General features: G+C 30.4%; 1 protein-coding gene across 1 annotated transcript; it reads right to left on the reverse strand.

The window, feature by feature from the left end:
• Positions 1 to 4,299: 4,299 nt before the first annotated feature.
• Positions 4,300 to 36,248, reverse strand: Lrt (Leucine-rich tendon-specific protein). The gene is made up of 31 exons (XM_080169730.1): positions 35,924 to 36,248; positions 28,387 to 28,556; positions 27,749 to 27,941; positions 25,350 to 25,428; positions 24,879 to 24,950; positions 24,326 to 24,410; positions 23,829 to 23,919; positions 23,327 to 23,404; positions 22,900 to 22,995; positions 22,505 to 22,572; positions 22,100 to 22,155; positions 21,819 to 21,856; positions 21,533 to 21,589; positions 17,685 to 17,748; positions 17,208 to 17,340; positions 16,879 to 16,953; positions 16,253 to 16,318; positions 15,685 to 15,819; positions 12,028 to 12,098; positions 11,523 to 11,579; positions 11,234 to 11,285; positions 10,233 to 10,282; positions 9,169 to 9,244; positions 8,587 to 8,666; positions 8,203 to 8,268; positions 7,754 to 7,856; positions 7,496 to 7,584; positions 6,264 to 6,340; positions 5,443 to 5,504; positions 4,726 to 4,782; positions 4,300 to 4,396 (listed from the first exon to the last, which is right to left on the reverse strand). Exons 1-31 carry the CDS (start codon positions 35,929 to 35,931, stop codon positions 4,311 to 4,313), a joined length of 2,490 nt encoding a protein of 829 aa, XP_080025856.1. The 5' UTR covers positions 35,932 to 36,248; the 3' UTR covers positions 4,300 to 4,310.
• Between the last annotated feature and the right edge of the window lie 35,841 nt (positions 36,249 to 72,089).

Consider the following 72,089-nt stretch of genomic DNA (forward strand, 5'->3'; position numbering starts at 1 on the left):
ATGTTGATACATTAAAAAAAAATTATTATTATTATTTGACTCTTTATTTGTCTTTATCATTTACTTACAAAAATTACATTTAAAGTATAACAGAATTAATTCAAAACTCATTCAAAATATTCAAGTTGGATAAAAATTTTAATAATGGGGTTGGTTTGAAGGGGCAAGCGCTGTGTGGTCCACTAGTTGCTTGAAGGGATATTCCTGAACTTTATATTATTATTCTCAAACAATTAATGCATTTCAAAGTAATAATGAAACTTCTTTGCTATAAAATCTAGGGAGGAAGTGAACAATGTAATTCTATTTCAATAACAACCCCTCCTTTTTCCCCTCCTTGATTTTAGTTCAAAAGCATCAAAAGTAATATAGAATTCGAGTAGATAACTCTGCAGAAATCGGCCGTTATTTCATAGCATTACCAACACAAAGAGGAATCTTCAAAAAAAAACAAATTCAGAATTTTAAGATTAAGAGTCGAAAAATCAGGATTTTCCCTAAAAAATTCAGACAGACAGACAGAAATTTCGAATTATGAAGTAAGCTCTCAAAGTCATAGAGATAGCTCAATTAAAAACAAAAATACTATGAACCAAAAGTTTTATATCCAAGTTATCTATTTCGTTGGCACCAAATATTTTGGTTACTTTTATTGAATTTTGATTAGTTGCTAGCAAAGTAGTGTCCACACATTTCATCCAATAACTCTAATATATACAGAAAAAAATAATTTATCACCAATTATTATATGGTCTGATATTGTACCCGAAGTAAGTCTTTAAAAATTTCTTAAATTATCGTTTCGGAGATTTTGATGGATAACAACATTACACTTGTAAGTTAGGTTTGAGAATAGGTGGAATATTATAAAAGTTTAAAATAAATGGTTCTAAGAATTGAAGAGAAAACTCTGGAAACAAGAATTTGCATTACTAGTGAAGCAACTCTAGAAGTGTCCAAATAAGAAGTTTTTAGTACAATAATTTTGTGGAAATTTGTCAAATTATGATCAGGCAGCCTAACAAAATATCAGACATGTATTTATAAAAGGTGATTAATTTTTTTTAAATTTTGTTATACATCTTTCGCATTGTCGCCCCTGGGAGAGAAAGAGAGAGTTATACATTATAGTAAAGTTTTTGAAAACTTAGTTTTAAAACTTCTCATATCTGACATTATCCCTCGCCTTTCATACATGAAGCACCAGAAAAAGGAATGGGTAGATTTGGTTAAAATTAAAAGTCTTAACTGTGCGTAATAAGCTGTATCTGTTTTAGTCCTTACTATCAATGTCGCGCAAATGACATAGCAGTGGTAGGTACAACTATTAACGCCTTTTGTAATGACACAGTTTGGGCAGAGTTTCGAACCCATCACCTCCCCAACGACGAGCTGATGCTGAAATTTTGTCTTCTCTGCAAGGTTTAAAGAAAAAGGTACAAACTTACTATTATATAATAACAATTGATATAGAATATACGTGGATTTCATGAATGGAGAGAATTGTCGTTAATTTAGGTTGCTGACATGGATATCAATTATTGGTCAGTTGGTTCATCCAATAGGAGGGTAAGGGATGAGATAAAGGGGGTGTGCGGAAGGGGTCGTTATTTTTACTAGCTACAAGTTTCATTTTATTATGAACATGTTAATCTGATATGAGATCCAAGTAAAATTAAATCTATTCTTATAACTAACCATGACTATAAGTATCTTGAATTATATAAAAAAAAAATAAAAATAACAATTTCTGATTTAATTCTTTCCCTTGCTACTTTCCTATCCTTTAATCCTGCGCTGCATATTATCCATTCTATTGAAAACTTTACCACTCTCTCATTCTGCTCTCCATACTTTGTTCATTTATCTATTTATTAAATTAATTCTAAGCTTCAAGATTAATGGATTTTTCAGGGTTTTAAACACTTTTAAAGTATTACAGGTAGTCTATATTTTCTGAAGGTATAATCAGAGACGTCCAAGCTTTTAAAAGATGATGGCCATTTCAAATTTTTGGGGAGGGGGATATTCTAATGTTTTTTTTACATTTTCAAGGGGGTTCAATGATGGGTTTGAAGTTTGAGGGGAGCAAACACCCCTACTACCCCCATCCTTCTATGGTATGTTTGTTATCAATTCGCCTGGTTAATTAAATAACCAAGCCACTAATTTTTCTCCGTATATTTCTTATTATTGTCGGATATTAAATATGTACATAAAGCGTTAGATTAGTTGAATTATGGCAATTTAGATTGAGTAAAGGTTTTAAAGTATGGATTCGAAACCGATAAATATCTGCCGGATTAGAACCGGTTCTTAAAAGTATGATATTACGTTTGAAACTCTATTCATTAATGATCATTATTGTTATTAAATTCTTTATCAATTTTCTAAATAATACTTTTATATAATATTTCTAACATCTGAGGTAGATTCTTAAAAAAACTTTTTGGCTCACTAAAATCAGTAATGCTCGCTAAAAATTTTTTTCTCAATTAACTCGTTCTATAAACAAGAACAATTATGTCCATATGCAGGAACAAATACAAGGAATCATAAAGATAAACGTATGAAATATTTAGTAAATGTAGCATAACCAAGATGTTATTTTATTGTCTTTTTTGAACCCACTGCTTGCAGACGAATAAGTACGTACACCTAATAACAAAGAAGCTTCGCTCCAAATAAAAAAAATATTTCTTTAAAGGTTTTAACAAAAATATGTTTATTAATTAGTAGTTATTATTATATGGCACAGTATATGTTAATAATATTGTAAAAATGTTCACAAAAAAATTAACAAATCATCAATATATTCTTAAATTTAACAGTTATATATTTTCAGTCTAAATATCATCTTTTAATAAAAATCATTAAATAAAAAAATTGTAAATTTAATGTTCCTAGGAAAAAATAATAATATCTTTTAATATAAAATATCATGATAGATCAAGTCAAAATAACGATGAAAAGTCTCCTAAAGTAACCGGATGTCTTGATATCTTGTAAACAGCTGTAATAAATTTTACCTACTCTTTAAGATATGCCCAACCAAAAATTTTCCCGACCCCACAAAAAAATTTTGAAAATAAAAATTTTAAAAAGGCAACCAACATTCCCCTCCCCTCCCCCCCTCGCAGTGTTGGGGTTCTCCCTATCGAGGAAAGGCTAGAAACCAGATAAAAACTGAAAAAGTAATGACCAAAAAAACGCTAACAAAAAAAAACAAAAAAATTAAAGCATTGAAAATAACGTCTATCGTATATACGACTTGATACATTTTTCATATAAAATTGTTAATTCAAAAAAAATTACAAAGCAAAATATAATATTTAGAGTATCAATTGATATTTAATTATTTTAGTTATATAATTCAAAATTTTATTTATTTGTCATTTAAAGCTATTGAAAATTTTTATATTTTTAAAAGAGTTAAATTAAAATTGAAGGTTATAAAATATTATAATTTAGAGGTTTTGTGAATATATCCTATACATTTAAAAGTATCTAAATGTAGAATGTAGTATTTTTTAATGCTGGAATACAAGATCTTTACAAGATTGATAGATATGATCCCTTAAATATAAAAATCTACGTATTTTGTCAAGCAATACTAACATAGAAACATTTATTAATACTACAAAATTACTAAATTTATATTAACAATATAGAATAGAAGCTCGATATTATGTGTAAATTATGTTACAGTAACTTTAATATATATTTTTTACTTTGTTAAAAGTTTTTTTAAAACTTTTAAGATCACTTACTTTGCAAACTAAGAGCAAAAATGTTCCAAAAGTTTTTTTTATAATTTTTTAGATCACCTAACGTTGACTTTTCTTAATTGTAAGACAAAAATCTTTGTGTTTTAGTATTTGAGGTTTTCTTATTTATTCTGATACTGAAGGGCTTAAATGTTCGTGATTTCTTCTGAGCATCAGTCTTTGTGTTAATAGCCTGTAAATCGTATTTCATTATTTTGTATTTGCAGGCTTTAAGCTGCTTTTGTTGTGAAAGAAGGAGGGAACCCTATTCCTCCTTTTTTTTTTAAAGTACGTAGTAGAATTGGAGCAAGGCAACTAGTAAAGTTAATTAGTAGGATGTATGTATGTTGTACTCAATAAGATCATATAATCAGTTACTTCAGAACTTTTTGGGTATCTTAATTTAAATCAGGATTCGGTAGTCGCGTGTCAGCCGCCTCTAAGGCCTCAGGGAAATCAACCTTTCACAGTTTTAAAATTAAGCTAGAAGTCTAAACCTGATTCAAATATGACAATCCCTCTTTTGAAAAGATTACAAAGCATTTAAACGGGTTTAAATTTAAAGCTAAAGACAAAATAATGATTCCTGAGAAATAAAGTCAATTTGTTGATTCTTCTTCCTCCACGACCTAGAAATTGAAACAAATATATAAATTAGATATTAAGAAATAACAATACAACAATGGAAAGAGAATACCTCGAAATATTGACAAGGGAGAATTTGTCGTCAACTAAAGGTGCTAATATGGTTCTTATTTATTGGTCTGTTCGTTAATCCAGTAGGAGGGTAGTGAATAAGGTAAAGAGGATGGTATCGTTTTTTTATCCAGCTGCAAGTATAGATTTATCATAGTACATGAAAATCGGGTACAACATCCAAATGACAATATATCGGATAATCAAAGGCGTTTCTGAAGTCTAAACAACACTAATTAATGTAAAGTTAATTTTGTCATACCTTGATCTTCTTTTCTTGGTTTCATAATGAGGTATAAAACAGCAAGGCACGCTATTCCTAAATTTATTTTAATTAATAAATAAAAATATATCAGGACTGAATTGATGATAATATGTAGCCTTTTTTATCGGAATGATTTGTGTTTTATAAGGGGTATTAAGATTGTTTGTTTGTTTAGCCATTGTTTCTTAGTGTTTGGACCTAAGTCGTCTTGGCTCAGTGGTAACGCACTGGGTTACGGTGATGAGAGTTCGAGTTCTAGTCCCCATGTGGCAACTCGAATTTCTCAGTTGAATACATTCGCGCTACTTCCCCTGGTTGTGTAAGAAGGGAGATTATTGAGTGGTGAGGTACTATAGAGTAGCTCCCTTGAGACAGCGTGGAGCTTGATAGCCCTAGTGGCTATACAAAAGCGTCTTGTCCTTTTCCATGACTACTTAGGTCCATGACCACTTAGGGGTATTAAGATACAAACTCAATAAAATAATATTCGTTCTACAGATTAAAAATATTGGTATTAAAGTTTGAACGCTTAAGTTTGATCAAAACAATTAAGCTTTAATAAAAACGGCAAAAGAATTTAAGCCAACTAATGAGAATGATTGTTGAGAAGCGTAGGGTACCAGTATAATTTACAGCCCTGTATCCCCTTTTTACAAATGTGGTAAGTGTTAAATGTGAAGGAAAAAAAACATCTTACAATTTGTAACATTTTACCTAATGCTAGGAAAACAAGAGTTAGTAGTAAAGGTAGAACACTTTTCTCTCTGTAACGAATTCTAAAATAATAAATATAAATAGGAAATGTAAAGTTTTAAAAGAGGATTTTTGATATTACTAAATTAGCAGTGATATTAATATAATTTACTTCGTCTGTCTATTCGTCTGTAACTCTATAGGGGAATTGTGATTTTCTAGATTGTTATTCAATATAAACGGCTGATTTTAGTGAAGATTTCCTAAAACAAACAGCATTCAGTATGTAATTTAGTTTGTCTGTCGGTCTGTCAGAAATTATACAAAATAAAACTTCAAACCAAAGCAAATATGGGAAAGGATTTGTGTATCTTAAATAGTATATTTTAGATAGCATCCGAGAAAATATTATTTCTCCCACAGCATTAAGGATAGACCAACGATAACTAATAACCAGAACATTAATTTCTAAGTTAAAACAAAATTGTTATAAATTTGTTGCAAAATTGCGTAAATACAGGATACAGTAAAAGGACATACTTTCATTTTTAGTTATTGATTATAGAGATGCTTCGCTTATCATATTGTGCCTAGTTGTCATAAGAATTATAACAAAATATTGTTGCAAAAAAGTTAAAAATCGGAAGGTTTTTAAAGGACGCACAGACTTTCTTGTAACGATTAAAGGGTTGCTACGCTTTCTAAATTGTACTAGCTGTTATAGGAATCTATGGAACACTTCAAAAATAACAAAGTTAAAAAGACCTAACCGTTACGTTTTCTAATTATAGAAAAGCTTCGTTTTTGATAATAATAAAAAAGTTTTTGTTTTAAAAACTTACACAGCCAGAACACAGTGACCCTTCCTCTGCATGGAGTGATGAAGCTTGTGCGAGCTAGAGATGGATACTTCAGAAAACTGAAATAGATACAACTTTAATAAACTAAAATTTATAAAGTATATCATTTTTTAACACAAAAGGCAAAGATTCGAACCAAGGGCCGACATCGCGTCATAACTAAAGACGTTAAAAATGTTACTACTGCTGCTATGTCAGGTGTGCGACAATAATAGTATGGGAAATGCCTTGGCCCAAAACAGGCGCAACTCATTACTATGCACAGTTAGTACTTCTAAGACAAAGGTAGTGCAATCAAAGAGTTATTTGTCTAATACCCCGGGTGTTTGGACAGAAAAGGAGATATTTCGCATCTAAAAATCAAGTTTTTTTTTCTAAAAGAAAAAGAGAAAAAGTAAAATATAAATTCAACAGATTCAATCTTATTTTACAATTTTATAAAAATCAAATTACCTTCCCAAGTTACGAGCATGTATAAAAAGGCAAAATACCAGAGCAGGGAAAAAAAGAAAAAGAGAAAAGTGAAAGAAATGGTGAGAAAAAGTGCACAAAAAAAAGAAGTTGAGTGAAATGAAATTTCATCAAGTTGAAGTTAATTTTGCAATTTTAACAAAATTACATTACAGAAACACAAAGACAAATATTATAAAGAGTAAAAAAGTAAGTAGGTATAGAGGTATAACCCAGACAACTATCAGGCCTTTTCTGCTCTTTTGTAGCGACTTGGCTGTGTTTATATTTCCGACGCTATTGGGTAAAATTCAAAGACCCAAGTCGGCCCTATTCTTTTGCTGGTGTAGAAATAAAACTGGAAGAATATAGACCGTCCGGTGGATATAAGAATGTGTTTTGATGTTAAATCAATCCCCAGTAAATAAAATAGTGTCACTGTTTATTTGATTTTTCTTACCCAATAGGTATAGCAGTTTTTCAGATCGTATAATTCAGATGCAAAGGGGGGTGTATCCTTAATTCCCACCCCCCAGTACACCACTCTTCAAGCCCCTGAAACAGCCGATTAAAGGACGATTGTTTGAAAATTGAGTATTTTGGTTATGTAGGTGGTGTGGGGGAAGTGCAAAAAGGAGGTTGTAAACCATTTGATGTTCACCCATTTTAGATTAAAAAGGGTTTCAAATCGTACCCACCTGTTATCAATTATAAATAGTAGGATTTATTTTCTTAATAACTTTCTTCTATCTTATTAACATTACCTGCAAAAGTGCACACACTCTAAAAACAGTTTCCTTCGGAAGGTCAGGAAATACAACAACACTCTCATTACAACCAACCAGTTTACTTCCTAAATTTATCATGGCAATTAATAAAAGAACACTCCTAAAATTTAGATTTTTATCCTATTGAGAAAAAAAACATATTAAACACATTTTAGTTTTGACTTAATGCGAAAAGTTTTGACAAAAGTTAAAACTGACATGTAAATGACCATGCTATTAACATAAATATTTTACCTAGTACAGGTTGTTCAGGTGTATTAACAGTCAGGTAAATCTGGCACTGGTCCTGGATACCTACAGGTATGCTGGCATCCAGGAATACAGTCAGCTCATTGTCCTAAACATATAAACAGTCAGTTAAACCTGGCACTGGTCATGGATACCTACAGGTATGCTGGCATCCAGGAATTTACTCATCTCATTATCCTAAACATATACACAATCAAGTAAACCTGACAGCTTCTTAATGCCTACAGGTATTCTGGCATCCAGGAATTTTTCCTGTTAGGTTAAATGTATCCTCCTCCAAGATAGTTATAAACTTTTCATAGACCTAGAAAAAACTTTACTGCAAAGGATTACCATATCATTCAAGCAGATAGTGAGATCTTAATCTACAGGCTAACATACAGATAGATATCATGCTACTTTTATAAAAAAAAAAAATAAAAAAAAAATAATACCTTTGAAACATTTGCATTAAGATTAAGATCTGACTGTGCCTCTAAAGATAAAACTGATACTTCATCCTAAATTATATTATATTTCAATAATTTCCAAACATTACTTTGAAGAATGTAATTTTAAAATAATCAGATATAGAACAATTAATCACAAATAATGTTCATATGTAATATTCTGTAAATTACAGTAAACAATTGAAGAATTTATTTTAAAGAAAGTTTAATATTAGTCATTTGAGTACCATATTTACATATTGTATTTCATATTTGTATTTAATTTTTTTTGTAAACAATAGAATTGCAAAATGTTAATTATTTTGAAAAACTACAGCAAAAGCATTTTTCTCCTTATTGAACAACTTTAATTTTAAAAATGTTCTAAACCTGGTCTAGAAGTGAAGCTCCAAGTTTGATGGATTTATTTTGATTATCAAGATTTGTCAACTCCAAGCTTCCAGTACAACCTTAAATAGGTAATATTTTATTTTAAATGCAACATTAGAGAACTGAAAGGCTGTCAAGTAAAACTTCGAGACCACACAAGTTATCAAAAATATTATTTAAATTGCCCTTACGCATTACGGTTTACAAGTATTTTTTTTTAGGATGGCTTTAGTTAAACTTTTTAATTAAGTTTTTTACGTCATTGCATCTTTTCTTTTAACAATAAAAACGTTTTTTAAGAACTTATAATTCTCATAAAAGTATCTTATAATCTTTTTAAGTCTATCACCTTAATATATTATCATATTAAATCAGAAACGAGACTGCCAACACTTGAAAAACATACATTCATTTTAGAAAGTTCAAAATGAAAAATCATAAAGAAAGGATTATAGAAAAAATACTTACAGACTACAGTAGTATAAGTCAATGACTAAAAATGCTATGAAAAAAAGTCATGGAAACGAAGCTCTATAGAGAAGGCTTTTATCAATAATAAGTTTGATAGAAATATTAACTTACCTGGAACAATTTGACCATCTATTGAGAATTTAATACAAATAATTTCAGAAATATTTTCATTCCTACTATTCAGCATCTGTTATTAAATTGGAAAGTTTATTATTGCATTTCTATTAGAATATAAAGATTACCACAATCCATTATTTTGCTACTATGAAGGTACTCTTTGTACACCCTCCCCCCCCCCCCCTCCTCCCGCAACTCCTACAGGGCCTTTCATACCTCACGAGAAATCCAGATAGGTTAGACGAGGGGTTGTTTAAGACAAACCGCTCCCAGATAAAAGTTAGCCTTTGTAATCAAACTATTTTGTTAATATTCCCAGAAAAAGTTGAATATTCAGAAGGGGAATAGGATAAGGGTGTTTTTGTTAATTTCGAAATTTTCAAAAAAAAAAGATCGTTTTGAACACATCTACCAAATTATAAGTTTAAATAATATTTTTATTGATGCACGATGATTGAAAATTTTCATTCATTGACACAGCTTGACTTTAGCGCAACACTTGATAATTATATTAATAATTAGTTGATTGGTTGATTAAATACAAAATAACTAATTAACAATGTTTTCTTGAAACAATTTTCATATTTGAAGGTTAAATGAAATTATCTATATAAGTGGAGCGGCCGCTAGTTGTATTATAGGTGCTGGGTTTGAGTCTTGGTCTAAACTGCGTCATAGAAGACACGTCTAAATTACGCCGATTACTGCAATTTCAGTCGTAATATTAGGGGATATGATTAGCTAATAAAAAAGCAACCAAGAAGCTAACTATAGTGCCTATAAATAAAGGGACAAATAAAAAATTGTTGGCTGAAGCATCCCGAATGACATCATATTAGAATAATAGACTATTTAAATATGGCGTCATTCGGGATACTTGGCTTAAAGTTTTTCAATTTACTCCCTTTATTATAGGCACTATAAAGTGCTTCAGCAGTTAACTAACTAATAATAAGGACATTCAAAAAATTTTGTGCAATCAAATCGAATATGGGGTCAGGTGCGCAAAACATGTCTACTATAGTTAACTCTAAATTATGTTTAATTTTCCAAGTTTCCTGATTTGTTAAGATGGTAATTAGTGTGTATTCACCTTCTCCGGTGGAAACTAAAACAAACAAGGATCACAACATCAATAAGTATCGAAGCACAAAAATCATGGATGGAAGAACGGTTCAAGTGAGTTAAAAAGCAGATTTTAAGTGGCCTTAAAAGAAACAAAAGGATAACAACATTAAAAAATAACTAAGCACACAAAAAATAATGGATGGAAAAATTGTTATATTGCAGATGTTAAGTGGCCTTAAAAAATTATAGAAAATCACGAAACCTTTAAAAATAAATATTTCTGATAAAAGACCGTCAGACCTACGGACCAAGTAAGCTGTATGCCGGATTCTTTATTGTTAAATGCATTTTTACAAAAAAAAAACTATCTTAAATAGAGCCTTCGGCATCTCAGGGTTAAAAAAACTAATTTTAATCTTATAATTGTACATTCTTTATCTGCGGAAAGTTGTTTATAATACGATGCGAGAAACACCTATTCTCGTATGACTTCAAAACTGATAATATCCGCTGGATTAGAACCGATTCTCCGACATACTGAAAATTATGTGTGACGTCATATTACAGCCAATTTTTTACGTATAATAAAATAAAAATCATAAAATAATACCAGTTTTGTTAGACAAAGCATTCGGCCAATCGGGGCTCACAAAACTGGTTTTAATCTTGTGTTATGTTTATCAGGGTGGGTCGCTTTTGGGCATTTTTATTTGAGACCTGAAATGAGACCAAGCGGGAACTTGCACAGGATTTATTTAAGTATGATACACCTCTGGATTCTTTAAAATTTTTCTTAAGTCTAATACATACAATTTGTATAGCTATTTGTGAATGGGAGTCAATAATTTATTGAATCCATAGTTCTGATTTAGTTGTAGTGAAAGTACCCGCTTCAGTCTAAAATAAAAATGTCTAAAATCGACCCAACCTAATGTTTATTTTCATATCCTCGGAAATCTGTCTATAATACGATACTATAGATAATTATTACCTAAGGCCCCAGAATCTTCTTGTTTACTTGGAAACCTCAACCAATCTGCTGGCTAAACAAAATATTCTTTTAGAACAATCGTTTTAAATCATTATTTCAACCGGCAGATAAAATTGTACGATAATTTATATTGGTCTAAAAACCTCAGATAATTTCATTAACTCCTATATTGGTTCGTTAACTATCAATTTATCGCCAACTGTTTGAACACTGAAGATCCGTCAAAAAAACAGAAAAAAAACTTACATTCAATCATCTAACTAAAAATAATTTCAGGTTATACATTTACCTGAAGTGGGCAGGAAAAGTCGTCTTCAAATGTTTGATCAAAACTTGATTCTGTCTCCTAATATTTAAAAAAAGAAAATTAGAATCATTGTACATACAAGAAGGATGGATGTCAGTTTGTACATATATAATTAGAGACCTCCGAAACGGATAGGTTCCAATTACGGCAATTACCATCGCTATATACTTAAAGACGTTAAAATGGTTTCTTCTGCTGCTATGTCAGGTGCCTGTCATTGATGGTTAGATTAGGGGAAATGCCTTGGTTCAAAACAGATGCAACTCATTATCATGACAAAGGTCGTGCAATCAAAGGGTTGGTTGACTGTTGGGTGTCACTTAACCTTATACCCTGGTTGTTTGGATATCAAAGTAGAGATTTGGCTCCCCTTGGTTATCCATGATTGTTGCACATGACGTTAAAGTGTCACGGACAGTAGTCTCGCCCAAATGAGGTAATTAATAGGTAATGGCATCTGTCAAAGCATATTATAAATGTATCTTACCTGAAAAATGTAAATTTTATCACAGTTTATGTCTCCTCTGACATTTTTGATCATCCATGTCAACCTTATCCCTAAATAGAATAATATTTCGAGTAATGTGAAGGAAACGAAGTTTTGGGTTTCGTCCTATTTTGATTTTCACAGTATCTTTTCTCCTATTTCTAGCCCGTGCGGGGGGCTCTAACCCTGTGGAGCCAATTACCTAACCCTGCGGGTCAATCACCTAACCTAACTTGACCTAACTAAACCTAACATAACATAACCTTTTAAAAGCTACTGTAAAAATACAACGAAATCCGCAACTTCGTTTCCTTCACATGAATCAATATTTCTAAAAGAAAAAAATGAGATAGATTAAAATATCTAATGTACTAAGACTTTAGCAAAGTATTTGAAAACAGATTGATAATCTAAATTAGGCAAAGTAATAATTTTCAATCATTTTGTAAGAAGCTTTCTATAGTGCCTATAAAAAATGACGTAACACTGGCCTACCGTTAGCTATTCATTCTGTATATTGGCGTATCATTAGTCATTTGCATTGTATGTCGTCATTTTAGGCACTAAAAACAGCTTCATTTTGTAACTATTAACGATTTAAACTTTTACCAATATTAAAAAGCCTTTTTTAATAACCAATATTAACCTAACCGAAACTAAACAATTGCTATTATAAACGGGGTGAAATTTGAATATGAGTGTAACGAAATATGTAATATTTTACCAAGTTAGCCGCATGAAGTTCAATGAAAAAAAAAATTTTGTAAGGGGGGTCAAAATGGGGGGTCCGCAGTCTCACCACCCCCCGCAGGGGGGCGGCCGGAGGCCGATTTTAAAAAGGAAAATTGCTATGGATTCTTGAATGCCGTCCGGAGGTGAGGCAATTGGAATTTTGAAAATCGGAGCAAAAACGCGCGCGCAGCGCGCGCGCAAAGTTGAAAATTGCGGAAAAAAAGGTCAAAATGTCCATTTTACACAAAATATCCTCTCGTTTTTTGATCGTTAATAACGCGCAGGATTTTTGATTTACAGAAAAATCTTTTTAAACCATGAAAATCTGGCAAAATGGCATCGCAAAAAATCATGACCCAACATTTTCCCCCAAGTGGCGGAAAAGTTAGAGCACTTCAAAAAAATTTTTACAAGGCCTGGTGTATTGGCCCCTGTGGGCCTCCCAGACGGGCTACAAAAAATCTGAAGGTACCTACAGAACCACAATAGCCGGCTCTAACTATCATTTAGTGTTGCCGGAGGCAATTGCCGGCCTCCTTCCGGCCTTTAATTGGCGGCAAAGTTAGCGCACCCAAAAAATGGCCATTTTTTGACGTGTTTTTCGCGCGTAGCGCGGCGTGTGTTTGTGGCGCAGCCACGTGTATTCCAACTTTTTTGTAGTCCATCCCAAGCCGGTTCAGCAGATGTGCGGCCGGAGGCGGTCGGCCCAGCCGTTTGGCCGGCAGCGGCCGTCAAAGGTCGCAAAAATCGTCAAAAAACGCTGTTTTTGCGGATTTTCGGCGGGCCGGTGCGGCCAGACCGTGCGGCCGACCGGCTTGGGACACATATCCCTGGATTCTATGGGCCATTGGCCTTCATTGCTATTTTGCACAATTTTTTTCCCCCAATTACCCTGGCCGGGACGGCCGTCCAAAGTGGCCAGGGTCAAAATCGGCAAAAACCCGTCAAAAAATACCGTTTTTGCCGTACTTTTGGCGGCCGACCACGGCCGAACCAGCTGGCCGACAGGCCTGACCGGGATATCTCTGAAACCGGCTGGCAATGCCGGTTTTGGGGATGTAAAAAAATTGCTCCCCTCTGATATGATTTTTTTCGGCAACAGCCCCTTAAAGTGGGGTGGGGTTCTAAGAAATTAAAAATTTTTTCTGTAAATTATAACAACTACTATTATTACACCACCCCCTGAAATGTATTTACCCCCCGCAAGAAACAAGTTTGGATGAAATAATTTTTTAAGCCGAAGGCTCCAAAAAAATTATTTCATCCAAACTTGTTTCTTGCAGGGGGGTATTTAGGATCAGAGGTAACTTCAGTTTTAGTACACTCTCTACCTTTCCATCTCTGGTAACAGGTATAATAACTACAGTTATCAATTATATTATCTAACCAATTAGTAATCCACCAACTACAACTCAAAATCAATTGCTAATTATTACCATTATCTGTTTATTAATTTAATTAAATAACCAAATACTTATTATTACCTAATTATCATTATATAGTCATCACTATCATTTGTAATTTACAATATTAAAATTATCCATCATTTTATCTTACCTGTTACAAATCAATTACTAAATATTATTACATTTTAATTATTATTATAATACTTAACTTTTATAGTTTGATTATAATTATCTTATTTTTTTGCAATACAATAGATATCAATGATACATTTCGATCATAATGCTATAATCAACAATCACATTATATTACCCTTTACAAATCAATCGATTATCTTATAAGTTTCTATAATTAGCAATTATAATATTATTATAGTTATCTATGATATTATTTTGATTATTTTATTATTTAATAATTATATTATTAATATATTTAGCAATTTTATATCATAATTATGATACTATACTATAATTTACAATTATAATATATAATAAATAATAATAATTATTTTAATATGATATTTTAATAATTTTATATTTATCATTTACAATATTAGATAACAAAAATAATGATCTTATTACTTTCAATATCATAATTAGCAATTATTATGTTAATAGTAATGTTTGTAATATAATTATCATACAATAACATAATTTTCATAATAATATTATAATTGTAATTACATTTAATTCAATTAAAGGTAGGTTCTTTTTAAACTATTTTCCTCTGATATACCTGTTATTATATTTAACTTTAATTAGCAATTATAATATTATTAAAATTATTAATAATGTTATTTTAATTATTTTCTATTTTAATATTCATAAAAATAATATTATTAATTTTTTGAATTACCATATCATTTACAATATTAATATGAGATTACAAAAATAATTATCTTTTTACTTTCAATATTATAAATAGCAATTTTAATATTATTATAATTATTTATAATGTTGTTTCATTTATTTTATGATTATATTAATAATATAATTAGCAATTACAATGTTACATTAATTATTTTATAATATAAATATTATACAATATTATGATTTGCAATCATATTATTATAATAATTATTTAATAATATAAATATCATACAATATTATAATTACCTTATTTTATTCAATATTAGAATTAGCAAACATATTATTATAATTGTTTTGTAATATAATTAGTACTCAATAACTTTAATATTATAATAATTTTTAAACAATAACATATTTATTAAAATAATATTATATTTATTATTTTAATTATTTGATCAATTACCTTATTATTATTAGATTGAAATAATCATTATCTTATTATATTTAATATTATTATTATGGTATAATAAAATTATTATCTTAATTATAATAATAATTTGTTAATGCTTTCTATACTCATATATTTTTACAATTCGCTGACGCTTGCTTCACGCGGTCCCATACCAAATTTCACCGTGGGGGTCCCAATCGAAAGGGACCGCGTCAGCCTGTTCTAGACAAAAAGGAAAAATATTGAAAATTGTTTACTTACCATCCTCCCCCTGGAAATCGGCGGATTTTACAGAAATTTTTGGAGGATTTTTATTTGCTGTTGAATTGGAAACAAATTTAGCTGAATATAGATGGCTGCCTTCGTAATACTCAATTGGGGTCCCACTTTCACAACCTAAACAGTATATTAATAAATTTATTTTGTAAAAGCATAACTACTCAATAATTAATTTTTCCACGTCATAGAATAATACCAAAATAGGTATTGTATTATACTTAACCTTGTGTCCACCAGTAGGCGTTAGAGTATTGCATCTAATTACAAGCGGATGATGCGATTGGGTTCTCTAGATGATCACTTAAAATCGAAAGAGTATCCCGCCCCAATTAAATATAAGGTAATAGCTTCACATAGGTAACGGGATTATTTTAGGGTATTTGTTGCACTCTTCCTAACCCTTTCAATACAGATCCTATAGATGCTATGGTCGCAGCCGCTGGGCTAATTTAAAGTATGTAAACCTACATTGTCCAAAAAAAGTAATAACATTAATAAAGCTGTGACGCGTAAAACTAAAGAAAAAAAGGAAAAAAAAACTAAAACATACCCTCTAATGTGGAATTAAACAGTGCCACTCGCGCATTTACTTGATGTTCTGGAGTGGCGCATCTACCTAAAATAATATAGAATAGTTATTTATCGCACAGCATTATAGACAGCTTTCTGCGGATATCAAAATGAAAAAAAATAAAGATAAATTTGAGATTTTTATTTGAATACTCGTGGAAATGTGTCTGTAATACGATGCTATACATGGTTTTTATGTACGGCTGAGAACCGGTTCTAATCCGGCGGATATCAATCGGTTTTGAAGCCCCTCTTATAAAACTGAGGTTTGTATTCTTCAATCCTTTGGAAAGAACACGAAAGTACGACAACAACCATAAGTAACAAAGCACAAAAAATGGAATGTACAAACGGTTAAATTGAGTTATAAAGCATATGTTCAGTTGTCATATCAAAGAAAAGAAAGAGAGATAGCATTCAAAAACTAAAAAGAAATAGGAAACATTTGAAAATATTGTTTATGTTTTGAAGCATGAACGACATACATACTTGAAAAGATGCGCATAAGTCATAGGAATCTTGACTCAAGTCAAATATACAAGAAATATGAGAAATCCTCATAAAAAAAATAAGCAAATTGCACTTAGCATTAATTTAAAAGTTTACCTGGATTAACGCCAGTTTTGCCAGCAGACCAGTTTACCAGGTAGGTTATAGAACAATCACAATCTAATGGATTTTCTAAAATAATTAAACATTTCCTTTTGTTTGAGTTTTACATAATATACATGATATGGGAAAGCCCGAAAGTTTCCTAAATAATTTGAAACCCATTAGGGACATTCAATCGTGGAAAAATGATAAGCTTATTCTATTCTTCCTGCATAATTTAGCTGCAAAATATTACGGCCTTAATATTAACGGAAGCTACACGTCTTATCTATCTATTTTATAAAACTTTCTATTTTTATAAATCTATCTATCTTTGTGTATACCTTGTAAATCTAAGTTTTGAAGATTTTGGACAACATCAAATGCCCCATTGTATACGGTTGTTATGTCATTATTGATCAGGTATAGAGACCTAAGCCTGGACGCTGCTGGTATCAACCAGGTACTGCTCAATACCTGATATCAAATAAAGTTCATAAAGGATAACCACAACTAAAAATTTGGATTTAAAGTTGGAAATTTTTATAAACATGCCAAAAAATTAGCACCAAAGCAGAAAGCGGTTTTTAAAAATCAAAATAAGAACATTTGTAGCGCCAACTGGATTAAAAGAGAATTCAACTCTTTTAAAAACGCATCTCAGGGCCGTCACTGCATTTCTTCTTTTAACAGGCTACAACTAAAAACGTTTTTCCAACATGAAAATAATGGACAATATGTAATCAAAGTATAAATAGGCATTTTTAGCTACATAGGAATTATAACTTATAATCTGAGAAAAAAATAATACAAAAACCTACCTGGATAACATTGAAAGAAAGGTTCAGTTCTGTTAGACTTGCAAGTCCAGCAAAGGAATTATCACTGAAAAATAAGCATAATTAAATGTTTACAACATCCATAATTAGCGAGGACTGTAAGAACCATCCTACTTATTTTTATTAGGTATATTTTTAAATAGGGCAAACCATTGAGGGGGTGGGGTCTTAACACTGTGGGCCATGGTGGTACTCTGTACAAATAAAACCTAGCAAACATAAAAACTAACACACGAAAAACTACTATGGATACCCTTTTGTTTTTATTAGAATTAAGGGGGGTGGGTCGACTAAATAAATCTGTTTAGCAGTTTTAATTAATTTTGTCTGATATAGCAGGATTGGATTACAATTAAGAATTATAAATCTTTAATATAACTCTCCTCCAAAGCCTTATCTAACAAATTTAAGCTACCAAAGACAGATATTAGATTATATGATTAGATGAAATTTCATTGAAAAACCATTGTCCTTGTCATAAAAATAATTTTGTTTTTCCGTCTATTCTTTTTTAAATATAAAAAAATGACAAAATAGAACTGATAAAGAGAATAATTTCCATACAACGTTATATTAGTAAATTTATCTTTATGTATTATATGTTAAATAAATTAGTTTAAATCACAAAACTTAAACTAACCTACCGTAGTGTCAACATAAAATTGTATTTGGTTATGTCTAATATAATATACAGTATTAAATAAAATGATCATGGCTGACCTAATACCGACACATGCTGCTAAAGACATTATTAATGTCAACTATATGCTTTGAAAGTGGTTATGATAGAGTCTTAGTTTTATGTAATAACACCATTTATTTCACACTTAAATACAAATAGTAAAATGAAAGTAAAGTAAAACATTGGTTTAACTGTTGTAAAATTGAATAAATATCTGCTATAAAAGAAAGGATATTGCACCAGATTTTCATCACCTCTAATAAAATACTTATTAGCTGGCTAATAGAACGGTACCCACCCTCTTATAATTTTACCCCATTTCATCCCCTGACCATGGTTGAACGAACTAATGACCAATAGGTGATGTTTATATTAGCAACATAAATTAAGGACAAAAATTACCCTGTCACAATATCCACATATTTAATATCCATTTATAAAAGGTAATAGATTTCCATATCTCGGGCCATTGCATTGCAAGAATGCTGTGAAAACCTTTCCGCATATTATAACATCCCCATTATTATGTAAGAAAATTGTGTTTGATATAAAATAGTTAAGGAAAGAGGAATAAGCAGTTTTTCATGTATCCTAAGTGATAAGACAATGAATGATAAATTGATGTACATGCCCATTTCTGATAAATAAAATATCCTCTTCTGTAGAATAAATTTGTCTAATGTGATACAAAAGCGAAAGGGAATATACACCTGCAAGGATAAATGGAATGCCTGGATAAAATATTTGCAATTACACGGTTAAAGGATAATTTATAAAAAAAAATTATAGATAAACTGCATTTGTCGCTTGTGTAATATGATTTCAACTAAACCACAAATGATGAGGAAGATTGAGTGCGAACTACACAAAATTTAATTTTAATTTTTAATTTATAATATGAAGTTTTTTTTTATCTGTAGATAATGATCTCAAAAATGGCTGCTCCGATTTGGATGTACTTTCTTTGTGAACTTTTTAAAATATTTTAGTGTGGATTAAGGCTATTTTTCTTAGGACCTTTTGAAAGCTAGGTACAAAGAAACAAGTAATGAAATATAAAATGCTACAAGTTTGTCATTTGAATTCTTTTATTCCCTGATTTCTAATACAAAAAGGAAATAACCTCTGTTGGAAAAATGCATGGGTGTGTGTGTGTATATGTACACTGTAATAAATAAAAATTGTATGAGAATTTATTAATAGTTCTGTATAAAAATAAAATATTATGGTTCAATAAATAAACTACTAAAGAAAGAATCTAAAGAAAATCATCTAATAAAAAAACTTTTATTTAGAATCTAAATAATAACCTTAGAATTGTTCAATTAATCAAATGATCTTTATATGATCTTCATTCAAATAAAATAACTAAAAGTTGTATGTTTAATAATTGGAGATGAAAATTTAATAATCTATTGCATAGTATAAAGACAACTTTCTACGGATAGTAAAATTAAAGATTTTAAGATGAATACCAGTTTTGTATTTCTTTGTGATTTTATTTTATTATTCATAGGAAATTGTCTGTAATACGATTCGATACATGTTTTCATTAGTATAGCTAAAATACAGCAGATATTAATCTGTTTAATGGAAAGTACATTATAGGGGTATCCAGAGCTGTCATAATTATTATTGACCATCATTAAGTTATACATCTATTTATCGTACATTGTCCTATCCCTGAAGATCCTTTGAGCAGAAGTCTAAAAATTCAAATTAGACACAATGATTTTAAGAGTGTAAAAGTGTGGTTGGAAATTAATATCCACTAGATTTATGCCCTCATATTTATAGTATTGGAAATAATATCCACTAGATTTATGCCCTCATATTTCTAGTATTGGAAATAATATCCACTAGATTTATGCCCTCATATTTCTAGTATTGGAAATAATATACACTAGATTTATGCCCTCATATTTCTAGTTTTGGAAATAATATCCACTAGATTTATGTCCTCATATTTCTAGTATTGGAAATAATATCCACTAGATTTATGCCCTCATATTTCTAGTATTGGAAATAATATCCACTAGATTTATGCCCTCATATTTCTAGTATTGGAAATAATATCCACTAGATTTATGCCCTCATATTTCTAGTATTGGAAATAATATACACTAGATTTATGCCCTCATATTTCTAGTTTTGGAAATAATATCCACTAGATTTATGTCCTCATATTTCTAGTATTGGAAATAATATCCACTAGATTTATGCCCTCATATTTCTAGTATTGGAAATAATATCCACTAGATTTATGCCCTCATATTTCTAGTATTGGAAATAATATCCACTAGATTTATGCCCTCATATTTCTAGTATTGGAAATAATACACTAGATTTATGCCCTCATATTTCTAGTTTTGGAAATAATATCCACTAGATTTAAGTCCTCATATTTCTAGTATTGGAAATAATATCCACTAGATTTATGCCCTCATATTTCTAGTTTTGGAAATAATATCCACTAGATTTATGCCCTCATATTTCTAGTATTGGAAATAATATCCACTAGATTTATGCCCTCATATTTCTAGTATTGGAAATAATATCCACTAGATTTATGTCCTCATATTTCTAGTATTGGAAATAATATCCACTAGATTTATGTCCTCATATTTCTAGTATTGGAAATAATATCCACTAGATTTATGCCCTCATATTTCTAGTATTGGAAATACACTTGCAAGTGCAAAGCCGTTAAACAATGATTTATTCTATACCAAGAACATATTTTGTACATATTAAGTACAGCCAAAATTAATAACAGTGCATTTTTTTAGTAAATAGGATCCTTCCATTTTAAAGGTAAAGTTTAGCCCCATCCAAAAATTAAAATCAGGGCTCGGCAGCCGTACATCAACCGTCTGTAAGCCTCAGGGAAATCAACCCTTTACAACAGTCTTTGTTGACCCTTCTCTATTAATTTAATTTCTTTAAAAAACTCTAAGACCCTAGATGCTTATCTTGATACCAATTTAAAACTAGAAGGTTTCTTGTTTTTTTTTAGTTGAATAACAAACGAAAAAATATTTTAAGGTAAAGGATAACATCTTATTTTTTAATAATTCGTCAAAAGACGTGCGGACACATATTAAGTTCATAAATAAAAGCTTCGCTGTTAAAAATGATCAGAACTTACCATAGAGTTAAAATGCTGTTGTGTGAAAGATCTAAAATTTCAAGATTCTCCAATCCTCTATATTTAAAGATATATCATAATTATTTATTTTCATTTAAGTTATGCTATGTCATGTAAGTCTTATTCTTTTTTTTAAAGGTAGCATTAAGTCATTTCAAAAAGCTTTTTTACAGAAGTAATTATTCTTGTTTACTCCTAATACTTTAAAATTATAAATTTATTTGACTAAATAAAGTCTGTTGCTAAAACTTTTTGCAGCAATTAATTATTTTGATGTATTTTTTTCCTGAATGCTCCACCATCTATACTCTGAATATCATTATTCTAAAAAAAGTAATAAATATATATAAATAAATATATCTTTTTACATTTACATTTGGGTAAACTTCATTTATTTTGTTTATTTATTCAAAAATAAATAGAAATTTGTCCACTAGTAGAGAAACTTAACAAATGATAACTTAAATCCCACATGAAACTACGGTTTCATATGTATGCCTATCTTCTGAAAGACTGAATAGGTATACATTTCTAGGTTATTTGAAAGGCATACTCAAATTGAATTACCTGTAAATTTAGTTGACTGAGTGATTTGAGACTAGAAAAAGTATTTTCTGACACCCCTAAAATTTGAAGTGTTATGTAAAAAATGATCAAATGACAAAACATCGACCAATTTGTTTTGGAGAGCTGAGGTGAATATACTGTGGCTCGATCGTTTAAAAATCGGAGACTATTTAATTTTGTGATACTATTTAAACATTTTTAGAGAGACTGCTTACAGATTAATAGTTATTTATCGCATCTTGTTATAGACAACCTTCCAAGGATAGTAAAAAGAAAAATTTAAGAAAATTTAATAAAACTGGTATAAATACTATGATTTTTATTTATTATTTGTAGAAAATTGTCTATAATTGGAAAGCTAGCCATGAATTGCAACATTTGTGCAGCTTTACCAAAAGTATTTACCTGTAAGGTTATTGTGAGAAAGATCCAGAGATTTTAAATTTGAAGGTATCCAACTCATATTTGATACACTAATAAAAAAATACACATTTATGTTAGAAAAAAGCACATTTTTGTCCAAAAGTAGCGCAGCTACTTAAAAAAAACTGTTTTGGTTACAAAATGTAAAGTAAAATTGAAAATTGCTGCCAGACGGTTTATAAGAGGGACATTGCCAGTAAAATAAAAGTCGACTTGTCAAAAATAAACATTCTTATGAATGTTGAATTTGTCTCCATTGTCTGTTATAACAATTCAATTGCTTATTTTTGCTGCGCTACTTATTGATAAATAGTTTTTTAGGTATTTGAAATTTAATTTTTAAATTATTTAATTATCTTTTTTTTATAAAATCTCACCTTAGATTTGCATTGAATTGATTATTGCTAATATCCAAAGATTGGAGATAAGTTAAGTAATGTAGAGACTCTCCACTCATAGATAATACATCCAACCTTAATTATAATAATATAATAATTATTAATTGATAATAATATCTAATAATTAAAGATAAGTTAAGTAATGTAGAGACTCTCCACTCATAGATAATACATCCAACCTTAATTATAATAATATAATAATTATCAATTGATAATTGTATCAAATCTTTAAAGAAAAAGCCAATTAATGCAGACACAGAAAATAGAAAAATTATAGGATTGATTAAAATAAAATTTGATTATGATAATAATCATTTGAAGTACAAATGCTACTCAATACTTAGATAGTCAGTAGGTACTTACCTCTTATTACCTTAGAATCAAGGTTTTCAGATGAGGCATTTACCTGTTATTAGCTAGATTCAAGGTTTTCAGATGGGGTGTGGATTGAAATACTCCAGAGGCAAACCCTCTTAATTCATTTCTAAAACATTTAAGAGCCTGGTTAGTCATTTTAAATCTTCTTATTTTATTTTATTTTTATGTGACTTTTGCTTAAGTACCTTAAACAAACAACAAGACACAACTAAACTAAATGCATCCAACTATTACTGGTATCATCATGCAAAGTTTGAAATCAAAAGAACGATTCTAACATGCATTGATGAACTATCATAGCTAGCTGTTCCAGATAGACAGTGAGAAATTGCCACCAGAAGCGTGGTGTATCAACCCCGCTGGTAAAATTTAGGTGGTGGACACATAACCCCCCCCCCCCATGATACACCCCCCTTAAACAGCAAAGTGGGGGGGTGTCAAGTCGAAAGTTCATTGAGGGGACATGTAGAAAGCCTGTATCAAAATACTTTTAGGTGTCTATGTAATAATACAAACATCTAAATTTGTACCTTGAGACATCCAGATATTCCAGATTGTCCAATGTTGGAAGACTGTGTATAACAGAAATCTGATTGTCTGACAGATCCAGTTGTATCAAACCTAAATATATAAAATGGGAATTATGAGCGATTTCAATTTAGGATGAGTGGGTTAAATGGATGTTAATATTCTTAGAGAAATAAATACGTTTTGTATATAGTCATTCTAGCCAGTGATATAGGGATGGGCTGACTTTGGACCTAAAATTCACTTTCTTAGCTGTCTTAGATTTTGAGTATTAAAAACTAATGCAACTTTTCCTATTTTGGCTAATTCTAAAGACTTTTGGGAACAGCGTACATAATGCCGATGAATTTGTTATGAGACAAAAATCAATGAAAATAAACAACGCGATTTCTAGCAGCTTCTCTAGCATCGCCATAGGCTTTAGGAACAAGATTATTCATTGCTTATTGTCGTACTCCTTTAACTTTGGCTATATTGAACTAACATACAGACCATTTACCTGTTAAAATGCTTAATGAAGCAACAGGAACATTTTCCAGACAGTTGTTTGAAAGACCAAGAATTTTCAGGGATGATTCTAATCCCTAGAATTAAGAAAATGCCTATTTATAAAATACAATTAAAGGATTACCATGGATGATAAGATCCATAAGTAGGAATGCACAAAAATATGGATGAGATTACGGACAAGGAGATTTAATGAGCATCTGTTAAAATCAATAATCACAAAACCTATCTCATGTAATATTTTTGAAAAGCATATTTTGAAGTAATACTGACAGAACGGCCGACAGAGTAAACTAAATTCTTGATAGATAATCTTTTTTTAAAAATCAGCCGTGTATCTTGAATAGCAGCTGCGAAAATCACATTCCACATAGAGTTACTAATTGACTGACTGACAGACAGACAGACAAAGTGAATTATAAAGTAGCTTCGCTACAACTGAAAAGAATTCTTAAGTGCTACTAAGTCCCGTTATAACATAAACTAACCTGCCCTAAAATAAAAAACAAACAACGAACAACTAAAAAGGCATGGGGCTAGCTTACCTGAAAAGCTTTATCATTGACATATTTCAATGATCCCGCTGAACTAATTGTCAGCCCAGATAACTCTCCTTCCTAAAAAATACATTTTCATTGAAAATTAAAATTAAATCGGAATTGCCGTAAAAAGACACTTCTTAACATTATAGTACAGATTTCTTAATAATCTGATGCCTGTAAGCAAAAGTATAAGGGAAATCAAACTTTATCAATATTTAAAATCAGCAGAACGTCTTAAACTGACCTAATGATAACAATCGCTCTTTTCCAAGTATTTTTAAAGCAACCAAACGAGTTTAAACATTAAACGTAAGACTTGGTCGAGGCTGCTAAGCCCTGCATATTCATAATACAAAAAATAAAAAACTGTAAATAAACTTTAATTTGCACCGACGTATCATTGTATAAACGGTGGAGGTACAGACCCTAATTTTAAAGTAGCTAAGCTTATAAAAATTGAAGTAAATGTTGAACCTGAAATAATTTTGGAGGTAAAAATTGTAAATCTTGAATAAATATATCCAACACAGAGTCTTCTTTATGAGGATGCATTCTGAAATAGATAGATAGATAAATATAAAGGTAGATAGATTGCTGGAAGGATATAAAGGTGAAAGATGCAAGGATAGCAAGACAGATAGATGGAGATATAGAAAGGTAGATAGATGGATGGATAGAAAGATAGATAGATGGAGAGATAGAAAGTTAGATATATGGAGTGATGGAAAGATAGATAGATGTAATAATAGATAAATAGAGAGATGGATAGATAGAAAGAAAGATAGATAGAGAGATAGAAAGTTAGATAGATGGAGTAATAGACAAATAGGTAGATGGAAGGGTAAAAATATAGATAGACGGAAGGGTAAAAGGATAGATAGATGGGTAAATAGAAAGATAAATAGATGGATCGAAGAATAAGAAGATAGATAGATAAAGGGTAGAAAGATCTTTAATTTTAGCAGTTTAATTTTTTAGGGAAGTTTTTAAAATCAAAATCTATTTTTCAACTTGCTATATAAAAAGGAAATAAAGTTCATTTGAATTGAATATTATCCAAATATTTATCCAAATTTTATCTAACTCTAATAATTTCATCTTCAAAGGAGATTTGCAAAAATAAATCCATTCAATATTTGGTGCTTTTCAGATGCCATTAAATTCCTTCAAAATTTTGAATATTAAAACTTTAAAGCAACTATTTTATACCATGAAAGTGCAAAGTGAAAATTTGTGCTGTTTTTTAGGGTGGGTCGATTTTGGAATTTCATATTTCTACACATTGGCAAGGTTTACTGTGCCAAAATAAGTCCTGTGAAACTTGAAAGGGGTTTTGTAATCTATTAACAAAGGGCATGCGGGGGATATACAAGTTGTCCGCATCCTTATAAAACCAAAAATTGTAATTCCTTCAAACACAGCATGTTGCATATCAAAATGACCGCATTAAAATGCTGATTACGAATCTAATATCTTGAAATCTTGAAAAATATTGATCCTAGTTTGAATAAGATCGAATTATGTACCTAAAACAGCTGATTTAGTCAAAACTGTTTATTTTGGTAGGTTATTTGAAGATCAGACTAAATGAATATTTTTAAAACGTCTTTCAGATTCGTAATCAGCATTTCAATGCGGTCATTTTGATATGCAACATGCCTGTGTTTGAAGGAATTTCAATTTTTGGTTTTATAAGGGGGAGGGCACATTTTATACCCCCCGGGCGCCCGTTGTTTTTAGATTATAAAACCACATTCCAGTTTCACAGGGTTTTATATTGGCCCAGTAACCCTTGCCAATGTGTAGTAATGTGAAAATCCCAAAAAGCTTGCAAATCGACCAACACTACTGTTTATATTTAAGCGGAAGTTGTTAGACTCCAATATATTTCAAGTAATATTTGAAAATCTTTTTTTCTATATTTTCATATTGCTTTTCTGAATTACATTTTCTTTCATAACAATTTTAAATTTTGGACAAAAGAGGACATAACATATAAAACAGATTTTTATCAATTCTTAATTTAAATTGTTTGAAATTTCTTTAATTCGTGTATCATTGAAGTGAGATTTTTCTTTAAAAAGTTATTGAACATATAAAAAAAACACTAGGTTTCTAGGTGAACTCTTAAACTTTTGTTATTATGCCGATTGCTATACCCCTCCTCCTTTTTTTCAAATTGTAGGTTTTCCTCTATTTCTAACTATAAAGGTGGGAGGTGGTTACCCTGAGTGATTCCCAGCAACAAACATTAACTAACCTAACCTGATTTAAAGTAATATGCAAACAATTGAAAAACTATCACTCTCCTAAATAAGAGGCTTTATGTGCCAAACAAGGCACTTTAAGAGAAAACGGAAAAACTACTTTGATTTACCCATATATTTAACATCTACTCTCTAAAACAATTAAACCTAACAGAGCTACCTTTTTAAGGAAACATACCTCTAGGGTTGGGCCGGATACTTTTTTGGCCGGATACCGGATACCGGATATACGGCTGATTTCAAATGCCGGATATCCGGTAACCAGCCGGATATCCGGCCAACGCCGGATATCCGGCAAATATCCGGTTATCCGGCCAAATTATCGGATATCCGGCCGGATAACCGGCCAATTTACCAGATATTAAAGAAGTAAAAAAAAATTCTTCAGAAATCTTATATGAATTTACATAAAGTTAAACTTATTCAGAAAAAATGTTCTTCTAGCTTCAATAATAAGAAAATTATAGCCATTTAAGATTTTAAAAAGCAGAGATTTTTGGTGTAAAGTATAAAAAATTATAGAGCCGGATATCCGGCCGGATAGTTTCAATATCCGGTATCCGGCCGGATATTGAAAATATATCCGGATATCCGGCCCAACCCTACCTGTAACTATGCATAAAATTGATTAGAAACTGTTTAACAGCCTCTCTCTGGTTGGTGTAGAGCTCCCCATTGCACTGCAGTGTATGGAGAACAGAACATGTACATGACATCCTCCCATCCTCCAGAACCTGGCCAGATCCAGCCTGGAATCTGCCCACATCAGGAAAGTAGAAGCTTGTACAGTTTACATGGTCTATTTTTAGTAGAAAATTAAAGCTTTTTTGTTTATAATAAAATACCAATAAAAGAAAAATATACTTTTTGGGGTTATATTTATCTTCTTTTGTTCAGGGAATGTAGGGGGTGTATCCCTCCCCCATAAGATGTCCACCCCCTTGACAAGCGTCTACACCTTCTTAATATTGATTCAAATACTTTTTATTAATACTTCGATCTTACAAGATTATCATGTTCTATAATAAAAAGAAACACGCAGCGGGCTAAAATAATGATCCCCTCCCTCCACCCCTTTATCACATACCCCCCCCCCTCAAGCTGAATTGACCAATAAATAAGAGGGCAATACCAACCTAACTTGACGACAATTTTTCCCATGTCATATTGTCCACGTATATTTTACATCCATTTGTATTTACAATACAGATATGTTTATAAATCAAGATATTGCTAAAATTTGCCTGTTGAATTTAATCCACCAACCAATGATGTGAAATTTCCCCTGGTGCTCTGGCCCAAGGACTGGTTGTCTGTTGGTTGTGCATGATCTGGAGGCTTGGAGCCATGATTAAGACCTCTTGTAGGTTGATTTGCACACCAGCAGGCCGCTAGCAGACAATACACAAGGAACCTAAAAATAAAATAAAAATCACGCAACCTTACAACAAACAAAAGTACAGCAATAAAACTAAAAATATATTTTTTACTTTTTGAGAATAACTATAATGACTCAAAAGAAGTTGAGTATTCACGTAAATGTTCAACTAGAAGCTTGTCAATTTTTAGACATTTAGGATAAAGATTTCTATAATAGTCTATAAATTATATCAATAGCCCTATCTATTAATCTAATACCTTTGCCCCTAGCCTCTGAGGAATATAACTTACAAAAAAAGAATAGGACAATAACCCAAAGGCCAAAACTCATCAAATAAATTATAAAGCTCGTTTATAAAGAACAACTAAATCGAATTTGTCATTTTTGAGGTGTCTTGCTTGAAACCATAGATCCTTACTATGTTATATTTTGGAAGACTATATTATTAAAAAGAAATAATTAGACAATAAGGTTTACTGATAAATAAGTTTATATAGCACAATTTGCAAGGAAGCGGATAGTTTTCTTTAAGAATGTACTTGAAAAATATCTAAAAAGGAAGCATTTGTATATATAAGAATGAATATTTATTATGTGTTCATGTGTGTGTGTGTGTGTGTATGTGCGTGTGTGTGTGTGTGTGTGATTACGTATGCCCATAGGCCTAATTTTCCCTGCAAGTATCCCAGGCACTAGTAGGCCCATTTCTCAACCATACAGCCGCAGCTCTTAATGAATTTAATTTTGGCAGTGGTCATTTATAATTCCTACAAACAGACTCATTTAAGAGTTTCCACAAAACCGATAAATTTACGGTTCTAGTATTACATTATAATATGTTCTTAAAAAGCCGTTAGTACGTTTAACTAAATTCTCGTCTTTTTTTCTGAATTTTTTCCTTATGTTTCTTAAATTTTACTGGCTCCAAAAATGAATGAAGATTTCTATAACATTTCGGTGTAATCAATTAAAAGTGGCCGGTTTTTAACATTATAAACATGCTGATCTCCAGAACATTACTTTATTATAAGGATATTATCTTTTAAAAAATAATAATCAAATGATTCCTATGACGATATCATTCCAAAGTATTTATAAATATTACATTTTAGTATAAGAATCATAGATAATTATTAATGTTTGTCTCTTGTATAATTTGTTGGGCTTTGAAGTATTGATGTTGTCATCTTTGTTAAAAATGTGTTTTTCTTATTTTGTGCATTTTTTAAAATTCATTTGGCAGATTTATAAATATATTTTTTTGTATTTTTATGGAAACATATTCTCATTTATACATTATCATTAGGTAGAATCATTTTTCACATTCAATGAAATGTCATAACTTTAATTTAGAGCAAGTTTAATTTAGTTTAAAGGTTAGCCATAAAAAAAAGTGTAGCTTCTCTATAATTTATGACAGTCTGTACCTCATAACGTCATTCTGTAAGGATTTTGAGGTTCAACAACAGTTCAAGGTAAAATGTTCCTGGTAACGAATATCCCAAAAAATATATGAACTTTAAAGGCTTCTAAAGTCTTAACGGTGGAAAGTAAATAGATTATGTTAGCACAAAATTTTAACCGACAAACAGAAGGCCTAAAAATAATCTGGAATAGTCATTAATCCATAATGCACAAATATATCGCAGTGCACTTGAATGCACGAAAAGACTGTTTTACAATCGTTTTTTCTTCAGTGAAGCTTTCCCTTTGTACAATTGGATCTTGGCTATTCCAAATTATTTGTAGGCTTTTTTATGCCGCTTTCAACGGTGTGAGGGCATGTTATTTACGTTCAGCCGTTTGGCAGCAGAAGCCTTTGAAATTTACAGATTTTTGGAGATATTCGTTACCAGTGCAGTTGACCCGAATTTGAAATTAAACGGTATTAAGACAATTTGAAAAAAGGATCAGTTTAAATAGATTCAGTAATAGTAATTTGTCTAGAACAATTGAATAAAAAAATTCTATTTCATTTTAACATAATAAATGTAAAATAAGCTCAAACAGTGATTTAGTGATTTTTAAATGTTTAAATGACCTTCCATACTCTATTTTTCCCTTCTTTACTTTGAATTAAAAATTAAAGCGGAACCATTTTGTTAAATTGGTTTAATTTTCAGCTCAGTTTGGGGTAATTAAAATATAGTTATGGATAAGAACATGAAGGGATGCTTGAATAGGTCAACTGTTGATAATTATATCTTCTCCCCAATTATTATAATTTAGCCTAAGGTTGAAAATTATGGAAAGATTTGTTATTAATCCGATGTTTTTTAAAATCACTTCTTCATTATTGAAACACAACAAAACTCAAGACTAGGACACTGATCGATATATTTTCCTACCTAAAAGTCCATGCAATATGAAAATTCTGCCTTTTGTAAATGTTAAATATTTAAGAGGAAAAAGGTTTGTAAATTAATAAAAAACGACAATAACTCCATTGTTCTCCTTTCCTGATAAAACTCTATACAGCCTGTGTTTAAAAATTCACCTTGAGGGTGGGAAACCATTAAAGGGTGTAAGGTAGGCCTTTCCAATTAAAATTTTAAGGAGGGTGTTGACAAACCACCCCCCCCCCACCCCCAAACACACACACATATTTATATATAGCACGCCACTGATCAGAAGTAGAGGATCTTAATATAGTTTTTAAATAAAGCTGCTTTAAATCATTTTTTATTTGTTTGTTTATAACCTAAAACTAGCCTGTTTAAAATCATTAGAATCTGAATAAAGGGGGAGGTAGGTTGTGCTAAAATTCCGTAAAGGTGTTAGTTTTAAGGCTTAAAAACAGTATTAGAACGATAATATTCACTAAATATTTTTAACTAATATTTTTGTCTATAGTTCTTTTCAATAAGGAATACACATATTTAGTGAATATTGTCGTTCTTCTACTGTTTTTAAGCCTTAAAACGCACCTTTACGGAATTTTAGCACAACCTACCTCCTCATTTTTTTTATAAATAATCTATTTAAATTTAATGCTTAAAAAATAATTCTTATGATATATGAGTATTTGTAAGGCCATTTCTTAAGACAGCTTTTTTAACAAATTTGATTATTTGGCCTAAAAAGCATAAAGTCGAGAATAGGTTTGTAGGTCCAGATTTCTGACCATTTCACAATACAGCTAATTTAAAAACAAATTAATAAGTAAAACTTAATAACATTGGTTCCTTTAGGTTAGGTAAAGTTAGACCTGAAAATCAAAAAGGGAATGTTCTGCTTTTCAGGGAATCGAATGTGTATACTGACTGAGTACTATAAAGATTATTGTAAACATTATAGGATGTTTTCTTCGGACGATTTTTTCAAAAAAATTTCAGTTCGGAGACTTTTTTTTAATGGTTTTGAAAACCTTGAAAAAAATCAAGAGAAACATTGAAAAAAAAATACATTTAAACTCTAATCTTCATGGGAATCGCTAAAAGATTCGTGGTTGTGATGATTTTTTACCCTTGGGTTTGGCATTATAATTTTTTTTTTAAATATTACCTCAAATATGATATTTTTTCAGTATAATAGCAACACCATTATATACTGTAAAGTTCAAATAAGTGCCCCGAGCTACAAATGAATTAGAAAAATATTTGGAGAATTTTGATAAAGATTGATTTGATTCAAATGAATATAATTTTTTGGGGTATTTGTAACAAATTTGTTTTTATATTAGTTATTTATAGCATATTATCATAGACAGCTTTCTGCGAATATAATATGAATAATTCAATTTTGTAAACCAGTAAGGGCCAAAGGCTCGTGCTAACAAAACTGGTATTATTTTTTTTTTATTTGTTTTTGAATATCGTAGAAAATTGTATGTAATACGATGCATGCTTTTCATGTTTGTTTTCAGTATGGCTGATAATCGGTTATAATCTGGCGAAAATTTATCGGTTTCGAAGCCAAACTGGAAAATATACTTAACAAGGAGTGGGGACAAAACACCTAATTTAAAAATGCCTAACTAAAAATGCCTAACTAAAAACACCTAAGTTTAAAAATACCTAATGTTAAAAACACGTACGTTAAAAACACCTAATTTAAAAATGCCTAATTTATAAATGCCTAATTTAAAAACGCCTAACTAAAAATGCCTAACTAAAAATACCTAATTTTAAAAATGTCTAATTTTAAAAATGCCTAATTTAAAAATACCTAATTCTAAACTATCTAAATGCCTAATTCTAAAATATCTATTTTTTCACTAAAATACTTAAAATTCTGATAACATTAATCCAATTGGCTGATTGTTCTTGCTGAAGGGTCTCGCTAGTCATTGAACCAATATGGTTCATCTTTACAATTAAGCTTCCCGTAGGTCATGGGAAGGTTTGTAACGCTTTTAGGGAGGTTACCAACACCTTCCAATGAGAAATCGCCCTTTGAAAAAATCCCCTCTTCCCTCCCCCCCTTTTTTTTTAAATTTCTTCAATCTTTCTTTATAAAACTAGAACTAAAATGGGGGATGGTCAACTATCCCTCCCCAAGAAAGCGATGCTACGGCTTCTTAGGTTAGTGAAGAAACCAATAAAAATAAAAATTCATTTTCTTTGTCCTTCAACCTTTGATATTACTAATTTTTTTTATTTCTCATGTAAGGTGCCACAAACTAATTATAATTTTTTTTTTAAAGCAAAGCTTTTCTATAATTAGGGTCGGTCCATTCATACGTCCGTCCGGTTTTCTATTTCAAACTATATTTTGAAATTTTGGAGTGGGTCGTAACCCCCCCCCCCCCAGACTAATTGAATTCCCCTCCGTTCTGCAATCACCCCTAGAGAACTCTAGGTGTCGTAGCCGTCAGTTTAATATATTCAACAACAGTTTTAAGATATGCTTAAAATTAGGTTTTTTTAAATTAGGTATTTTAAAATTAGGTATTTTTAAACTTAGGTATTTATAGTTAGGTGTTTATAAAATTAGGCATTTTTAAAATTAGGTGTTTTGTCACATTAGGCATTTTTAAAATTAGGTATTTTTAAATTAGACATTTTTAAATTAGGTATATATACATTAGGTGTTTTGTCACATTAGACATTTATAAAATTAGGCATTTTTAAATTAGGTATTTTTAAATTAGGTGTTTTGTCCCCACTCCCTTAACAATATGCTTTGCAACTCCAAACATTTAGAATTCTTTAAAAGCTACCCTAACCAAAATGGATGAAAATATCTATAAAAGGCTTTTATGTAAAGACAATATATCGTTTATAATAGCCTTCATAATAAGAATTTAAAGCTTATAACTCTTAGCTAAAATAGCCAGTCCAAAAGAAATATGTTTTAAAATTTCGAATATTATTAAATTAATACATAGCCAGTAATATATTTTTGTAAAAAAATCAACAAATTGAAAAACCTAGGTAACAATGTTATTTTAAAGTTTGTTGAGCAGACGAGCTTTTACATAGTTTAGAAATCTAGATCAGACAATAACCAAGGAAAATAAATTTACGAAAATTAGATTTAATCATAGGAGCCCAGGTTTTATAGTAGCTGCGATATTAAAGTATTCAAGAGAAGTCAAAAGACTCAAATGCAGGAAGGATGTTTATTATACCATTCTCCAATGTTTTATAATAGCGTAATCTTATTCGCTGACTTAACAACTTTATTCAAGTTTGATTGGTTGGTTCATTATGTTGAATGTCGAAACGTTCGAAATGTCAACCACTAAGAAGAGGTAATTTTGTGTATTAAAATTGGAGATAAACATTAATAATTTGGGCCATTGTCCTATCCCTTTTGAACCCTGACAGTACAGAGGTTTAGCCAGACTTATAAATTCTCTACTATAGACATATCTATTATCTTTAAACACGGACAAAAATTATCAAAAAAGCAGGGATAGTTCTGTGGTAGATATATAAAACTTTTCCCCTTTAAAACTTTCTTTAATATAAGTAAAAGATAAATTTATTAAAATTCCTTTAGCCATCTAGACTTGAGAAACCCAAGCCCATAAATCCAATACTAAAACGTAATACTAGCCCTTGCGGGCTCTGTAAAGTTTATATCTACTCCAATTGCTAACCTTACCTAACCTTCAATAAGCTCCTAAAAAAATAGGTCTTTGTGGTTTGTATAAGGTTTACTTTCATTGAATAGATAATAAATCTGCCTTTGATAGCTCTTTTTAGTTTGTAAAAAGAAATTGTTGCAGACGGATCATTTAAAACTGTAAAACTCATGGCTACACCCATGATTAAATTTTAGTTTTATAAAGAAAAAGTATGTGAAAAAAATTTTAGAGGTGTGCTTTTTAGGGGCGATTTCTCTTGGGATGGTTGTAGTACCCTCATCCAAAATAGTTATAAACCTTCCCAAGACGTATTAGAAGATACATTGTAGTTGAGAACCATATCGGTTCAGTGGTACAAACATACAGACATCCTTTTACTTATAAACTTTATAAAATGTAAACTTTGTTTTTAAGAACCTTTATCTCTCAATGTTTTTTTATCAATGAAAACAAATTACACATTTAAAGTAGTTTTATCTTTGTAATTAGCTACAGAGTCAAACAAGATCTGGTTCCGTGTCCATTTAAACAACGAAGCTACTCTATCATCTTGTTTTTTTATGCTTGTCAGTCTTGCATTTATAATTTTAAAAAGCTTCCATGAAATAAAGGACTCAATAGATTTTGTAATTCGTGAGATCTTAACGGACCTGCAAAAGACAGCAGAATTGTGAGGTCGGGATACTGTTTCAAAAGGCCATTTTCCTTACAATAGACCAAAACATGGCCTAAATTAATAAATTGTAAACGGTGCCACCATTTTTCAGATCTTATAAAACCCAACAAACATTAAAATTATTGGCAAGATTTTTGGCAATATTTGTTACCAGCAATATTTTACCGTGAACTGCAGTAAATCCAAATTATAAAATAAAATAGAAGTCATTTTAAGCTAGTTTCATGAATAAAAATAAATAAATAAATCTATAAATATAATTTCAGATAAATTTTAACCATTAAATTAAAACCTTTTAAATTAAATAATATATAGACATTTACAAATTGATAATAGTTTACTACAAAAAAAAATCTTTCGTAGACAATTTTCCTCAAAGTTACTTGTTGAGCACATAAAACCTCCCTCCCCCCTATTTTAAAACAAATTGGATATACGGGGGAAACGTAAAACCACCCCCTATTTAGTTTATTAGATTAACACAATTCGGGATAGGTTATATTTTGTACTAGTCCCACAGGATAATGTCACCGCAGGTATAGGCCCTGCATTGGTTAGGCATAAAAAATAGGGGAGGATTAAGATTTTTGAAAATTAATAAATTGATTGATTCTGATCAGGTTTTGGGCTATTTTTTGGTTGGTTTACTCAAGATAATCCCCCCTCTCCCCCTAAATAAAATCATCTTACCTTTCCATGACTTTGTTTCATCTTATTTCACTTTAGTCAAAAAATGGTCAACATCTTCTTAAAGACGAGTCGAACTATAACTTTTAACTCACATTTTATTAGATTTTTGTCACTTTTCAACTGTTTTCCTGTATGAAATAATATGTATATGGTTTTATAAAATCACTCTAATAAATTCACATATCTATAACTTGTATGTATTTAAATTAGTATTCTCTAAATGTATCTTCCTTTTTTTCTTTTTTCCAGCGAGTATGCCAAATCTATCCTTGATTCACCATTTCATACATTTCACATGTTGAATCTGAAATTAGGAGAAACTTTTTACATCCCAAAAAAAGTCAACGAACCAAAATGGTGTGAGTAGGATACGATTTTAAATTGGGTGTTCAGAAAATTATACCAAATTTGGCAAAAACTGCAGCCGTCCTAAAAGGGGGCATCTTAATATGTATTTTTTGCGTTAAAATAGTAGCTTTGCAGGCAAGTGTTACAGAAAATATTAACGGATTCGTCTGGAGCCTTTTACTTTTTTTATATGCTTTAAGGACTACAAATTCTCAAAGATTTTGAAATGATGGAAGATTTTTTAGCAATTTTGTTGGAACAACTTTTGAATTGAATGGCAGGCCTACTATAGGCCATTTTAGATTTAGATTTACTGCACACTTTACCAGTCTGTAGGCCTATAACTAAGCAGGCCTTATTAGGAATATTCAATGCAAAAGTCTTATAAGGGATAGAACAATAGCCGATAAATAAATCTTTCTTTAATTCTTTCTTTTTCCAGTATAGGCAGTGTCCGGTTCCTGTTCTGTGCATTACTGAAAAATCATGTATCGTATTGAAATAAACACAACTTTCTACGAATTCTAAAATAAAAATAAAATTAAACAAGTTTTGATGGCCCGGGCCTTCAACCCCCCATGATCTACAAAACTGGAATTAATCTTTAAATTTTAATAAACTCGAAAAGCTGTCTAATGCTATTCGATAAATGACTATTATGCAATTTTACTTTTATTTGTTTGATAACAATTCATATTTATTACTTTCAATAAATAAATTTTCAATTACAAATATTTATTGTAGACAATTTGCTCATTTTTTCAAATCAACAACATTTTTTTCATACAGAGTTTCAATAAGAAAGCTTTTATTTTCAGCCCACGTAAGTTAAACATCTTTTAACATTTTCAAAACCAGATTTTTGAAAGTTATAGTAGAAACAACATTAATGGATAAAATAAAATGGCCTGACAGACAAAGAGTTTTGTGTAGTAGGACTTCAAGAAAAGGGCCGTGTAATCATGAGGTCGCCCAGTATTGATATAAAACGTAAAAAAATATTCCACATGAATGTGTGTTCAAAGACTTGAAAGAGTGAAGAAAAATAAATAAGTTATTGAAATTCAATAATGTAATCGCAAGCAATTTTAAATTTAATATTCTATATTTTAAAGAACTACATTTCTTTTTAAAAATATACTGTAAAAAAAATATAAAAAAATACATTATTAGATGATGACTTTTAAGAGTGTTATTCTAAATCTAGAGAATTACTCTCTGAAATTACAAATTTAACATAAATTATTATTCTTTTCCGATTTAATCTATGGAGCTATCTAAACCTAATAGCTAATAAGACTAAAAAGAAAAAGAAGTTTAAAAAACTATTTAATGATGTAAATTATCTACAAAACCAAATATAAACAGCTTAATATTATAGTGTAATTCTATATGTTACAAATAATTCTAAAACCTGTCTAAAGAATGCAGCAACGCCCACTCTTCAATAATAAAAACCTTTCTGTCATCCCTACAATTGGAACTCTTTAATTTGTTTCCAGGGAGAAGTTGACAAGTATGAAAAGTAACTGGAAGTGTGTGTGTATGTGATATAAAGTCAGGGATAAGACAATGAAGGATAAAGTGATGTAAATCCCAATGATGATATTAGCCTTGTATTTGAAATTATTGGTTGAAAAGTTTTAATAATGCTATTTTGAACCATCCAATCAATATTTACTGAAGTACCCAAAGCAAAATGCAAATAAAGCAAAAAAAGAATAATTTAAATGTTATGGAATATTATTTCAGTTTCCGCGGACAACCAGCTATGTTCAAATATGAATGCTTTTCCTTTTACCTCTGCCAAGTTTCTATAGTATGTAGATTAAACTTTAAAATAGAAGAGTACCAAATTCGGAAAATTTTTACATCTTGTTTCTTTTTTTGAACTGAGTTCAGACTTTTATAATCAAAGATAATTGCTTTTATGAAAAAATTTTCAACATATATCGAACATTTTAGATAACATTTAATCAGTGGCGTGCACAGGGTTTTGTAAGGGGGTTTTTAACCCTGAAAGGATAAAATTAGGGGAAGGTAGGCCTTAATAATAGAGGAAGATGAAGTAAAATGGTTTAACTAATGATGGCGGATGGTTTTATAGACAAACCGTGACCACTGACCATACCCAAAGCAGAAAGAAATAACACTTCAGAGAGAGATAGGACAATGGCTGTTTAATACACTAGCCCCCAACGTTTTCTTATTCGTTGGCTTAAAAAACTTTGGGGACTTTTAATGGATTTTGATTGGTTGATTCATTGAGTTGAGTATTCAAACGTTTGAAGCACTAATTTTGATCTACTGAAGGGATAATTTTGTGTATTGTCATTTGAAATGTACATAATTTTATCGGCCATTGTCTTATCATTTTACATCCCTAAGTTACACTCCAATAATAAGGAAAAACACTTTAAAAATTGTGTTTTTAAATTTTTGAAACAGGGTGGAACAAGTATAAGAGCGTATAAAATTAAACTTAAAAACCATTAAACCAAATCTAATTGAAACTCAATAAATTTTACAATTCTAGGAAAACATTTGGTGTAAAAGATTTGGCGGTTTCCCTCAAAGTACCTATCGAACACCGAATCCCTCTCTCTTCTTCTGAAATAAGTTGATGATAATGTTAATGTTAACATCAACAAGTTGAAAATAAAGGGGGAGGGGTAATTTTGGTGTGTTAGGGTTTTACCGTAGCTAGGCACAAGGATATGGCATCTCAGGTAAAAGTCCAGCATGACTAGGGACCCCTACATATAAAAACAAATAACCACACTACCCCCCCCCCCCCCTTATATAAATATTCAAATATACGGAGTGGGGGGTTCTGTGCTCGCTGGACAATAAAGAAAAAGCACCAAAGGTTTTTAAAAATATGTTAGATTTAGTCATGGTTATGTAATAAATCAAAATTATTTACATTTTTCAAAATTTATAAAAAATGAAATTCAACAACATTGCACAAGGTCTTAAAAAATAATGTGAATAAGAAATTAAATAGTTGACTATAGTATGGAACAGTTTAATAGTTATTTATGACATCGTATTATAGACAGCTTCCCGCTGATTTAAAATAAAAAATTACAAGAATAAAACCAATTTTGTTAGCCCCGAGGGGCCGAAGGACCGGGCCAACAATTTTATGATTTTATTTTACGTGAAAAATTGGCTGTACAATACAATACAATACATGATTTTTTAGAATGGCTTAGAACCGGTTCTAGCTAATATTATTCGGTTTCGAAGCCATACTGGAAAAGATTTTCCTTGTTAAAACATGAATGCAGCAAACAAACAAATACATTAAAAGTAAAGTGTTTCCATAATAATGTAAAACTAAATTTACTCTCTAATAGCTAAAGATCTAAAATTTTAAGGTCTTGGGTTTTAAATCTCTTCCCATAAAATTTGAAATTGATCGGTGGGTTCTAACATGTGTAAATTAAAGGTCTAACTAAATATCAGATATTAGAAAATAATTATAATGGATTTATTGTTGCTTGGATCTTACACCAGATTATCATGTTCTCTAACAAAGTGAAACTTGAACAGGGCTAAATTATCGATATCCTCCCTCCAACCCCTATACCCCATCACCTCCCCTCATACTGGATGAACGAACTGACCAATGATAGGGAAAAGAACAACCTAAATTAACGACAATTTTTCCCTTATCATAATATCCACATTTATTCTGCATCCATCAAAATTAAATACTTGAAAGTTATATTTATGCTGAAGCCGACAAAAACTAAAAAAAATATAAAAATTTTTGCAGTATTGTAAATCAACCCCATACATTCCACGTTAATTTCCTATACACCCTTACTTACCTTTTAAACACCACTATTTTACACTTTTTAAACAGGTATTCGGGGATTGGGAAATATGCATAAAATTTTTTCTATACAATATTATCCTGTGACAATTTTTTAGCTAAATAAGACATACTTTATACGTTAAACTTTGAGGGGAGATTGATTTATCGTCCAATATCCTGTCCTTTTGTAATTGACTTTTCTATGCATTTTACACCCTTTAGGGTTACTCCCTTTCTCTCTTTCTTTCTAATTCTATATATTTATCTTTCTATCTATCTATCTCTATCTTTTATATCTTTTCTCTCTCTCCCTCTTAATCTATACCATTCAAACAGACAATAGGCAATTTTAGATTAAACTAAGAGTAAGCATCCCTTAAAAGTGTAACCCAGGCGTCCATGAATTTATTATTATATTTTGCTTTTTATTAATGACATTTTTTGAAATTTTCCATATAAAATTGTCTAAAAAGAGACAATTGAAAGAAGAAACCAGGGTGGGTGGGGAAAATGGACCGTATATTATACCTGTACTCAAACTTTAGAAACACGGTTTTAGTTTGTTAACCTAATAGCTTTGAGTATTTAATTAAATCTTAAATTTTACAAACTAAAAGCGTGTAAATTTTTCCCACATAACTTCTTTTTTGTTGGATATAATGGGGGTATAGGTCATTTTATCATCTATTGTCTTATCCTTTAATATCCCTGGAAGAAACACATTGGGGAAGTTGTAGAATCTAGATATTTTTATCAAATTCCAGTCCAACTTGTATCCTGGGGACTATCGTACAATGTAACATATTTTTTTTTTTTTTTGTTAGTAGCTGCTTTAAACCTAAAATGATTATTATTTAAGAGCATAAAAATTTATGAGGAAATTTGGAATTCATTGGTTATTTAGATGACGAATGATTCAGCTCTAAATGCTCTAAATTCTCGTTGCTTAACCAAAAGTTAAATATTTCGATTTCGATTCTCCTGTTTCTTTTCTTATTTTAGAATTTTATACCTATTTTTTAGTTTCACTGAATTTACACCAAGTTTGTTGATTTCATTTACCACATTCATTCTAAAATTCTGAGCACATTTTTATATTTTTTACCTTTTTTGACCAATTTTGTCTTTAGAACATTATAACACCTTTAAAGAAAAAGTCACAAAAAATTACTTTTAATTAAAATTCCTACGATTTTTAATTAAATTTAAAATACGTTAATAAGACAAGGAAATTAATGATAACTCTCATGGGTTCTTATTATTAGAACAAAAATTTTCTATGCTTTTAAACGTTATCATTTTAGTTTAAATATTAAACTTTAAATATCAAATTGATCAATTATTGCCAAAATAAACTTAATATAAGGAAATGGAATATGGTTTGTGCTTATGCATCAATTCTAATTTAATTAAAATATCTTCTATTTTTTTAGTTTAATTTAAATCTTAAAATTTCTTAATAACACTGTTGATGAATTTTTGGAAAGATACCCTCCTGCCCCAAATATATCAAGCCTTCCTGAAAAGAAGAAATATATCAGTCAAACGGTTAGTGAGATCTTTTAGTACTAATACACAGACAAACATCTAATACTTTATTATAAGGATTTCTAAAAAGTTATAATTTCTATTGTTATCTGTGATTATTGTCCTTGTTATCCCCTGGTTTAAAAAGAATTTAGATAAGCTCCAAACAAGTTGAGAATTTGAATGAAGGTTTTCAAATCTATTTTTAATCCTTTTTTGGATGTGTAAAAAACTTAATCTTTTTGAGACAGAATTAACAAAATGAAAACTCATTCATAAAACTTGAAACCTAAGATTAGGTTTGTCGAACTAATTCTATACTAGAGTGCTAAACTTTAGTGCTGACAACATTTCGACATATAACTATAATGTCATTAGTGAAAGGGGTTGTTATAAGTTTTAATTTTATGTCCTTGTAAAAAAAAGTAATGAGTGTCTGTCTGTGTGTACCAAAGGATCTCTCTAACAACGGGACCGATATGGTTCTCCTTTACAATGAAGAATCAGGAAAGGTGTATAACTATCTTTAGGGAAAATGCCGTCACCCATTCATAAAATTTTTCAAACTAAAAAACAACATAACAATATGTTTAGAAATAAAAACATATAGATTAGCTGCGCTACTTAAATTAAAGTAGAACCCACCCCTTATCCATGTGTGTGTGTGTGTGTGTGTGTGTGTGTGTGTGTGTGTGTGTGTGTGTGTGCTTTAATTGTATCTTGACAATTTTGCACAACCCAATTTCACAACACATTTTAAGTCAATGCAAAAAATGTTGGGTGTACTTACAATTTAGCTAATATGGATATCCATCAATAGCGTGGTAACTTATATTTATGGCGGCTGTCTATTGATTATTTGACAAACGTATTAAAAGTTTTTTTGATTGTACGACCTTTCACTTGAATGTTTACAGTGAAAGAAGTTTGCAGGCCAAGAAATTCCCCTATCCTTTAATTCCAAAATTAGATACATGATATCTAAAATTTTATATTTTTGTTGTAATGCATGGGTGTTAAGCTCACAGACTAACAACTATTTTAAGCTGTCCTCCTAGATAGGTAGGCTTGCCAGGATATTGTCATGCTTTGTTCATTTCAAAGTTAGACATTCTATGGCATTTTTGTGCTGTGTTAATGCGTAATATCGAGTAATTGTGCTTAATTTTAGTTATTTTATGCGTAAAAATCATAAATTGTATAAAATTATGCCTGCAATATTTCAGTAATCGCCACATTAATCTAATTCTATAAAGTTAAAATAAACCATGTTTCTTGTGGAGTCACTAGACCTTTATTTTCTCAACTTTTGGAAAAACTACCCATAAGACAGTCCAAATAAATAAATATCTTTTTATAGTTGAATATTTGGTAATTTCCTTTTAACCAATAAAATGAACACTGAAACCCCTCTTATTTTTTATTTTTAGTATTTAACAAAATTGTTTCTAAACTCTGATAGGCTCTCATAACCCCTACCTAACTTAAACTAAACAAAAATGAGAAAATGAAAATGACAACATCCATAAGTAACGAAACACAAAAATAAAAGTAGTCGTAAATTTGAAAAAAAAACATTTTTTTTTGAGAAAAAAAAATTATGATAGTCAGACCGACTGACCAAGTAAACCATGTACTATATGTTCTCTGTTATGGGGAATCTTCACAAAATTGTTTCTTAAAAAGCAACAAAATAAACCAAATATCCCCATAGCGTTACGGACTGACGGAAGGACAGGCAGACAAATCGAATAAGAGAGTAGCTTCATTGCTAAAAATTATTTTTATTCCCAAAAAAAATGTTTGCGGTCTACGATAAGTTGTAGGGGAAATTGTTGAATATTTTGGTGTTAGCTAATCTTATTAAACCAATAACTCAAAATGGCAACTTTACCAGCAAGGCATAAATCTAAATAGAAGAGAGTTCGGCTCCGCTGAAATAAAGCCGGTTCTGATACACATTAAAAAAAATATTGTATCAACTTATAGACAATTTTCAATGAAAATCAAAATAGAAATAATAGAAGTGGTCCCTGTTTTACTAGACTGGTCATTGGGCACCTTGGGACAAAAACATTTAATCTTTCATTTACTCTCCTCGGAAAACTGTCTATAATGTGATAAATAATTACTTCACCTCACCATGAATTACAGTTCAGAAAAAGCAGGACCAATAAAAATATAAATCCTAAAAATCCACAGGCTATGGTCTAATTTAACCATACTAGGATATGTTCATTGCAACAAATCATCCTTGTTTTTTTAAATGCTTATCCCTTGTTACCCTGGCTACGTGATGTATCTATACCACCCTGGGATTAACCAACCCATTCAAAATTGGCACGCCAGAATCATAGTCATAAGAACACGCCCAAAAAACATATACTTGCATATATGAATACATATAGTTATACTTATAAAAAAGTAACAGGATGTCTCTTATTATGTGTGTTTGTCTGTCTGTATGTACAAAAGAATCTTGCTACCATATGACTGATATGGTTCTTCTTAAAGATCCTGGAAAGAGGTTACCACCACCCTCCGAAGAATAAAGGTCCATAGAAAAAAAGACATCCTCCCCCACAAATAAAAAAAAAGTTATTATTAAACCAAATTTTATTTCTGAATCGCATGCTTTCCAAAGATTTTTTTTAGTTATTTTATTTTGGATTCTGTCGTTGCTTAAAGCGGATTGAATTCATTGAAAAAGTTAATCCATTTCATTGGTAGATCATGCATCCAAAAAGACCATAGGATAAAGTAATAGGTCAGTTTGAAAAAAATAGGATTTTGTTTGAAAATTTAATTGCTAACTAGCGGCTACACTGCAATTTTTAGTTCTAGTTTTTAAAAGTAAAAAAATAGGGGGGTCCTTTCTTTAGAGGTCATAAAATTTTATTTTTATCTTTGTGGGGTTTAAAAATTTGGTCTAGGGGTGATTTTCCTTGGGAGGGTTGTGTTACCCTCCCCCAAAATAGTTATAAACCTTCTCATGACCTATCAGAAGCTACTTTGTAAAGGAGGACTATATTGTTTCAGCAGTTTGCGAGATCCTTCTGTAGAGACATATACACTAGCAAACATTTTGTTGCTTTGATAAAAGGATAATAAATTATTGCCGGATGTATTTGAAAATACAAATAAAAACGCATTACGCATTTCCATCCTATCGTTAGTTATAAAAAATCTGTTTTGTTTTCTACAAAATTACTTATTGCTAAAGCCACGAAAAAGACTGAGCTTTAAAAATAACAATGAAAAAGATTTTCTTTCTTGAAAAAAAACTTCTATACGCAGTGTAAGAGGGTCTTTTAATCTCTTTTTTAAATCAACAGGAATTACCTTAATACATATAAGCCAAGCATTTTAGTGAATTATACTAAATGAAGAATAGTTTAGAATGCATTAAATTGTCCCTTTCTAAAAGACCAAGCTATGTCAGATTTTAAAGGATGGGATTTTTTTCCTTGTTTAGTAGTACCACTATATATAACCACTAGCGGCTACGCCCCTAGGAGCCTCTAGGGGCACTTAAGTTAGGAGGGGGAAAAGTCGACCTCATCCAACGTAAAATTTGAGTTTCAAAAGAATAAAAAAAAAATTTTTGTGGTGAAGGGGGGGGCAAAGACACCCTCCCTAAAAATAGTTTAAAACCTTCCCAGGACCTATACGAAGCTTCACTGTAAAGGAGAACAATATCGGTTAAGCGGTTAGCGAGATCCTTCGGGACAGACAAAAAACGCTTACTACTTTATATAATAGGATGGTTCGTTCTTATGTCACTACGTCCTAGTGTGTTTCTTAAAAATTGCTGTTTGGTTCTGATGGTTCTGAAACAATATACTTTGTCTAGAATGGGAGAATTCAAAGGGACGTGGTCATTTTTGGCGCTTTTTTAACCATCTACCCATCTGAAATCATATTCAAGTCCGTATCTAAAGGGGTGTCTTTCCTTTTTTCATCCAAAAAGAAGAATTTTGACCCTTAGCGTATAACTAATAACGCCACTCACCTAGGGTTAAAAGGTATAAATCATTTTTCTATTAATTTAATGTTATTATCTATAGTGTATATGTATGCATAAAATAATTTAAATTCTCAATATTAAAATAGCAAACTAACTAACAAACAACCACGTAAATAAAAAATTTTATATGTTAGGTTTAAGATTTGTTATGTTTGTTCAATGTGTTTTAAACTAAAAAAACAAGATTTTTATGTCTGTCGGCAAAAATAATTCTATATTAATTGAGATCCGTTCTCCGTTCTTACACAACCAGGGTAAGCTGCATGAATGTATTATGACTGAGAAATTCGAGTTGCCACATGGGGACTTGAACTCGAACTCTCACCACCGTAACTCAGTGCGTTACCACTGAGCTACGACGCCCCTTTAATTTCGTTGTTGGTATAAGCTATTACTGAATTTTGTTGTACGAATCTTGTGCATAATTGTTGGTGATCGCATGTACATATAAATAAAGATTGTTTGCATAGTTTACTAACAAAAACAAGGATAACATTCTTCTTAAATATTAAATTAAACATAAAAAAAGTAACTATAAAAGGAATAAGGAAGAAAGGAAAGAAAAGAAGGTAATAATATTATTGTATCGTATTATAGGCAGCTTTCTGCGAATATCAAAATGGAAAATCAAAAGATTAATATCAGTATTGTTAGCCCCGAATTACCTGGGCTGACAAAATTAGTATTAATTTTATGATCACATAGCTTAGATCAACGGATAATAATCTTTTTCGAAGCCATATTGAAAATAAAATCATACACAAAGAGGTAAATTAGGTTTAAAATATTGAAAGAATTTGAAGGGGGAAAAACTCTGATAGTATTACAATATACAATACTTTATAATTGGGGGAAAGGTTAATTTATCATCCAATATAACATATATATCTCAAAATTTAAATAAGATAATATGAACAAGTTTTTTATACATATATGAAAACTTATAGAATGTTACGCATCTAAAAAGGTATATTTTATGAATAAAATATATATATGTGTATATACTGTATTTATGATTAAGTCTGAAGATTTTATGATTTATAGCCTATTAATGGTGGACCAGGCATATTCATTCAACAGAGAGAATTATGGAGGGGGTGTGAACATAATTCCGCACACAAATGAATCACATTATAAAATCACCAGCAGTGTCTAATATCACAAAAGCACATTTTGTTCTCATCGAACGGTAGGGGACAATAGGCTGTTTATTACACTAGTCCCCAAAGTTTTATAATAACATTTTTTTATTCGTTGGCTTAACAACTTTGGTGAATTTTGATTGGTTTGTTTATTAAGTTGAGTGTTTATACGTTTTACCCACTACTTCACCGCTAAAGAAGGGGTAATTTTGTGTATAATCATTGGACTGTAAATTTATCGGCCATTGTCTTATCATGGAATTGTAGGAACACCAAGGTATAAAGCTCATACAATGTAGTCCATTATGTTGGCTAATAGAACAAGAAACAAACTTAAAATACAATTATTTTTTTCATTACAAGCCTATAAACCCAATGTAAATTTTGCCTTTATTAAAAGATTGCTAAAAATATATCTTTTTTTGAAATTATGATAATTATTCGTTTATGTTTAAGCACAGCTTAAGGTTTTCTTACAAAACAACAACAAGACTATTTAAATAAACAATCTTTCGGGACTCAATAACTGGAAAACTTGGGATTAATTGGTCATGATACTCTCAAAAGTAAGATGTAAGTAGGTTGTTTGTCTGTCTGTCTGTATTGACCTTAATACCTCGCCAATAGCAAGACTCATTTATGTCAGGGATAAAAAAGTGATAAGACAACAAATAATGGTATCGCCACCCTCCCAATAGAAAAAAAACAAGGAAAAAATCTTATATTTCTTTTTAAAACTAAAATAAAAAGTGGAGAGTTGATGTCCTTTTACTTAAAAGTAACTAGAGACATCGAGGTACGTATCCCCTAGTTCTATATATTTTTTGTGTGACATAAATTTTCATAAAAATGTCATGCTATGTCTATCATATACATAAAGAAAGTTTTTAAAAGCTGGGATGAAATTTTATAAATGAATATATACAAAGGTAAAGAATGAATTATCCTACATTAACCTATCCCTTTATATCTGATTGTGGGTATTTTTTGCATGTGTCCAATTTTCTCGTCAATGTTGACGTGGTCAGCTACTTAAAAGTGTTAACATTTTTTCGGGGCAAAATTACTTTTATCGCTAGTGCACCATCTATATCATTCTCCACCCTTTAATCATTGGATTTATTATGAATTGAATCAAACACTAGATGTTCATGTTCTCTAGTAGAGTAAAACAAGCAGTGGGCTAAAATAACGACTTTCCCCTTCCACTCCCTTCGCCCTATCCACTCCCCTCCTACTGAATGAACGAACTGACCAATAAATGACAGGGTAAATAGCAACCTAAATTGACGACGATTCATCCCCTCACATGAATACCACAAATATTTTAAATCCTCTAATAAATCATTTTAATGCTTTTAAAGAGACCTCTTAATTATATAATATAATTAAGGCATTATCAATAAGGACCCCATCTGAACCTAATCTAATAAACAGTCATAATAATACTATTTTTTTAACAACAAAAAGAACTAGTTGTTGGAGGCAATTGGTTTCTAACTAGCCGTTTCAGATATTTTACAACATATTTAAAACAATTTGAATTTTGTGCAAAAGTTTATTTTGAGAAGAAAAAAATATTTTGATAAAAATAAAGAACGACGTTTCAAAGAGTAAGGTAAGCTTTTTTGTAAATCCCATGTAAATTCATCAATCACTAAACTTACTGTTATTTTAATAAAATACAAATTAAATCGTTAAACTGGGATGTCCAAGCCCTTTATTTTTAGGGGGGGGGGGGTTGAGGGTTTCAAAGTTTGAGTGAATTAGACAACCCTTTACCCCCACCTTTGGACGACTATGATAAAACTATTTTTTTCAAAGTTTTTATTATTGAAGGTTCATACCTGAATATTAAAGGCAAAGATTAAAAACTTTGCTTCGCTTAAAATAGAATAAACTTATTTGCTTTAACTTGAAACCATATTATACAAAGTAATATACTTATGATAAATGTATTTTCATTTATATTCAATTTCATTTAATTACACCGTACTTAAAGTTATAATTAAACCTTAAATGAATTTTACTTAATGTACTTGAACAAATAAATATTCAAAATTAGTACTTCAGTAACAAAAATGATGTAGATGTGTTTATTTTATAGTTATAGAGAAGTATATCGTAAAGAATATTTGATTACAAACGGACAAACGGAAAGGCAAAACAACCTATAGATTACTTTGTACCAAAAAAAAATCAAATACCCAATCTTTAACTAGTATGAATGGTATTTTTGTAATGATTATTTGAGTTATTTTATCATTGCTTGCTTTTCGTGGATTTCTAAGGGTCTTACATAGCTTTTAAATAGCAGAAGAATATCAGAATGATATGAACTATACATGTATTGTAATATTAAAGTTATTGAAACATTTTTAGAATCAGCTTCTATCTCTGTTCATGACTAAAGATTTCTACTGCGAGATTTATTATCAGATTAAAAATAGTCACAGGGCTCAAGTCACAATGAAATTGGTTGAATTTTTTTTTGAGCATTGCTACTCTATAAGTGATTGTGTCTGCTTATCTGTCATTATACAAGAGATTCCTTAAACCCAAATATTGACGAAAGGTAATATGTTCGAATCTCGACCTAACACAGCGTCAAAATTAAAGATGTATAAAATAGTTCCTATTGCTGCTATGTCAGGTGCGCAACTTGAATAGTTAGGTTAGGGAGAAAGCCTTAGCTAAGAAACAGTCGTAACTCATTTTTTCTTTTTAGCAATACCATTAAACATAAGCTGACATGGCACTTTTTATTACAGTAGTTCCCAAAGTTTTATAATAATGTGTTCTTATTCGTTGGCTCAAAAACTTTGGGGACTTTTATCAATTTTGATTGGATTGTTTTTTAAGTTCGGTGTCCAAACTTCCAACTACTAATTGTAATCTACAGAAGGGGTAATTTTGTGCATCTTCATTGGGATATACATCAATTTATCGGCAATTGTCTCATCCCTTTAGATCTCCGAATCTTTGGTAAAGTTTGGGACGATTAGTCATACACACTCTATGAAAATATCAGTTTAAAAAGAAAAATAATAAAAAAACACCCTCTATATAGAATTTTCAATTGTAAATAATTACGTGTTACTTTTTATGTAATGAATAATTTAAGTCATGAAATAAAAAATAGGACTCATTCAATAATATTTGTATATTTGTATAATTAACATAGAAATAAGTGATAAATTCGTTGCTTAGTATAGAGCTGTATTATTTTCAACAAAAAATAAAATTTTGTTGGAGCAATTATTCTAACTTGCATATGTATTTCAAAAACCTTTCAATTACGATAAAAAAAATAACAATTGAATAGACAAAAGAAAAACTAAATATAATGTAGCAGCGCTGCCAAAAAATGTTATTTTCTATGCCTAATGCCATTGGCTTCAAATTAAAGGCATATGAATTGGGGGTGGGGGTTATAGAGGGGGGCGGGGGGTGTAGGGAGCATAATAGAGTACTGTTCAGCGTTCACGTTACATTACCACTCCCAAAATATAATTCATTTTTTTAAAATAGCGTATCTACCCTACAACTGGTCTTTAATTGTCTGTCTACTTTGAATATATGTTACCTCAGTCTGTAATGCTTGTGAGAAAAGTTATTTTTTCGGCTGCTATTTAGGAAAGATGGGTGAATTTTTTTGTCAAGGGCCACTGTACAAATGAGCATCTAGTATATAATTTACTTGATTTGTCAGTCTGTCAGTCAGTCATGCTTCAAATAAGAACATGTATAAACAGACGTGAAAGGTTTCGCTTTGTCCTTATTTCAACCGTAATTTTTGTGCTTCGCTACTTATGGATTTTGTCATCCTTGTTTTGAAATATATTATGAGTAGAGAGAACTATAAAATCCAAAGAAAGCGACAATGAATAAGAAAACTTGGCTTATTGTGCAATTATGCATTGGTTTTTAAAAAGGGGAGAAAAGGAAAAATGAGATGTTTATGTACTATGCTGTGGTTATTAATTCAATTGACCAAGGATACGCAAATCATAAAAGATTAAATGATTGATAAATTTTTGTTGATCTAGAATGCCAAAAGTAGAAACCATTAACGTTGCTTTACGTTGTCTTGTACAATTCTTACAATATCTTAATGATTACGTTTGCAAAGAACCGGTTTTCAGCTTGCGGAAATTAGTCGGATTTGAAGTAACTAAAAAAGGTGCTATTTTTTTATAAATCATATATCTATCTTTGATATTAGGTTGAACAACAGTGTGTAATATCGATTTGCATTTTTGGAATCATATTTAACAGGAGGCAGCAACAAACAGGTTTCATTTTGATTAACATCATGTCAGTGAGGGAGGGGACATTGGACTTTAATTTACATTAGTACAATACACACAGTTTTATATCCACGTTATCTTATTCGTTGGCTCAAAAAGGTACTTTTACTCAATTTTGATTAGTTGGTTCCAAACTTCAAGTGTCAAAACTTTCCAACCAATACAAAAACTGGTAATTATGTTTTTCTTAATTTTGGATTTAATTAATTTCATCGTACATTGTCTTATCCCTTGTGATCCCTGACTAACATCAACTTATAGATTTTTTAAGTGAAGCTCTTCTGTAGTAATGGTCAGTAAGTAAGGCATTAGAACGATATAAATCACTACATATGTAACAAAAGTTAAATTAATTTTTACCTATTATTTGTTTTATTTTAATATTGAAAGTGGGGATAGTCTATGTTTGTCACTGTTTATAGGTTCGTATAATTTGTTGAGCTTCGCTTTCATGTATGAAGTCATCCTTGCTAATAATTAAAATTCGGTTTTTATGGTGATTTCCTTCTTATCCCAAAAGAGAAAACAAAGAGAAATTTTTTTTTAATGCTTAATTTAGGTTAGGAGAGCCCCGCAGTGATAGAACCCTGTAAGAGTACCACACAAGTGTTAAATCCCCAAACAAAGACTAGGATCATGTTTGTTTGAAATTTGAAATAAGACGAAGGTTCAATGGTCTATTTATAATTATGTATGAAATTGCCTGGTTTTTTAAAAAAAATATGTTCTAAATATATTTTCTTTTGTATGATTGAAATTCAAAATATGTCATTTCAAGGCAAAGTAATTATTTAAAAGTCAGATTGATGGCGTTAAATGGACATTTTTAGATGTATGGCCCTTTTTTGAGGATTTCTTAACAAAAAAGATTGGTAAATTGAATAAAAAGTAAGATAGTAGGATATTTTGACATCCTATGTGCGTCCGTCCGTACGTAATGTTTGGCTCTTTTTTGTTAAATTAGACATGTTAAAATTCCAAACTTTCGATGGTGATTCGAAAGCGATGCAACTCTCTAATCGTTACAAGAAAGTCCATTTAAAACATTTAATTTTTTTGACAAAATTTTTACTCAAGTTATTATCATCCCTTTCATCTTTGTTTTTTTTTAAATAAATTATAACATCTCAATTCATTTAATTTTAAAATTTTTTGCACATTTTTCTGAGGCATTTTGACTCTTGTTAGTCTAGATTTAGGGGCAGGGAGGTATTTCTAATTTGGTGAATACATAATAAATTTTCAAAAATATATTATGTTTTAAGATTTTAATTATATGGTTAAAAAACTGAGAGTATTTTACTAATGTAGAAAAAAAAGAAAACTTTACTAATCTAAATTCCCTATACTAAAAGTTTCATGAGATTAATCATAAGCTGGTATATATTTTAGTAAAGTGATTGTGTTAAAATGGAGAGTATTTTTATAGTAATGGCGCCTCTACTTGTCATCAAATGCTGATTTTTATATTTAAACAAGTTCAAAATTGGACATGATGTCTATCTTTAAATACAAATTATTCAAAGTAAAACAAGGACAACTATGTTATTTGGCACAGACAACATATTAAGCAGATAAAATTACGCGGGCTACCAGTATTATTAGAAATACATCATCCTTGTTAATTACACAATCTAAGTTATAGTTAAAACGAATAAGTGTAGAATACCAACATTATATTATTATTATAAGCACAGAAAATTTACCAAGAATCAAAAGTACTTAAGTATAATTTTCGATTGTCCATAGTTTAGCGTTTAAATGGGTTACAAGTGTTAAAATTAATTTGTCTTTGTGTGTATGTGTTTGTGTATGTGTGTATGTTTGTCTGTGTGCTTAAAACTACTTGGAATGCAGTTGGTGTCAAGTCTGGCAAATAACCACAGAATAACTTTACTTTTGTGTACAACGCATTCAAAATGTACACAACAATACATATGTATTCAAGTATAGACGTATATCCCAGATAACTACCTAGTGGTAGAGACCTTTTTCATTTGCTAGCAAATTGTTTTCTGCTCTTTTGAAGCGACTTGGTAATGTTAATATTTTAACGCTATTGGCTAATATTCAAAGAACCAATTGAAAGTCGGCACAGGGATTCCTGTGCCTGTTACCTTATTACAAAGTAATAAGACTTGTTTAAACTTTTAGCGACCTCTTATATGGATTCTGTATGGGTTTAGACAATTCAATATTATGGCTTTGGATGATTTTACACTATTTTTAGTCCGACATTAATCTAGTTTCTAGGGATACACTAACATAAAGAAGTAAGGTTTTATTCTGAAAAGAATTGTTTTAGTCTCTTTCCGTCACCACCGCTAATAGTATATAATAGTAAAATTGTATTATGTTAATAAGACTGTGATGTGATTCATTTCCAAATACAGAGAACAACTTTATTTTAGACAGGACAGATATGTGTTTTTTACAGAGAATACTAATGTATGTAGGAATAAAAGGACGTTCAAGCTTTGTATTTTGGTAAGGGAGGTGGGGGGTAATATGAGGTGTTTTAATTGTTCGGGGGTAGGGAAGAAATCTAATGTTATTCTTTTTTTAATTTTGGGGTAACGCACCTCAAAATGTTTTTTTTTAATGGGGTGGGGGTAAACACCCAATAACCCCCCCCCCCCACCCTCTTCTTGGTCTGTAACCAACAACGGAATTGATTCAAAAAATTTTTTTTGGTAATTTCAGCTGTTTTTTTCTTGATTTTGCGGGGGGCAACGTTACGTAGGGAAGAGGACCTTTTTATCTCCCGCCCATATATTATCTTATATTTATTTCGCTTGTTAGCTATACCTTATGCTTGAAAAATCAAATTGTACTTGTGTAAAATACTTCAATAAATTTATAAATTGAATGTCTATACTTTACAAGATTACTCCCCCGTGTATATATACTAAATCGTGTCCTGGATAAAAAGCTAACTTGAAAATCATCCAAATTATAAAAATTTTATCCACAGCGCGCCACACGTCAAATAGATTATACAGGATTAGATCTGATAGTAACCAAATTAAATATTTTTATGATATGTGTGCTTGAGATTGGGATTGTTTGCGCACTTGCAAATGAAGAATCAACTGACCTGAAATAAATAAAATTATTAAGTAAATTGCATATAAATAGAATCTTCATCTAAAACATTTTATGATTGATAATTAATTCGATTAAGGATGCTATCCATGAAACTTTATCGTCAGTTCCTACAGCCAAGGATAACTATAGGGGCCTGGGAGACAATCTCACTTTTTCTGCCCTAACAATCTACATATTGGGTATGAGTTGCACCTGTTATTATTGTCACGCATCTTACATAGAAGTAGTAGTAACCATTTTAACGTCTTTAGTTATGATGCGGTGTTGAGCCGAGATTCTAAACTAGCACATAACCGACTACAAGCTTACATTTCTTGACAGCAAATAAGGAAGGAGGAGGGTGGCAGGTGCAATATCTCTCCCAATTTCCCGCAATGAAATAGCCTAAAACCTCCCCAACGATATGGAACGATATTTCTGAAAATTGTAGATTAAGAGATCTTAAGACTTTTCTAGTATATATGAAAATGAATGAAAAAAACGGCCGCCAGGATTTTTTGCATGTTAAATTTGATGTTTAGATTTTGATGGATAAAGTAGGTAAAAATGGTATGTACATTGTATGATGTTCATATTTTTACACATTTTGTTCATTATCCCTAAAAATACTAGCTGGAGAACAAAATCTCCCCTTCTCCCCGTTATATTTTAATGTAGAGAGGGTATTGTATCGAAATTTAAAACAAGTTACCTATTATATAAAGAAGTAATTGTTTTGTTTGAAGCTTAAGAACCTAATAACTACAGTACCGATTGTTCTATATTTTAGGTAAACTTCTTATAGGTCCTTTGCTGGTTTTAGGCTATTTTGTTTTTAGATTTAAGTCTAAGGTTTTAAACTATTTTTCTAACCCCTCTATGTCCATTTGAATACAAAGACCCTAGATGCGTATCCGCTAGTATTCAATAAAGTAGAATGTGGGTGTAAAAAGAATCACTCATTGGTTTCCCTATCCCTAAACAATTAGGAGAAAATGGGGGGGGGGTTATATGGTAAACAAGGAATTTGGAGGGAAAGCACCAGATTTTTCGGATAAAGATCAAAATTGATATAAAATATTCATAATTATTGTGGTTAACATTTTTACGATGAAAGATATGAAAAAATAGGGTAAAATATAACTCACTTTGTATGTACATTATACGTTTTTCGAAGTTATAATACAGTTTTGTTAGCCAAGATGGGCCGAAAGCCAAGGCAAGCAAAACTGGTATTACATTTATCATATATATTTTTTTATTGGTAAGAAATTATCTGTAATACGATGCTATATATGATTTTTCAGTATGGCTAAGAACCGGTTCTAAACCAATATTAATCGGTTTCGAAGCCATACTGGAAAAGTTATTTACCGCATCGTTTTATAGACAGCTTTACGCGGATATTAAAATAAATAATTAAAACAAGTTTTGGTAGTCCCGAGGCTGTTTACGTTCTAACATTTTTTGTTACATTAAGTATAAAACGATTTTAATAAAACAAAAATAATGAATTTACTAGACTTAAACGCACAATAGAACAACAGCGTAATTCAAATCTTCATAAAATCAATAACCTTATCTTTAAAAATATTATATTTGCTTAATTTTCAACAAATTACATCAAAAACATGAAAAAAGTTCGCAAATGCAAAATCAAATAGCATTTTTCTCCAGTTTTACTTTCGTGGATTTTTTAACGAAATAAAATAATGAGTAATATTGTTAAATTTTAAGCTGTATTTCGTATAATTATGGTAAACAATATAAGTGATTCACAAAAAAAACTAAAATTTTGATTTAACTCATTAAGTAAAATAATTTTATTTGTTTCAATTCTAAGTTATAGTCTTTGGGATAGTTTTATGCTATTTTTGCCCCATATTTCTCATTTACTTCGTTTAAAACTAAATTCAAGAAAGTTTTGACTTGTTGCCTAAAAAGAATAAGGTCCATAAAAATGTGCATGACTCGAAATGGAGGGAATAATTGACTACAAATTATTATGGTACTCAAACACATTCTATCACTGCTAGCTTAAAAGTCTAGGATCTTTAATTCAATCTTGTTTGGTTGGATTAAACAAGCAGTTTCCGAACATTTTGAACAATACTTTGAAAGTGTAATTTTGTTTATCAACAATGGAGAGGTCCATTTTGTATCTCCATTGGCCTATCCCTAAGATCCCTCGCATGGCTCGTGTACAGGTTAGTCTAACTACAACAAAGTGTCTATTTAATGTAGCAAAACATATTCATAACAGCAATGTTAAATAAGGATAGTCTATCAGACTAAATAGAAAAACAAAACAGAAATTAAAAATAATGCTCTGCAAAATGGGATCCTAAATGTTCCGTACGTGCCTGTTTTAGCAGAGAAAGAAAAATAATTGTTGGCTGCTTTTCAGCCGTTTTTATTAATTTCATTTACTTTTTATTTCTGCACTAAAACCACAAAAGGCAATGGTAATTTAAATCAACTATAAAATTTTGTTAATTTAATAATTATCTAATGAAAGGACAGCTATATTTAATAGCGCAAAAATAAAGTAAACAAAAAGAATTAATAAAGAATAACAGACAAAAATAGAAAATATAGGGAAATTGAAAGATTAAATAATTTAGTGCTGTTTTGTATGTTCACTTCTAGTTGGCCACAAATAGTAGCCAATTTAAAGCATGTAATTCATCTTTTTTTGAAAGCTTAATTCTCTTGTTTAAAATGCTGGTTGGTTAAATCTGCTGTACATGCTAAAAGCAAATCTTTTCTAAATCTCAGGTTGTCTGAACATGTTTAACGGATATAAAATATTCTCGATGAAAGCTTACCTACATATTGTTTTATTTGAAATCATATTCATATGTCCTATTTAGATATTTAGATGAATATATAATTATTGGGATGTTGCACCAGATTTTCATGTACTCTACTGGCTAAAATAACGAAATCTGTTTTCTCGTATTCATTCGAATCCGTAGAATAGGAACCGGTTCTCATCCATACGAAAAAACTATGTCTAGCACCGTATTATATCCAGCTTTCTACGAATATAAAAATGTACAATCATAAGATTTAAACCAGTTTTTTTAGCCGGTGCCTCCGGCACCTTGGGGCTAAAAAAACTTGTTTTAATCTTATAATTGTACATTCTATATCCGCGGAAAGCCGTTTATAATACGATGCGAGAAATAACTATTATGGAGCTCATTTACTAAGTATATTTGCGATTACTTTTATTTAATGAAATCTTCCAATTTTTAACATGTACAAAACGGCCTGCTTAATTGCTTCAAGATCCATGTCAGATCTATATAGGAAATAAATGTCTATAAACGAGCTCAAGTTTTCCAAGGAATATATGATTAAAACTCATAGTGCTCCAATAATCCATAATAAACTCTCATTGCCCAGAACGATAAGACCCATTATTTTACTTTATTAAAAATAAATTCATTTTTTTCATTTCATGTTGCTATTTACCTTATATTGATGTATTTAATTTCTAATCATAAAAAAGAAAATTTTAATTTATAATATGATAAATTTAAGAAAACTATGTTTTAAAAGAATTCGATTGTGGCGACATTTTGTGTGTTCAAATATTAAACTAAAATTGTAATCATCATCATTAACCCTTTGGTGATGGTAATGTAAAGAAAAAAATATAATTTAAAAAAATCTTTTAAAAATCATTTAAATTATTAAATATTTACTTTCTTTTAGATAGTAAAGCCGGGTGAGGAAAATAGATTTATTGAGAAATAGATATGCATATAGAAAACTAGCCAATAGGGAGATAACTATATCGAGCCAACTCTAGTCATTTATAAAGGTTATGGTCCTTGTTTTAAACAGGAAGATCTGAAGTATTTTTTTAAATATTCATTTTTCTTAAAACTATATCTAAAGATGATATCACAATTCTTACACGTTTTAAAGGGCAAATAATTTGTGGAATAATATGTTTAACATATTTACATTTTTAACATGTGAACAAGGATAACAATATCCATATATAGCTGAAGAAATTAATCAATAAGACAAACGAATATTAATGACCATAAAGTGTGTGCCAACCCTTTAATATTGTGAAGCAGAACAATGGAAAATGGACAAAAAGTTGTAATATATTCGTTTTTAATGAAAAATGCTTAATATGACAATTTTGTTATTGTTTATTACTCTCTTTTTTTGTTACAGTAATGCTCATTCAAAATTTGCAATAATATAAAAGACATCTAAATTGACAGTGTAAGCTAAACCCGAATCTTTTGTTATAAAAACAAACAAAAAATGGTAGTTTTAAATATTAGGTCCAAACTTAGAAAACAACTGTTTGGTGTTTTAATAACAAAAACACAAGTTGGCTGTAAATGGTAAAGTTCAGGATTCAAAGAATTGTTTTGTTTTTTTTAAAGTTAAAAATAGTCTAAAACCCAACCAGTAAGCAACAGCCCATATCCATAATTCTGACTTCATTGATTTAAGTATTGTATGAAGGTAATTAATTTTACAATAAAAAGCCCACCACTTTGTAACATAATTATTGAAGTTTTTATAGTGCCTATAAAAATGACGTCATAAAATATATACTGGCCTGCTATTGGTAATTTAGTCTGTGTATTGGCCCATTATCGTTCATATGTATTATATGATATTTTTCATAGGCACTATAAACAGCTTCATATTTGTTATATAAACATTCTTTATCCTTTTATTTCTGCTGAATTTAAAAAAAAAACACTTTTTACACTCCGAAAGAGCATTGCTATGCTACATTTTTTACCATGGAATACCATCTTACATTCCATACTTTTTGGGTTAAAGATGATCTTTAACTTCTTTTATTGTTTTAAATATATCCGACGCTATTAGCAAAATCGGAACAGTGTCTTCACCCTGTGGACAGAGTACCTTGTAGATCATGTCCCCTCTATTGTGTTACTTCACTGTGTAAAATATATCGTATAGTATAAAAACAACGGACTACCTAAAACTCCCATAGGATGACCTATGATATCATTTGTAAACTATATTTTATTGTTTATCAACTTAATACCAATACAAATATGAATCAGGTCCTATACGAGGTTGTACTTAAAACTACAGGATTATCTACCTTTTTGATTATTGGAAGTTCAAAACAAAGAAAATTCTAAAACGTCAAATAACTATGAATTACTAGTAAATAAACATATACCAACACTTTAATTGTACGACCCTTATTTCAAAGTTTTAACTGTGCATGTAGATTATTTGCAACCATTCTAGGCCAACACATTCTTCGTACTCTTAATATTCATGTAACGCATCTGACTTAACAGCAGTACAATTTTAATGTTAATTATGAAGTGCCTTGGACTTAATTCGAACCCATCACCTTTCCAAAAACTGAAAGAATAAGGTATTTGTTATGCAACATCCGCGGGTAGATAAACATATATTAAAATGTCAAGAAGACCTACAGCGCTACTACAAATTAACCTTTGCTTGTTAGCATGATGTGTGTGTAGTTTGTTCTTGAGTGTTTTTACCAACCTGCATAATATTTTTATGGGGTTTTCATAATATAATAAAAGGAAAATAATAACCATATTTTGAAAAAAATGGTCAATTTGTATCTAAAAGATAATCTTTAAAGCTATAAAGACAGTTTCTTAGTAATTATCAGCAATATAGATCTAAAGGAAAAATCATCCAAAAAAGTAAACTTATTAATGGGGTTATTTCTTTCCTTTATTTTAAACATGTAAGAATCGCTATATCGATTTCAAATTTTTTTATGATGATTCCTATTACAGTTACGTATGAATTAGAAAGGGTAGCAACTCTAGTGTCATACAAGCGTTCAGAAATTGCACAAAATTCGCTAAATTGTTCAGTTTTTTGTGAACGTCATAATATTTTTAAACATTCCAATTAGAACTTTGGCACGAACACAAACATTTACAACTTTTAATTCTACACCTAGGTGTAACCAAGTGTAGAATATCAACACAAATACTTGAAAAGAATATTTGTCTATCTGGACCTATATGGTTCTCCTTTACAATGTAGGTCTAGATTAATCGCCTCCAGAAAAAAGACCAACTTCCCGTTTTAAAAACTAAAATTGAAAATGGGGGATGTCGACTTTTCCACTTTGAGTGCTTCTAGAATAAGTAACATTAATAACCAAAATAAGAACCGTATTTATGAAAAGATATGAACATAGTAAAAGTGTAAATAGTAAAATTAGCCAATGAGAGGCCACTATAAATTTTACCATTGGTCAATAATGGCCTCTCATTGGCTATTTTTTTTTTTTACGTCATAATCAGTCAGACACTTTTACTGTGTTCAAAGATATTGACAACCATTGACAGAAAGCCAAATCAAACCCTGAATGTATTAAAAGTTGTTGCGCTAATAGTCAACCTAACTAATTGGTAATAAATTGTATTTTTAACACATTATTGTACCTAAATTTGATAGAATTCTTTTCAGAAAGAAACTTTTCAGTGTCCAGAAGATATCAATTTTGATTTATGGGAAAATGGATTATCTTCTGGTCTTTGATCGAAAATCAAATAGAGTTTAAACTCTTTTTCAAATTAGTCAATGCAATGTATAACCTATGTACATTAGGTGAGTCTATACCTTCGCAAATATATTACCGACCTTCAAATTATTGCAAATATTTTTTTTAAAGTAATAGTTACTAATTCCTCTTTGCTTTAATCTCTTAATAGTTGATTTGCCTTTTCACTTGTTGCGAATATATAAAAACCACTGTGCAGTAGGTTGCTAACATGGAACTCATTTATTGGTCAGTTAGTTCATCCAGTAAGAGGGGAGGGAATGAGTTAAAGGACTGGATTGGGGGTATCGTTATTTTAGCCCGCTGCGAGTTTCACTATATTAGATAACATGAAAATCTTGTGTAACATCCAAATAATAATATATCCATTAGTAGGTCTTACATGCGGAACAGTATGCACACCGTTTATTAAGCATAGCCAGCACATGCCAACCCAAAATAGAATTGTTCTTGTAACCTATACAGGTAAATAAGGGATATCATTTAAACCTTTTTTCAGTGTTTAAAGTATTATAAATCCTTTTCATTATGGCTTCAAAACCGATTAATATCCACTCGATTAGAACCGGTTTCCAGCTATATTGAAAACTTAAGTATCGTATCGCATCATATAGCTAGATTTCTTGAATGTTGAAACAAAAATCATAATATCGATACCAGTATTTTAGCCCGGAATTCAGCCCCTCTGGTCAAACAAAACTGGTTTTAACCTTCCATTTTTTCATTTTAATATCCGCGGCAAGCTGTCTCTAGTATAGCGATAAATAACTAAATTACTTTATATTTATTTGAATTAGAAATATGTATATATCGGTGAAGTATTAACCCTCTTCAGTTTGAATGACAAAAACAGAAACTATTAGACCAACACTAGTTGCGCAGCTAATCTTTAACTAAGAAATTCCGTCTACTTAACTCAAATGACATGATTTAGATCTTGTAAAAACAAATTTCTGATTTTGTTGTGTATATCATTTTAAGTATTTTAATACATAAACGGTCTGACTGTATCTTCTACCCTTTTAAAAAGTAAATTTTTTTTGTGAATGTGTCCCGAATTAAAATCGAAGCATGTCAAGATTTCATTACATTGACGGTCTGACTGCAGTTTTAAGTCCCTTTAAAAACAAAATGTTAGCTTAAATTACAAATAATTTATTTAAATTAAACATGTTTAAATTATGATATTTCATAGAGGTAAATAGTGAACAATAATTATTTTTAATGTCTTATCCTTGTTTTCCCTGATCTCTTGGCGCTCTCTTTAATCAATATTTAACCATATTCAAGGATAAAGATTCTAAAAAAATAAAAATGTCTGCTCGTTATTATTTAACAGTTTTCCTATCCTAAAGATTACTGGGTCATCAATATATAATATGCGTAGCATTTCTATAATCAAATCCCTAATTTTTAAGTATGTCTTTAAACAGTATCCTGTAGTCAAGCATTTTTTGCAACAAATTTATATGTCAATTGTTTTATAAATCAATAATCTGCTTATTAAAAATTAAATAGTTGAACAGACAAAAATGCCTTCGTTATAGCGTTGCTGTGCTACAAAAAAATAATATAGATGGTAAATAGTTTTGGCCAGCTAACTGAATTCAATAAAAAATAGCAAATCTTCTATGTATCTCTCAACATCTCTGAAAGAGAATGACCGAAACACCCAAGAACATCCAAAGCCACTACTTACCTAAAAATAAAATTTAATTAAAGAAGATATAAAATGTAAACTGAACAAATATATATTTTGCATAAATCTTGACCAGTGAAGTCATGGCAATAATAAGCAGTTAACATTTACAAACATTTTTAAACCATGAATATTGAGCAAGGAGGGAGAAGACATTGGACTGTGAATTATACTGGTACCCAAGGTTTTATAAACACATTCGTTTGCTTTGATACTTAGTGTTCTTTTTAAATAATTTTATTTATATTTTTATGGATTAAAGTAGAAGTGTCTAATCACTAGAAAGGGGTAATTTTGTTTGTCATTAATGAAAATGTACATTAAATAATTATACAACTTAAGGCATTTAAAGTTTGCTAAGTATTAAATTTCACTTTGGAGACAAACAATTAAATAAAAATATAATAAGTTTGAATAGATTTTAGTAACAAATAATTAAATATATATATTATGTAGGGGGGGGTTACTTTCCCATTTATATACTTCCTGAAGTGACACGCCTCTTGTAAATATCTGTGCACGCACCTGACCCTCCATACAATATAATATCTTGTTATTGTCCATGCTAAATTTTTGACAAATATTAACCTTTACAAGTCATGGATTTGAAATGACCAAATAAACAATGGATATATGATTGATATCGTTTATCGTTTTAGGATCTCAATTAGCAAAAATAAAGTACATTTCTAATTCACATTAAACTTTTGGATTTTTAATTTGAATCTACCCCATAACATTTATGCTTGAAAAACTGTCTTTTCCAAGTGGTTAATATTTGAGGAAAACTTTTTAGTTAATTCCAACTTCCCCCCTCCCCCCAAAGCAAAAGCTATTTTAAAAATAATGAATCTTATTATTTGAATCATTTAAAATTGATGTTTTCTCCATTTACATTATTTATTTCTTCCATTGTGAAAAGCGTGCAACGTTGAACCTTTATCTGAAATTTGCCAAAGTTTGAAATGAATGAAAAACAAGGATGATATCATCCATCAAAGCCAAGCTCAACAATCCAAGTTTCAGACAAACGGAAATTAACAAGTATAGAACCGGACTAATTACTAGAATAGTAGAATGAAAAAAATTTACGCTTTCTAAATTGTACTTAAAAAAACATCATTCAAAGTTTAGAATTGCTAGGACGATTCTAATATTCATAAGTCAGAGTATACATTACGGATTTGGGTAAAGAGGTCCATTATATGTGGAAAAGTTACGCTTTAAAAAAATGGTGCCGAACCATATGATAGCTGGCGATTTCCTTATCGGATTTGCACGAATATGACAAGATCCTATAGTAGACCTAATAGTTATAGAGTTCCAGCTAGTTGCAAGGGACTTGGTCTTGTCATGGGATAAATTTAATCACCCCCTTCCCAAGTTTTTTTTTATATAAGATTGAAAAGGGCAGACACTTCCATATACTATTTAAAACGAAGCTTTTCTATAATTAGGGTCGATCAGTGTCTGGTATTTCCGCAACAAATTTATATACAATTTACAAATATATGCACCCCATTCTAATATTTTTAAATAAGAGTAAAGGTTCCAGGCTCTTTAACATTTTTACCCCCTCCCCCCTTTACCAAACTCCAACGTTTGAACATCAATTGCAATCAATGGGTTATTAGAAAATTCACTCTACGATAAGTCAATTATACCTCGATTCTTTAAACAAGCAAATCAAAGTATACATGTTTTCTATTTCATATGCTTTTTTGTTAGTTAAAAAGTGAAAGAAAACTTATTGGAAAAACAAAATAAGGACTCTTATATATCCGACAGAGTCACCTCTGTAAAGATACATCATGTAGTTTCTCTTTTAAGAGAAAGTTTTAAAAAATTCTATGTATTTTAGTTCAATGTTCTTTTTTATTTCAATATAGCTGCACCACATATAGTTATTATTTTGCATGTGTTTCATGAATATCACTTTTACATAAATGATTTTTTTAAATTAATAGTATTGTTTAGTATTTTGGTGTGAATTGACTTCCGTATTTATCACATACAGATAGTGTAAAATATTGTAAAACAAGGATGGAAACGTCCATAAAGTCGAAGCTCCAAAGTCAGATAGATGGACAAACGAACAATCTTACTTGTAGAGAACTTGTAGTCTAAACAAAATAACACATAAATTTGATGCAAAATTTCGCCAAACCAGGATGCAGTAAAAGGACTTTTAATTTTAGCATTAGATTATAGAGATGTCTCGCTTATAATACTAAACCTAGTTGTTATAGGAATCACGATGCAAAGTTTGAAATCATAGGACAATTCTAACATACGTAAATTAACGAAAAGAATTAACTGTTACGGACGTAGGGACGGACCGACCTACGGAAAAATGAACGGACTTATCCTTATTATAAAAAAGCTTCAGAGTAGTTGTTCAAGAATGGTGGTAAACCATGGAGTAAGTAGAGTTTATGATATTGTAAAAGCATTCGATTCTTAAAACTTATAGGAAATATATGCGGAAAAGAAAATCCACCAAGTATTTGACCTTATAGAGAAAATCTAGAGACATATTCTCCAAATCAGCCAATAGGATAATAGTGTAGAAACAAGGCCATAAAGTTAGCTTTCTACAAATTAAATCGGCGAAAAATTTTCGTCGTATATTGCGAAAAATAAACACGGTGTTTGTCTGCTAGAATTAATTTCTTTTTTTAAATTTGACGAATTTTGGGGTTAACATCTAGATATATTATGTCTACTGACCTTTTCAACATTATTTTCTTAAAATTGGCCATTTGTGTCAAACTTGGGATGAAAAATAATTATTCAGCCATCAACAAAATAGACAATTGAGTATTCAAAGAGTGCCTTATGTTAAAATAGGAACACATTCGTTGCCGGAGGCAAATAGGCTGGTTTACACTAAAGCTAAAGAACTGGTTTCACAGCTAAAGACGTTGAATCCTAAAACCTAAACCTAATACTTCGACAACAAAATATAAATGCTTTGACTAACTTTATAAGGCTTTACAAAGTGTCTAAAAAAATCAGCAATGTAACGTCATAAAAATGAGGGATGAGAGGAGAAGGCTATACTCAAAAAACGCCTATCTCAGAAAACGCCTATCTCAAAAAACGCCCATCTCAAAAAACGCCTATCTCAAAAAACGCCCATCTCAAAAAACGCCTATCTCAAAAAACGCCTTTTTCTTAAAATGCCTACTACATTTTTAAAAATTATCTTGCAGTGAAACATTTCAGTCTAAGAAGGTATTGTGAATATTGTACAATATATACATTATAAATCTTTATATTGAAATATCTATCCCTGAAGGATAATGTCACACTTTTACATTCTTAAGGCACTTGATCACAACTAAATAACAAAAACTTTTACCTATTAAATTCATGTTTTAAGTTTCTTTATTTCATATATCTACTGCAAACAACCCAGTTTACTTTTCAGTTATTACAATAAGATGAACAACTATGAGCTCTATCAAAACATACTTCTTATCTATTTTCTTAAGAGATATTCATAAAGATGTTGTGGAATTTTGAATGGGTAGATTTAAAAATAGGGTTGTGTTATTTGGGTAGGGTGTAAGGAAGGGAAAAATAGTTTGGAAAACACAAAATTTAGTTCTAGTTTTTATTATGCTTAAAAGAAATTTTAGATTCATGTTATATAATTATTAACATACACAAATAATATACAAAATATTTATTGAGTATGATATGCTTTAAACTTTTTAGAATTATATAGCTGTTCCTCAAAATAAAAAATTAGTTTAGAATAATTATTAAAAATCATAAAGCAATTTAACATTTTCTATTTAACAATTTAACAACCTACATATTTGATGAATTTTGGGGGAAAAATAGGGTGAGGTTATTTTAATGTCTTATCCCTATATTCCTTCTTATTTTTACCAGATTAAAAAATGATATACTTTTGAATGAGCTTCAGTAATTAAACCCTTTTCTTCAATGAGTTCTCCCTACAATAATTTACTCCCATTTATTTAAACTATCCCTATTATCTTAATATAGCAGCTACTCTTTAGTTTACCATTTTATCCATCTTTGTACATAGTTTATTAACTGGATGATTTGGTAACTGTTTATTTGTGTTTTAGATAAGAGATCATGAATGACAAGTATTGTATTATTCTATTGAATACTTTTTATAAATTAGGCTTTATTTTTTTTTAAATGTAGTGGGCATTTTATGAAAAAGGCGTTTTTTGAGATAGGCGTTTTCTGAGATGGGCGTTTTTTGAGATAGGCGTTTTCTGAGATGGGCGTTTTTTGAGATAGGCGTTTTCTGAGATAGGCGTTTTTTGAGATGACCCGAGGAGAAGCGGGATACGGTCTCATACTATTATGATGCAGAGTTAGGACTTTTAGATAAAGAGCGCTAAAATGTAAAATCTATTAATTTTTATTCTTATGTTTTCAACATATTTTTCATAAGTCTAATATACAAAGATTTTTATAGGCTAGGTCTTATTATATATTCATAATCTATATTCAGCTTTTCTTCAAATTATGTGCGTGTGTGTTTGTGAGTGTGTGTGCGTGTGTGTTTGTGAGTGTGTGTGTGTGTTTGATAAAAGCAAACCTTTTCTACATTTAGGATGTGTTAATTAGCCAGAACGTTTCTTCTGATTAAAATTTAGTTGTTAAAACCGTTCTGTCAATCCCAAACCTTACAAAAGAATTCCTGTAATAAACGTCGTCTTTTTAAAATCTATTCTTTTTATCTATTTGACAGTGAAATCTTCACATAACGGGCTTGCTATAAACAAATCTTGATTCTAAGGTTAGATAATTTCATGAGCGAGCTTTTAAATTAAGTCTTCTTATGTAAGAATATATTTCAAAAAATTTAGGACAGATCGACTTAAACTTTTTGAAACCTCCATTTTTTTAACGTCCGTTTGTCCGATTTGTATTACAAGCTGAGCACAGCTGTTATGATTGTTGTCATTCTTGTTCTTATAAATTTTAGGTCTGTGTGTATGTTTTGGCTGTCAAATATAATGAATTCATGGCTTAGTTTTGATAGCTTTTTAATTACTTTCTCTATGCCTCGTTCAGTTTCTTAGGGGTTTTGGCCATTTTTGAAGATTTTCCTATTTTAAAAGATTTTGTATTATAATATTTTTAAATGAAATTCCTGTAGAGTGTTATACAGCAATTTTTCAACAATTGTCAATAAATCACAAACTAATAGATAGATAGCCCACTTGATTCAATCCATTGGTGTTTAAAATCCAACAACAAACAAGAAAGTTAAGTGTTTCTAACGTTGACTGTCGGACGGACGCAAGGATTTGTTTTATTACAGAGTAAATCTGATGCTAAAACTGTAGTGTACCAATGAAAACTGAAAGAAAAAGTATTTAAATAAATCATTTATGAAAATTTCTTTTCTGGGATGGGCAGGGAAAAGATAAATGATTTTAGCCATATTTGGAAAATGTTTATGACTTTACAAACACGTTTTCTCTTTAACTTAATGAATATTTTTAGGGTTTTATGAATTTTTTAATGGCCTAGTAAATGTAAAAATGTACCGCTAAGGATTTTAAAGTCTACATAAAAAGATGATATCTTAGCTTTTTATATTGGATACTTGTGGATGCACCCGTGGCATCTAGTTGCTCTGTATTTCAAGGGAGAGGAATGGCGCCAGAAAAGTATCCTAAAATCATCCAGGGACCTATGCGAAGCCTCTCTAAAATAAAGGCAATAACATCAGTTATAGGACCCACATGGGTTAGATTTTAAAATTAACTACGCCCCTTCAATCTACTTATAAATAAGGAGATGGGTTCTGTGCAAGATATATAAAGTTAGACCAATTGCAGTTAAAATAATTCCCCCCTAAATTAAAAAGTACAAAAGTACAACAGTTTCAATGTTGCTCTTTGAAATTTAAGACAAATTTGTCCTTATGCTAATAAAGTGTATTTTGTCCTCCCCCTCTCCCCACCCTGCATTTTGTGTTCAAAATTCTTATTGCAAAGTTAAAATTCGCTACAGGTTGCAAATCAATCAGTTAATGCAAAAATTGTTTCTATGTTCAACTTATGAATACCATGGATATAAGGAATAAGACAATGAATGATAAATTTGTATTTACGCCCAATAACAATGAACAGAATTCAACCTTCTGTGAATTAAAATCATTGGTGGAAAAGTTTGGTCAATGCTAGTTTCTACGTACAATTATATTTTAAGCCTTAAGTCCTTAATTTGTTAAGCCAACGAATAAAATACATTTTTATAAAGATTTGTGTATTAGTATAATCTACAGCCCAATGTCCCCTCCTCTTCTGATGAATACAAATTACATAGTATAACAGTCCTGAAAGATTATATTCATTAACACGATTCTCATTTATTTTTTGCTTTAAAAACATGACCTGGACCATTACTAGACTACCCTGAAAGTTGTAGAACTATCAGTTTAAAGATTTTTCTAAACATAAATAGAGACAAATAAGCATCTTGTTACTTTATAGAATTACTACAACAAATATTTCGCTAACTATAAGAACTTATTATTGGTAGATTTGAAAGAAACATCCATTTATTTTCATGCATATAATGTCGTATGACTCATATCTTTAGTAGAGTTGTACTGTAGAAGTACATTACATATGCTAATTAAGATAGTTTATGAATAAGCTCTTCATTTTGTAATAATAAAAATAATTTTTTGTCAATTATACAAGAGTAAGACAGCTGCAGTAGATATCGCAGCCGTAATTTGAAGAAACCGCTGCCTCCCATATACACAGAAGAAGCAGCGCGGCTAAAAAAATATCTAAGAGGAAACCGCAGCTCCGCACTCAATTTATGATCTACTAGGGGCTACGCCCCTAGAGGCCTCTAGGGAAACTTGAGAAGGGGGGATGCGAATTTGATAACACAATTTCTTATTTTAGATTTTAAAAGAAAAAGTAAAAAAATATTTTAGGAGTGGAAATTTTTTTTTGCCAAATTTTTAGGGGGGTTGGGGGTGTCCCATCCCCCAAGAAAATAGTTATAAACCTTCCCGGGACCTATGAAAAGCTACCCTGTTAAGGAGAACCCGATCGGTTCATCAGTTAGCGAAATACTTCGGTACAGACACACAGACAAACAAACAGACAAACATTCTGTTACTTTAGTATAAGGATAGAATAAACCAAAAGTCAATTGATATGTTACCTTTAATAGGTATAAGAAACTTAAGAATTACACGGATTAAACTTAAGAATAAATTACAAAATAAACTTAATAATCAGATTTATTTCCGACGAATTAAAAAATGCAAAATTTAATTGAATAAATGATATAGGTATTTTTCGGTGATGTATCCATACCAATTTAATATGGAACCCCGTGCAAATTGTTGATTAGTTTCACTTTTGCAAATAAATAGTGCAATCAATTTATGACTAGGAAACTACATACTGTAACTGTATAAATAAAAAATAACAATGTCTCTCCCTTAAGATCTTGCAACCGCTGTCCCTATTGGGTGCGCCGCACTCCCACCCAATGTAAATGTATGTGCACGCCACTGTCCCGACTGCTACTATGTCATAATCATGACGTCCTTAATAAGAGTATGATGACATGCATGTCTTTTAAATAATGGTTTTCAGTGAAACAATTCATTAATCTTTTTCATTAGAAATATTGTCACCTTTTCAACTCTTTCCTTGTTATTAATTATATTTAAGCTACTTTTTACGATGCAAAATAGAGGTTTTTAGAAACATTACTTATTGTATGTAAGATTTTTAATTTATTTTTTTGCAATTTGCAGTTATTTTGAAAAATTACTCATTATATGTCAAAAATGGGTCGACTTTATACAAAAACAGGTCATATTCTTTGAAGAAAATTTTAGTCCTCTTATATCTTGTAAATGGCTGATTATTCCACAATTTATGTAGAAGTTTTACATTTTAGGAATAGGAAATTGGAGTGCTAGGGGCGAAGCATAAATTAGGTGCTAGTATACGATTATTGTTCTTTAAGTTTTAAAGTCTTATATAAAAGGTTGTTCTGGTCATAAGAACTGAATTATGGAATGATCCAATATTTTTAAACTTTCCTTCAGGGGACCTAAAGATTGGACAGACAATTTTTGGATTCAATTTTCCTTAATCCAGGATTGTTAACTTGAAAACAGAACTTTTAGACAACGCCAGATTTGAAAATCAATCTAGAAAGAATGGTATTCCATTACCAACGTAAAATAGCCTAAAACTGAAACCAGTAGGGATATTTCCTGAAAAGCAGAGCTTAATCGAGCCAGCAGTTAGGATGACCTTCAGTTTCAGACGGACGGACATATGACGTTCTACTTTTTTTATAGATAAATGCAAAATAATCAGTTTAAACCAATATAGCTGGTTTAATATGCAACTTTTTAGAACAAATAAAATCCTAGATGTAATTTATGCAAAAATTTGTGTTTTATCCTATACCCTCGACCTGATATGCAAATTGATATTCTACGCCAGTGACCAATACCAGTATAATAAGAAAGTGTGAAAATCATACTTTTACTCGTTTGTAAATCATTTATCCTAGTAACTTTAGAATTTTTTTAGCTTGATTCAACTTTTATTTGCCGCAAAAGACCTCATTAGAGCCGAATTAATTGCACAAAAAACTAATGTTGAGAGTTGGTCATCTCTCAGTATAATTATTTCTAGGATATAGCGCTTCAGTATTTATAATCCAGAATATCATACGATCTATTTCATCTCAAATCAATGGTTGGTTCACTAAGTTAGTTGTTCAAACATTTCAAATAGTAATTGTAGGTTTCATTGGAATTCAGCCCACACGGGATTCAACCCACGGAATTCAGCCCAGCGGGATTCAACCCAACGGTATTCAGCCCACACGGGATTCAACCCACGGTATTCAGCCCATACGGGATTCAACCCACGGTATTCAGTCCATACGGGACTCAACCCAAGGAATTCAGTCCATATGGGACTCAACCCACGGAATTCAGTCCATACGGGACTCAACCCATGGAATTCAGTCCACACGGGATTCAACCCATTATATATGTAAAATTACCAGTTTGAAAAAAAATATTTTTTTTTTAAATTTGAGAACAAAATTTTTAGAAATTTTTTTAAAAAAGTTTTGAAAAAAGTTTATGTAAATTTTTTTATTGTAGAAATTATTTTATAAAATATGCTTTATAAAAAAATTTGAGAAAAAAGAATTATTTTCTAAAAATTTGTTTCTTAAATTTGAAAAAAAATTATTTGTTTTTAAAACTGAGAATTTTATATATATATTGGGTTGAATTCCGTGTGGACTGAATTCTCAGTTTTAAAAACAAATTTTTTTTTAAATTTGAAAAACAAATTTTTAGAAAATAATTCTTATTTTCTCAAATTTTTTTATAAGCATATTTTATAAAATGATTTCTACAATAAAAAAATTTACATAAACTTTTTTTTTAATTTTCTAAAAATTTAGTTCTAAATTTAAAAAAAAATATTTTTGAAAACTGGTAATTTTAGATATATAATGGGTTGAATCCCGTGTGGACTGAATTCCATGGGTTGAGTCCCATATGGACTGAATTCCGTGGGTTGAGTCCCGTATGGACTGAATTC

The sequence above is a fragment of the Acartia tonsa genome, chromosome 8, assembly GCF_053477335.1.
Source record: "Acartia tonsa isolate MP-2025a chromosome 8, ASM5347733v1, whole genome shotgun sequence".
In the NCBI taxonomy this organism is placed as follows: domain Eukaryota; kingdom Metazoa; phylum Arthropoda; class Copepoda; order Calanoida; family Acartiidae; genus Acartia; species Acartia tonsa.

Bases quoted from the DNA above. Each gene is read 5' to 3' on its own strand.
- Lrt (XM_080169730.1), bottom strand. The intron at 25,429-27,748 runs GTAGGGTTGGGC...TATCTATTTCAG, and splicing joins AATTTTATGCATAGTTACAG to AATGCATCCTCATAAAGAAG. The intron at 7,857-8,202 runs GTATTATTTTTT...TTATATGTTTAG, and splicing joins TTAATGCAAATGTTTCAAAG to GACAATGAGCTGACTGTATT.